Source organism: Chironomus tepperi, unplaced genomic scaffold (genome assembly GCF_022539635.2).
Source record: "Chironomus tepperi strain 1889 unplaced genomic scaffold, CSIRO-AGI_Ctep_v1 contig_382, whole genome shotgun sequence".
Lineage (NCBI taxonomy): Eukaryota > Metazoa > Arthropoda > Insecta > Diptera > Chironomidae > Chironomus > Chironomus tepperi.
The window spans coordinates 874-72962 of NW_027226504.1; the positions used below are offsets into that span (position 1 = coordinate 874).

General features: G+C 32.6%; 2 protein-coding genes across 2 annotated transcripts; both read left to right on the plus strand.

Moving 5' to 3' along the window:
- Nucleotides 1–7877: 7877 nt before the first annotated feature.
- On the plus strand, nucleotides 7878–27713 carry LOC139096284 (E3 ubiquitin-protein ligase TRIM9-like; the record flags this gene model as incomplete). Its single annotated transcript, XM_070647979.1, has 9 exons — nucleotides 7878–7973; nucleotides 9352–9483; nucleotides 9996–10097; nucleotides 11940–12099; nucleotides 13300–13332; nucleotides 15143–15282; nucleotides 19199–19337; nucleotides 25475–25705; nucleotides 26215–27713. Coding segments are annotated over 9 exons (1323 nt in total), but the record flags the coding sequence as incomplete, so codon positions are not given.
- Nucleotides 27714–38577: 10864 nt separating this feature from the next.
- Nucleotides 38578–39186, plus strand: LOC139096297 (speckle-type POZ protein-like). Its single transcript, XM_070647997.1, has one exon. The coding sequence runs from the start codon at nucleotides 38578–38580 to the stop codon at nucleotides 39184–39186; it is 609 nt and encodes a 202-aa protein (XP_070504098.1).
- Nucleotides 39187–72089: the final 32903 nt, after the last annotated feature.

Genomic DNA, 72089 nt, shown 5'->3' on the forward strand with positions numbered 1-72089 from the left:
TATACATGCTCTTAGTTTTCTAGCAAATGCGACTGAACAAAACAATCACATACTTATGTGCACGCAGAATTGTTAACTTATTGTTGCCTTTTATGAAACTTATTCAGTACTCACACTTCATTGTCCATTTCTGGCACTCATGACTACTTGCAGTTTACTTATTTGGGATAGCATTTTACAAATGTGAGATCTTTTTGTTTGCGAAAAAAAGAAGTTTTGGTAAGGAAATGAGGTAGTTTTTTGGGCAGTATTACTGAATAAAATTTATGGAGAAATGTAATCATGGATGCAGGCTGTCATTTAGTTATTGAATTTCTGTGGACCAAAATTTCTCTTATTTCTCTTATAGGTTGTACAGCTTGGCATTCCTATCATGTGTAGTTTGAATTTCTGTGAGGCTGCCATCCTTCAGGCTTGTTTAGATAGGCTTTTAATCTTTCATTTAAATTACATATCATGGCGTAGAAACCTGTCGAAAGCGGTGCATTTAATGATAATAGCGAATCCCACGATAAATCATGAACTTGACATTTGGTCAACTTCGGCTCCTTCAATTTTCTATCATTTTGCCGAGTCAGCAGTGTGCTTAAGGTCAAGTAGCAGTTCCTATTCATTCTTTAGTGGATTTTAGCATCTCAGACCCTCATCTAAATCTACATAAATATTGCGAAACTATAAATTAAGGATTATACTTCATATTCTCAAAAATTGACATTTCATATGCCATTATTCAATTATCCTCGCCTTATTCTTAGAATCACTAATTCGATTTAGTTTATGACCGACAATTCTAGAGAAAATGAACCTTAAAACCTCCTTTTTATTTTGACTAACAAAAACCCACAAAAAATGCATTTAAATCTCAATCGTTGTATACCCAAAAAAGAGAATCAATTTAAATTCAATACGTAAAATTTAAAAGAGTTGAGGAGATGAAAAAGACTTCATTAAACGAATGAAAGATTTCTAAATTGAAAGTGATTTCTAAGGAAATTCAAATAAAGTGCATTTTTGATAAATGACACAATGTTATTTAGAGAAAGAAAATCTGGATCTTTTCAAAGCATCAACAAAGGAATTGAGAAGATCAAAGAAGAAGTAAATGTTACAGACGTTATGCATTAGAAAGAAGGAAATGCTCCAAAAGACGCATCGCTCAGTCAATGGAGCAGCAGTGCATATACATATCATAATACAATGACATATTAAATCATATTTTTTATTTTTTTAATACCTTCCTTCGGACGCAGACTCAATTTATATTCATGAGCTCTTTCTTCATAAAACAAGCACACAAAATGTGAGCTGTTGTGCCGTGTGTTTGAGACAATTATGATGTTCATAAAAAGTAAAGAAAAGAAATTGGTAAGAAGTGAATGAATAAGAATTGAATATATGAGACACAACGGAATAAATTTTAAGCTTGACGCTGTGTCTTTATGTGTTGGCGTTTTAAATAAGCCGATAAAATGCGTTGACACGTGAAAATCGATTCAACTTTGCTCACAGAGCAGGAATTAGTGGTAATAATGTGGAGTAGTTTAGTGTTTAAGACGCATTTTGTGTCTGATGTTAGATATGAGCCATTAGTGATAGGAATGGCTAACCCGACCAATGTGACTCCAAGATGATACTTGATTTAAACCAAATACAGCATCAAATCAGAGGAATGATTCAGTCACGCTAGCCTGGTGCCGCATTTTGGTCAATATACCGACGTGTGCTCTTCAGGTTAGTAATTGCTTAGGTTGGTCACATTTTGGACTAGATTTCATAATCAGCTCCCAAAGTACAATCACCTAAAGTATTATTATGAAGGACATCGGTTCCAGATAACAGAATTTTAGCACTAAAACATTACAAGCTTCAAAATAACTCACGATACCTAACATACATCACCTCATCTACCCAAACTGACTGCACTACACTTCAACGTCCCAAATCTCCACTAAAAAAAGAGTTAAATAAAATAAAATGTACTCAGCTCAACATGCTATAAATGACGACAACAAACAGAAGTCGATACATACATGACACGCTCATTGTTATTGCTGTTACTGCTGCTGTACCTTTTTTTATACATTTTATAAATGTCGTATTGTTGCCTGTCTCGACGTTTCATTGAAATGAAAATTTAAATAAGTAATGACATTTTGAGAATTGGAAGCTGAAAAAAAGGCATCAATCGTTGAATGATAATTAAAGTTATGTTTTACATGATTCACTTTTTTTGCGCTTTAACAATAATTCTTCATAACCACTGACACTCCTTTTCCGAAAAAAATACAATTCTCATTTTTTTATTGCCATCAGTCGTCATCGTCGTTGTCTTATGACGACGTTCCAATGCTTTTCTCATGAAATGCTTCAATGAATTTTTGTAATAAAGAAATTATGAAAATGTATAACCTTTGATGTCATATGAATGAGTGCCTTTAATCATCAATACTTGTTTCCTCCACCTTTTGAGTATAGTAATACAAAATACAAATTACATTTCTATGGTTGAATGGATTTTTTCGCTACAAATTTCTTGACTCCTTAATTAGGTCATATCGAATAATAATAGCAACAGTAATAACTTTTTCTGCAAACAATAGCATTCATCCGTAATAAGTAAGGATGATTATGGGAGTGGGCGTTTCCAATGCGCATACTAAAGTAAATTATTTGCAATAAATTGTGATGATATGTAAGCGTATCTAATACGATGAAGCAGAAAGTTAAGACAAGATGATTATTTACCTTATTGTTAATTTCTGATGATTATTATGACGATGCCTGAGAATAATGGTGTGAGCATTATGCGATGTAATTTGTAATTGGTACTCGCTTACATTAGTTGTGATCTAGGGTGTTTTATAGATGGCATCTGAAGCTTGTCAACTATCAATACCATAACTTGTAGTCGACTTGACTTTTACATGGAATCTAGTTCAAAATCAATTGTAATCCATGACAAAATCCCGAAGTCGATTTCGAGCTCAATCAATACTAAATGCATTGCTGTCTCTATCAACAACGTATTTAATAATGCTAGAGAAATTGAAGTTTTGGAGGAATTGAACACATGTAAAATAGAAATTCTGATGCCTAAACACTCCGAGTGTACAATTTGACATAATATCAGTTAATAACTAGATTTACGGTCAACTAATGACATATTTTATGGATATTCCAAGAAAAGTGTCATTTATTCGACCGCTAGATCTTGTTATTATCTAGAAATTATGATGCAAATTGTCCACTAGGTACTCAATCACTGTAGATGCAATCTTATAATGTGCAGATATACCTGCATGCAGCAATAGAATCAACTATGCAACAACTGCATTCAATTTCACTTTCGAGACCATTTCTAAGGCTTCTGCTGTAGAAGAGTCTTAATGTCTGCATTTGAATTAGAATCCAAATAACGTTTACCAAAGGTTTATCCCATCATTAATGTCCCATCAAAATATAAAACTTCTAAGATGTCCCTTCACATCTACCCATGTCATCCACATCCCAAAATGAATCCCCATAATCCAATCGAATCCTCAAAAAACTATGCTAAAAAAGAGATCATTATTATTGCATCACTTGAAAGCAAATCTCTTTTCAGTTAGTTGCAAACGAATAATATTGTAATAATAAATGAATCATATTGTTATACATGCCACACAAAACGTAGTGAAACGAAAAAAAAAGAAAAGAAAAAGAACTGAAATTTATGAGAAATGGAAACATTAAAAATAAAATCTATTTATGTTGTACATCAAAAAAAGGCGATCACAAATAAATCTTTTGAACTGCTTACATTATACTTTGTAGTTTCATCAATGCAATGTTTATGCTTAAGCATGCTCTCACTGCTCTGTACTCCTCTCATCTTATTTTCTGTTTTCTTCATTCGGTACCCTATTGTTATGTATTGAATCTCCATTGATTTATTCAACAACAGTTTGCGGTTCACATTAAAGCACCATCATTACATTTCATTACAGCTCGCCTTGCTCTGCTCTTCTTTTACTTTATTTCTCATCACACACTATTTTTTACTCGGTGTTATGTTTTGTAGTTATCCGGTTGAGACCCGATAATCTTCCATTTTTACATCACGACATAAACGCGCGTTTTTTGGCCTTGCTACATTATTATCGTGTTGATGTCTAGTTTCAATAATGTGCTGGATGCTCTATAATATATAAGTTCATATAAGGAGAAAATATCGTGAAGATAATTATGACAATAGTCAATATGAATTAAGATATCAAATGTAATTTTGAAATTCCATGGGAATGAAATTTTGGAATCAAAGCTTCATATTTAGCACGTTTAAAATTCATATTTTTGTTATCTTATCTCGTGAATATTAATAATATAGGAATTTATTGATATTGATTTGTGAAAATTAGCAGAAAATTTGTTAAAAAAATATTTACAAAAATATTAAATTACAGATAAGTATGTTAATCTATCGTTTCACAGCTGGATGATACTCTGACAAAATCTAAATTGATTTGCTTAATTTTTAGCCTTTAAAACGTCTTCTTTCCGTGTGTTTGATATAAGAAATCTCCGAATTGATAAGTTTTAATTTATTGAATTGTGTAAATTGTTTATGAAGAAATTCAATTTAAAATTCCATCTTCTGTAAGTAAATATTCCTCTGATGTGGATCATTGACCCATAAAGAGATTTAAGTAAGCAAACATGATGATGTAAATTACCAGTGATTTGACCGTTACTATTAATTTTAAGCCATAATTCACGATCTTATTATAGATTTTTCTAAATTCTATTAAATCTTTAGTACATGATTCACAATTCAAGACTGCCGGAGTACACAGACTTTTTTTGGAGAAATCTCCAGCAACAATTCTGTTATAGTCAAATTTCATATAGAAACGAGTCGACTTTGCCATACAAAATGCGAGTCAACTTCGAGCTTTAATTGAAACCAGAGCTTATAGCCAATATTGATTTTCATTAGATATCAAGTGATTAAAGTCGTCTGCAAGATTTGACTTGAAATTCACTCGACATACCCATTTCCTTACTCCGCTAGCCGTGCAAATCAATTGCGATCCGTGACTTCCCATAGATGTCGCCTGAAGCTGGCTTAATCTCTGACTTCCACTTGCTAATTCCAATATTATCTCTATTGATAGCTTCCTTCCATTAGCTTTTAATTCATCTACGTGCTCATCATAGATAGATAGAAAAAGTGTCTTCAGGCTATCGTGACTCTGATTAGAAGAAGGAATAGGTTAAAATCAATTTAAACGCAATTCTGGCGTTTCTTCGGTTTTTACAGATTCCGACTGCAAGTGAGAGTAACGCTTGCCTAAGGACAATATTCTGCACCTCTTGCATCGTGTTTCATTTGGGTTAGGATGATTCGAGCAACTTCCATTTGATATTAATAAAACATGTTTAGTGTGTTACTCTGGTGACAAAGCAGCACTTCAACAATTTAGCAGTTGTTGTCGATTGAGCTATCTTTATAAAGAACAGTAATCATCCCATAAATGTTAAAACTACGTCTAAATAAATAAACAGTTGTAATTATATTAAATTTTCCTAAATTCGTCTAGAATTAAAATTTTCAAAGAAAGCCGAAAAGATTTGACCACCATTGATCCACCTGTTCTTCAAATAAGCTTTAAAAAAATATTTTAAATCCAAAGCTAATTTTCAATCCAAATACGTATCGAATTTCTAGAAAATCTCATTAAATTAACGTATCCATAAATTCAACAGTTAAATTAGAAAATAATAACATAATTAAACTCACAATCTCATCATTTCTTTCCATATAAAGACTATTCAAGCAGTCATTGTCCGTATAACAAACAAATTCATAATGTCATGGATTTTCTGTATGGTCATTGCTACATAGTCGATGAACGTGACAAATTTTAAAATAAGTATAAGAAATGACAGTTGTGGATTTGATGGATATAGTTAATTATTCATCATACGTGGCTACTTTAGCACTTGACTTGTACGTTAAGTCCATGTTATAATTCTTTTTAGAATAGTTTATGTGGAGGACAATGAGGTAGATGCACGAAATGACCTAGTTATCATCATTAGAATTAATATTTCGTTCAACGATCATGACTGAATGTTAAGTTCTTTAGACTGAGCGGAATGGGATTTGGGATATCGAGGCATATATAAGCTAATCAGCTAGTGTAAGTGTAAGGTCTCTGTGACCGAGTGGTTAAGCAACAGACCGGATATCTGTATCAATGTAGTATGTTGTCGATATGAGAAGGATTCGCACATTATGCACGACATTATGTTGTATAGCCCCAATGCTTCAAAAACCATTAATACACAAATATTACTGTCTATAAGTAGCAACAGGATAATTTAAGCTTGCTTTGATCTCAGATTCGTGCTACTTTCAATAACAAATATCAAATCTAATTTGACAGATCAATCAAATAAACCAATCAAATTATGTCCATCAACCAAACCCGCTTATTTTTATTACAAATCAGCATTATTATTGCTCCAGCATATGCCACATAAAATAAATAAATAAATCCACAGTAATTATAAATTTATAATGCTCAAAAACTACGCCAATTTAGTCTTAATAAATCATCAATTTTCTACATTTTATTTTCAATTTTCTTCGTTTCGAATCTCAAAGTAATATTTTTTCCCAAGTCTTATTTCAACAAAAACCAAATCATCTAATGCCATTTAAGGCAATCTCTGGTGGTTTATAAAGAAATACGAAATGAAAAAATCTCATTACTTTCAATTGCTTTTATACAATCTTAATAATGATGTTTGCCAATCTGGACGATTTAAAAAAAATTCTAGAAATAAAAAAAAATTGTAAAAAGGAACGGTGATGGTAAACAAGCATACAGACATAGAAATGCAAACTCGTAAAATGAGGAAAAAAAATTTAAAGTATTAAAAGAAATAAAAAGGAAATCTTGAGAATTTTTAGTGCTAAATATTTGTACTAATGAGTGGGTTTTGTAGTTGCTTTGTGTGACTGCCTGAGTGTATAGTTGGGCAGTGTATTGTAGTCAGGGTTTGTCATTAGTTCCTTAAAAATGAATTAATGCAAAATTTTGGATATTACATAGAGGGTTCTTGATACCGGGATCAAAACTTCCTGGTCTAGTTCTCAAGAATTGTCGACTTCAGAATATTCCTTTATAGGCTCGATTCCGGTCATGTTCTGACCAGAGACGTATTTTCTAGGTTAGATTATTCTTTAACCCTGTCTCAAATACCCCAAAATGTCGTCAGAGCAACTTCAAGTCCATTTAAAACATTGCCATCAACACAAAGACAGACTGTTGTGCCCTAGTGACTATGGTGTGCCCTAGTGACTGATTTGTGCTATTTGGCTCCTCTTTTGAGTGCGTCCTAAAATAAGATTAAGCAACTTAACCCATAATTAGCTTATTCCCATTCTATTTCAATCAGAATAACTAATGACAGTCACCAACACATTATGCACCTTACGTACCCAACTCTAATGGCAATTTCTTACTCAATTCTTCTCAATCCAGTTCAATTCAACTCGTAATCTTCAATAGTTATTAGATAAATGATGTTAGAAAACGAGAAGAAAAGGATATTGCATTTTATTCAGCATCTATGTCTGTATAAATTCACTTCAATTGTAAAGTGCTCTTCAAAGCAAAAAAAAAAAAATAGAAAGAAGAGTGAGAGAAGAGATTCTCGATTGGTAAATAGTAAATACACACAAAATGTACACATCACTATGATGATGTTGAGATTACAAAGGAACGATGAAGAAGAAGAGGAATTCACTTGAAATTGTTATATCAAAAAAGAGAACTACAAAAGCATTTTTTATTTACTATTCTATGTATTATTCTATCCTTTTTCAGACTGAGCTATCACATAATCTTCAACAGTTATCAGAGAAAGCCCGATCAACTACGGAGTTTATTCATCGACTAAAAGGAATGAGCGACAAAGTGACGGTAAGTGCCTTTTGTACTTTTAAAATTGTTTGAAGCTTTATAGTTCTATTGTTAGACTGTTAAGCTATGCTTTTGAAAATGGAGATGCTTGATTTAATCAAAGGAATGAGTATTGATCCGCAATGAGTTTAGTTGCTTGAGATTCTGCTTTTTTTGTAATTTTGTAAAGAGAGCAAATTAGAGAATTTTAGAAATGTTTCATGATTAAGGAGCTCGAGCTTTATTTCAAGGGGGTGTTGATGGAGGAATTGGTAGTCTTAGACCCCCTTCTCGCCTCTTTTTGGCGATTTTTTGAACAATCCCAAAATCCCCTCTAAATTTCAAATAGCTACGCTATGCTTCATTCCCTTATGGATCATTAGGAGCCCTTTGGGCAAGGAAGAATGGCTTGCAATTACGGAATAGAAATAATAGTTCATAATATCACAACAAAGAATTGCGGTGTGGAGAAGAGGGTCAAAATATGCTATTTAAAAAGTTATGTAACTTCTGAATGTTTCCGTACTCTAGCAGGCAAAAAGCGTGTTCTAAGAGCTGAATAAGCTGAGACCTTAATGATCTAGTATACTTAAGATGGGCAAGCTTTCGAGAGCAAGCTCTATGCCTGTTAGGATAAACATCAAGCATTTAAATACTCTCCTATTTTCTTGTGTAATTCAAAACCTCAACAGAATATCTTCAAATAGAAAATTGATTAAATCAACATCATCATCATCATCATCACCGCTGATGATTACACTTCTCTCCCATACACCAAGTCATATTTCCGTAGTATTTATTCTGGCATAAAAAGGCTTTAACTAGAAATAAATGAATAAATAAAGTTTGTTCACAAACTATTGAGTAAGGGAAAACTTTTCATACTCTATGCCAGTCTATGTTAAGCCAATTTTCCCTCAAAAATTTTCCATCGACATAACAAGTTTGATTAATTTTTCTCTTTCCTCCATCTCCACACTTCACTTACTGCTTCCTTTTTACGAACAAAAGGCACAAAAAAAAACTACACAGAAAAGTTAGTTTGCGAACATTCGACAAATGTTTTGAAAGTGAAGTGAATTGCAATTTAATAAGCATTTTCTTACATCCCATGCAGCAGCAGCAGAAGAAAGTCAAACTTTTATTCAACTTGTGCATAATAATTGGAAAATTTTTCATCCTGTTACTAATATAAAGCGCCAACAATTGAGTAATAACTGAAAAAAAAGTTTTTTTTTGCATATTTATTCGTTCTGCACAAATATGATGGCTGTTTTTGTTGTAATCATAAAAAGCAGGCTGCAAAGTTTGCCTTTCGTAATTCATTGAAGCATGACGCGCAAGGAGCATAAAGTGAAAATTAATTTTAATCAAGAAAATTTGTTTCTTTTCGTTGCAGGAGTCTTGCATAGAGTTTGAGCGACTTGTAAGTGCCCAATGTGAATCATTAATACAAATGATTCATGAGCGGAGGGAATTTCTATTAGACACAATACGAATTGATAAGGAAACAAAAATAAGGACGTTAAAGGTAAGAAGTAGCAGAACTTAATTTGAATTGGAAATTTGATTGACAAAAATTAGGGTTGAAAAAAATTCTGAGTAATGCACATGAATGTTGAGATATATGTAGAATGACGAAGCATCAGTGTTATTTTAGGTTATGTCTAGACAAGATTATAATCATTTACACGAGAATTATGTCTAATTTTGGTAGCACTTTTGTACAGGAGTGTGATTCATGGAGCCGATGGCTGATTTTTCTGCAGATTTTAAGTATAATGCACAATCTAGTCATCTAGACAATGTGTCGCTCAGGAGGTATGATTGAAATTGTGTCTTAAAAAATGCAATCTACAAGATAACAACACTGCCAAAAATTTTAAATTTAATTACATCACAATCGAACTTTTGAAAGTAAAGATCCAGAAAACTGAATGCATCTAAAACTCGTGTTCCTTCAACCCTGAAAAGTCAACAATTCCTAATTAATACAAATTGTTTTAAAAACTTTTCTTTCTCTCAATTTCTCTCAACCCACAGGAGCAGCAACTAAATTGTACAGGAAAACTTCAGCAAACAAACGGACTCATACAATTCTGTATTGAGGCACTAAAAGAGACAGATAGTGCGGCATTTCTTCAAGTAAGTTATAAATTTTAAAATAACAAAATTGGATATAAATTTAACAGGAAGAGCAATAAGCTTATGAGATCAGATACGAGCAAATATTGAAGATATAAATTTTCATTTCCAGAAAATCTTGAGATTTTTCTTTGCCATTTTCCATAAATTTTCTCATCTTTTCTTTAAATTTCCCAAAGGCAATTTTCAGCTTAAAAAAGGATAACTAAAAAAATTGCTTTTTACGATATTAGTTCCGATACATTCCACAGAAAAAGCAAAGAAATAAGGAGCAAAGAAACTTCATACATTAATTTATTTGGGTCGAGTCAGAAATGTCTCTCTAAAGCGCCATTGAGAGGATTACATTTTTACGATTGATTTACAAATTCTTTTTTTTTTGTTTCTTTTCCCCTTTTTATTTTATTTTCTTATCAAGCATATTACATCCATTAACAAAATTTGCTATTGATATTATTATGTCCCACAACTAAATACTCACTTTAAGCCGTAAAAATCCATTAAAATCCCATATATAAGCGACATGTTACAACATATTTTTCTTCTATTCTTTTTTTTTCGTTTCTTTTCATCCATTGCGATAATTTTTTTTTGCTACTGAGATATTGTGTGCTTTGGTTGGAATATGTCGCAAAATGTTGGGCTGGACATTTTAACGATAATTTTTTATTCGACAGGCTTATCTAGTAAACCGACATAAAAAGCACAATTTTGCTGATCTATCGAAAATCCGGCCACAGGCTCGCATGAATTCGACTTGGTTCCTAGATTTCTCGGTTTAGATCCGGATGCCTAAATCTTACCAGCCTAGTGTCAGATTTTGGATCGATTAATCAACTTGTGCTCCTGACTTGAGAGAATACTGATCAATGAGTTTCATAACTATACTGTGGCTTGGCTCAAAGCCATGATTTCATTTAACAACCATTTCTAAGCCAAAAGTAGTTTAAGGTTTATTTAGACTCCGTTTTAGACTCCATATGTACTTCTTCCCCCATTCTAGTACTTCTTTGTGTTGTTCAGTTGGTTTGTTAATATTCAGCACTCAGACCTGAATCTGCAGCTTATAGTAGAATTCGATTTGTTGTCTTTTTATTGCCATATCAACCTGAAGTCCTAATAGTAGTAATCCTCAATCAACAAAGTTTTGCGTGCTTAATTTTGTGAGCTTGCTCATAGCTGTATTATGCATTAAACTACAAACTCATAGCCAACGACCTTCTACAACAAAATTTCATTAAAATTCATTTAAAGTTCGTAAAAGTCATACCATTCAATGTTGTGAATAGCAATGTTACTGATCGTATGTAAAAAATGTTCAAAGGTTATAAGTTCATCACATGTAATCTGAAAATGCGCCCAAAACGCTCCAAATTCACTGACATTTTCAATTATCGCCTGTATGTATTTTGTACCAAAATAAAAAAAAAGCAAAAGTAAAAACGAAACGAAAATGAGAAAGAATGAATTTGCTCGTTATCAAGGATCTCAGAATTATATGGCAAAAAAAAAACAACCAGCCAGCAAGAAATGTATTAATGTCACGACACACATGGGCTTTTTACACAAATTTTTTTGCTGTGCGCTCGTGAATTCTTTCCTCTTTCCTCACATTTTTTTGTTTTTTGTTTTCATTGCGGTCCCATAAGACGATTATACGAATGAATATTTTTATGTACAAGCATATAATAATATTTTTTCATTAACATAAATGTGTCTGTGCTCGAGTTTAACTCGTGGGCCTTTAAAAATGCTCTCTGTAACTAATTAATTCAACACAAATAATATTCTCGTTTTTTTTTTCTTTTTTTCTCTATGTGATTATGTTATCGCTGATTACAGGTAGGGTCAATGCTTATAAATCGTGTGGCCAACACGGACATGACGTGGCATCAAGAAGTAACGAATGCAGCACCAAGAGTGTCGCCCATTGTGGATTTAACGCTGGATGACTCTCATGTTATTCGGGCTATTGATAATCTCAACTTTATTCAAATGAAACGTAAGTTTTAGTCGCACGAATAGTCAATAGCTAGTCTCAAGGGAAGTGAGGAAACTTAAATTACGGAATTAATTTTTAAATAGATTTGAAACTTTACTGGATATTCTTAAAAATTTGTGAAAATTTAAAATTTTTCAAAATTTTGAATTTTATGAATTTTTTGGAATATTTAGAAAGATTTTGAGGTTGGTTGCTTGGTATGACCTAGTGTAAAGCTTGTGGTCCAAGTATGATACCTTAAATGATCTTTAATGTGTATACCAAGTGAACGTCCTGACGTAATTTCTCAATAACCCGATCGGTACAAATTTTTCATGGAAACCAGATAACGACTGCTTTGCATCCAATTTTACGGAATATTTCAGGGAAATTGTCATAAGTCGACCGTAGGGCTAGTTAACAACTAGCTCAAAGTTGACTCAATTTTTGTAAGAAGTCAAGTTGTCTTCTATACAAATTCGTTAAACGAAATAGTCTCTTTCTTGTCTCCGTCATATACACATTTATCATTATCAGTTTGAGTCTATCTTGCCATGTGGAAGCCATATGGCTAACAAACCGAGATAAGCGCTTGTATGTGATAATAAATGCATTCATGACAGAACAGCAAAGATGTCTCTTTCATTTTCGTATCTCGGATAAGTCACACCTAGCAACCAATCCTGATTCAAATCTAATGAAAATTACTCCAAAAAAGTTTCCATCCCTTGGTACCTTCGAATTTGTGTGTGTTTTTTTTCTTCTTTCAAAGCCTTCCTTCTAGCTATTTCTAAGACAAGTTTTTGTTTTTCTATTTTTTTTTTTTTCATTTTATTTTTATAGTTTCATTAAGTTTATTTTCGAATCGTTCTTTGAGTTATCTATTTCCATCAAAATTATGCGCATTTAATTAAAACCGATTAATAATTATTATGTTATAATTTACATATCATTGATGTTAATCTCCAAAAACAAAAATGTTTCATGATGATTTGACAATGTATTTATGCTCTATGTTTCATATTATTTTTTTGACCCTGAAATTCTTCATAATTTCCTCATTTAAAATTTTAATTTATGTTGCGAATCATAAATATATATTTTATGTTTGTCACAATTTTTTTATGCTGTTTTTTTGCGATGATAAATTTTAAATAATTTTCGACTGTAATAAAGTACACACAAAAAAAGTAAAGAAAATATTCCGTGTATTTCATGCAGCTGCTAAAGAAGGCGAGGAAAGAATACCACAAGGTGAGCAATTGAATCATACATAACAACCCGAATATCATAATTCATAGAAACATGTCAAAGAAAAATAAATATTTGAAAAAATAGAGAGAAATTAAGTGATTCAAAATCAATATTTCAACATTGATTTGTTATTATTCATTGTACAGTAATGCACATATAGATGCGTATGTACATGGATCAATAGATATAAACATAAACCGAAATTTATTTACCATTTATTTATTTATTTGCGTTCAAAGTTATTTTCAATATAAACGTCAATTTGAAAATGAAAGGAAAAAAATTGTTTTATTCGTTAAACATCAAAAAAAAAAAGAAATGTTAATGTCAAAAGAAGGGTTGAATAAACCATTAATGAAAATTTATAGAAGCGCATTTCTCCAATAAATCATGATGTTAATAACTCAAATATTGATTCTATAGAAATCGATATAGTAATTTTAAAATATAAATGTATATATCCGTACTTTCCGGGGTTGTTGACAAATGATATTTACAATCTATATAACAAGCAATAAGCATACCTACCTAAATGAGTGTACTCATGAGTACACTCAATCAATATATTTGAACATGCTCAGTTTTGTGAGCAAACTTATGAATATCTTCCCTGTTAGCTTAGGATACTCTATGATGGTTTTGATAATGACCTTAAAAATCAAACAGTTAAACACATATACTTCTGTTATAGTCTGTTCCTATAGTTATAGTCTGTTCCTTGGAAAAGGCAAACACTATTACCTTTGAATAAGCAGTGCCTTTGCTTAGTTATTGTCATTATTAGGCAAGCCAAAGGCAAATTGCTTTTAATAGGTAATGTCTATGATAGATTTTTGCCTTTGATAGCAAATCTATATGTTGCAACTCTGATGTCCAGTTAGTACAGAAAACCTTGAGAAAACCTTTAAATTCCGTTATTTCATTGAATATCGTTTGTGAACGAACCCCAGTACCTTGTATTATTTTTAATAATATTAGGTACTAAAGATTATTGGTATTATTCAAAAATGATGCCCATCAAAAATACCTGAGTCAACAATCAGCTGATTTTTCTAATCAATGTCTAGCTATGGAGACTGCTAATTGCATCCGGATAGTATTAGTCGTTCTCATAACAAGACATTAATTATACAAATAAGCTAACAGAGTTTTATTCATCTAGACACCCATCCTTATTAAAAATCTTGGACATCATAAATAAACGACCCTCAATTTGTCCTAAATATTTTAAAATTTATTTACCTGTAAACTCCAAATATCAATATTGTTAATGTATCTGGACATGTTGATACTTTCCCTATATTTTATTTCCTTATTTAATCTATTCTGCCTTTATCTAACTATCATATTATATGTAAAACTGATGAATGTAGTCTCCACACCAGCACCACGCTGTAAATAATTTTTAATTCCTTTCCACTCAGTCCATTCAGTCAGCCATAAGAAAATCTTTAAGCGCATTACATCCATTAAAAAAATATTTTTTAATTCCAATCCATTTTCCTGTGCATTAACATTAAATTTAATAGCATAAACACATATAAATGAATGGAAAAAAAATCCCAAATATGGCTATTTAAAAATCAAATAAAACACATAAAATCTGCTGTTGCGGTAAAAGCGATTTAATTCAATTTTTGAGTTAGTTTGAAAATTCTTTTTTTTACGGCAGTTTTCATGGAAACAACAAATACAGAACTAGGGAACGAAAAATTATGTTTATTTGAATGATTTTTATCTTTCTCCGCATTTTCATTTTCATTTAATGTCTTTTCTTTTATTTTCTTTTCTTTTTTCATCTTATGAATAGTTCCATTGGCACCACAAATAATTCCGGAAGATTGTTCAGCTGAGAATAATTCGGTGACCGTTGCATGGCTACAACCTAATCACTCTTTTATACAAGGCTATGTACTCGAGCTGGATGACGGAAGTGGGGGTGAATTTAGGGTAAGCATCGCTCTTTTTTATTATGCATTGAATGATTTATGAGAACGGCTTTCTCTCTCTCCAGTCGTCGTACACTTTTTTTGTGTGTTGTGTGTGTTTATTTGTGTATATATTATTTTATCATTCTATTCTGAATAAAGAAAGCAGGAAGAAGATGATGAAAAAAAACTTTAATTCTTCTTTTTTTGCTGTTCAACATGAAAAGCAGATGATGATGAAGATGATTAAATGTATGTGGAATAAGGATAAGGAAGAATTGGTGACTAGTGGGGAGGTCAACCGAAATTTTACGACATTAGGAGTGGTTCTGTGAATGAATGGAAATTTTAAGCTTGTTAAGTCTTTTACTGTTTTTGCTGTCGGCTTTAAGGGTGAAAGTGGTCAAGATTTTTTGATGATGTGGCACATTTCAGTTCTTAAAATCAACACTATATGCAAAAATCTTCATAAAAAAGGGTGTTTGTGTTGGTTTATGCAATTTAAAGGGATTAAATCGCATCACCGGTCATCTAACATTTTAGTATCACTGTTTTGTGTTCTAGGACAGGTTTGTGGGAGATGTCCCGCTACAGGGACGTAACTAGAATAATTTGAGAAGGTGGTTTGGAGTATTTTTGTATGAAACAGAAGAATTTAGGGAGGATTTGTGGAATTTCGTCTGGAAAAACTAGGGTTTGGACATGAACTGCATTTTCTGAATGTTAAATGCTCCTGCCTGCAGTTTTGGGTTGTATCTTATAGGTCGCCTAAGGTGCAGGCCTGCGTTTCTTGTCTGAAGGCCAGCAATTTTGAACGAATCAAACGAAAAACCTTAGAAAATTGAAAAATTATTGTTTCAAAAATGAGGTTCATGACCTTTTCCCTCCATAACAAAACTCGAAATCTACTCAAACTTATACTCTAATTCAAGTCGACTTGAGTCAACGTATCCATACAAAATCAGAATCGACATAGAGCTCTGAATATGTTCCTGCCTAGATATATTCTCAAGCATATTAAACGTATGGAATGATCCCAGAGCTACTACACATGTCCATCAATCATTTCATATCATAAAAAAACCTCTTTAATATTTTTCAAAAATGTTAATAACTTCCACATCTCAATAAAATTCCCAAAAAACCAATCCCTTCCAAAAAAAATAAACGAGTGCACCAAAGAACATGAAAGACATTTAAAGAACATAAAAAGCATTGTTAATTCACATAATTTATTTTCGAATCACGTGTGGGCGCTTATAACATTATGAAAAAAAGGAGAGCGAGTTCATTTACAGCAGGAAAGGACATTAATACGTTTATTAATAGACGTATTAGGGACAAAAAAAAAGTATTATTCTATTCAGGAATTTTATTGATTTTTTACTTTACTAGAATATCCACTTATACATTCGTATTGAGTAAATTTTAATTTAATATTCAGCATCATATTTATTATGAAGTTCATGTTGTGAATACAGTGGAGTCTGCATGACTTTAATTCTGTGATATTTACACGTTTATTGCATTTTCATTGTGCTGAATGTTAAATAATAGCAAGTGCATTCGATTTATTGACATAGTTATTTATGGAAATTTTTCTGTGATTGACTTAAAGGTATTTTTTCAGGCTGTGCTGAATAATTTTGGAATTTATATTAAATTGAATTTGAAATCGAAATTGTTTTTTGTGTTTGTCGACTTCAAAGCGCTTGTTGTTCAATTAATTCCTCGAAATTGCACAATACTCGCTGAAAAATATATATGCAGCTAAAGCAGTATCATAATCGAATTTCTCACACGTTAGTGAACCTTTTCTTTGACAATATCGTATCATGAATATATCAATATACCGCACATACACATATGGTTGTCAAACATATCGTTTCATAAAGGTTCCACTGTGAAATTTTAGCATCAAATAAAATACTCAACAAAACCTCTTCCGTTCCTTTAGTATGAAGCATATGAATTTAAAATGATTTGATGTAATATCCGTAAATATTCATTAATTTTTCATTAAAGTTTAATGAAATATATATTACCACATTAATGCTCAAACGAATTATATTTTCGTCATTTCATCCCCCTCGTCATGCTTTTGAGTATGAATGAAAATCTCTTTTAGCAAGAAAAAAAAATTCAATTTTTCCTATACTTTTCCTATATTATTGGTGCTTCACTTTATCGTCTACTAATTTTTCCCATAATCATTTTTGATTTTCATCTCTACCTCTCATGTATGCCTGTATGATTTGCTTTTGTCAATTACCGATAACATTTCCACTCGATAATGCAATGATGAAAAAAAATAAAAATAAAAATTCTCTCTTTTCTGTATGGTATAAGTACGTCTGTATCATAGGAAACATTTTGAGCCTATAAATAGGAATTTCGCACACAGAAAATATATATTATTTGGAAATTAAATGGCAAGGATTTGAATCGAAGCGCATTTTTACTTGTTAGGGAAATTTTATTTAAGCTTGAAATTTGATATTACACGTCTGGAATGTCGAAGCACTAAGGAATCTAGGGTAGCAATCTATATATGTGAAGACAACTTTACCAGAGTGAGAGCAGGATCTCTGTGGTTCAGTGTCCCAGAATCAAACTGTTTGCAATCCCGGATGCAGTAGAATTTGTACTGCTGGATCTATTGTTTCTCCTGGATCCGGAATTCCAGTAAAATTTGTATTATTTGATATACTGATTCCACCCGATCCGGGATAGCAAACAATTGTATCACGGGATTTAAACCCCTTAGTTTTTGATATGACAAGGATTTGTGGAATGATCCTGGATTGTCATAAAATTACAACGACTCTAGTGTCGCAACTAAGAAAAAGCAACAATCTGGACTTATAAGTATAGTATTGAAGTCCATATTGATGATACTGAGTCTATTTCGGTACTAAGTTCATAAAGAAAGAAACAAACACCCCTTAAATGGTAGCTTCATACTCCATACAGGACTATGGAGGACTAAATACTCAAAATTCGGCACTAAACGTTTAAAGAGCTTGTCTATAACACTTAAAAATTCTCTCAGCTTTTTATCGCACATTTCATATTTCAAAAATTATAATTCAATCATAAAAAATCAAAAGCACCAGCAGCATAAACAACTGTCCATAATGGACAAACAGTAAAAAAATGTCATAAAAAACCAGCCATCAAATTCCATAAAAAGCGCGCTTTTAAACAGTACAAAAATTTTCCCAATGAATATATTTTGCATGATTATGTATTGGAATGAGTGGATGGAGGCAAGCAAGCAAGCAGTAATAATGAACGGAACATATTAAATTGTGTATCATTAAAGGACCCCATGGCCAAAATAATTATATATAAATAACCTCGAGGAGAAAATTTTCATCGTCATCTCATTGCATCCATTAAAGTATTTTCTATAAAAATATTTCCAACCCTCCACTGCCTCTATTAGCATCGAACAATCGTCTGTATATGTTGTATGTTTCAGGCGATGGTTAAAGCGCTTTGACCGAAAGTAAAACATCAAAAACATGTTCAAATCTGTAAAGAGAGAGAATAAAATTCCAGGCTTTAAGCTAAATGAAATAAGAATGTACAGAACACAAAAAAGGGGGAATGAATGAATGAATGAATGGATGAATGGATCGAGGGACACAAAAGGGGGAAAATAGAGGAAAAAATAAAAATCGTAAACACGTGAAAATACAAATATTATGAAAGCACATTGACTTCAAACGGAAAAACAGTAAGGACGACGAGTGAGAGAACCGCATCACGTACAATTTTTATATATAAAAAAAATTCACATTAAATTTATTTTGATAGTCGTCATACAAGTGACTGTATGGATGATAAAGAAGAAAAATAAATTTTGACACACCCAAAGCAGCGAGCCTTAATGGAATTTATCATTTAATTAACAAACTTTCTCTCTTTTACAGGAAGTTTATTGTGGCAAAGAGACGATCTGTACAGTTGATGGGTTGCATTTCAATTCAATGTATAATGCACGTGTAAAGGCATTCAATACGAGCGGAGAGGGTGAATATTCTGATATAATTGGATTACAAACAGCCGAAGGTAAGTAAAAATTTATTTTTTTTTGTCTAATTAAATTCTTAAAGTTTATGAACTTCTGCTGTATATGTGTTGCTCATGGGACGAGACACAAAACGGATAAGGATGAGAGAGACAGGAAAATGTAAAAATTTTCCTTCCTCTTGTTGATAAACTTGAAAATTGAAAATAAATTTTAATGATCTTGGAAATGATATGATTGCAAACAACGCATTTGCTTCTTTTGAAATTTAAATACATACCTTGAAGGAGTTTTTTGTGAGTTTGAAGTCGGAATGAATAAACAGCATGTAGAATTTTGTATGACATTTAATGTTGTATGAACTAATTGAGTAATGGTAAGGAATTAGAACGTTGTTGTAATGGTTTCGTATACCTAACAGAAAGGGCATGCTTTCATGGTACAGTACTACCACTATGGTACCAAAATGCGGACTCTTTACCTGTTAGAGCATTTTGGTCTTTTACTGCGCTGCTAGATTGGAGACTTGACAGGAAAATGTTAATTATTGCACTTTTTTGTTTCCCAATCAGCACATATTAAATTGTTGTAACCAAAAGGATGAGTATGCTTAGAATCAAACTTAGACTTAACAAATTTGATCAATTTCTCCAAGTGTCGGCCACTTTGTTCTAAGTATAATATCGCTCCTTAGCTATGGTATCATCAGTTCAATATATACCGGTCGGGTTTCTTTCCACACTTTATGGTATTTTGGAAAACTAGGCTCTTATTTGACAAAACTTAATAGGTTTTGCAATCTAGGATCTCGCATCGTGGATCATTTTTCGATCCCACAAACCCGGAATTAAGATTTGGTCCTAGAATTGAGTCAGAATGACAGAATTGAGTTTTTTTCCTAGATGAGTCTAGAATCTGGATCCGGAATTCAAATCGTTAAGCTTCAGGAACAAGAAATTTCAAAATTTAGTTTTGAGTTAGCTTATGCTATGTTGAGCTAAGTTTTTGTTGCTATGGGAGCTTAAAACAGCCAAAGAATGCATACATATTGATTTCAAGATATGAATAACTTAATTTCATTTAATGTAAGTCTTAAACAACCCCTTAATTTGTATGAAATCTCCACCCATGACACCTATAGTCTCCTAATCTATCAAACAGCAGTCTGACAATCTTAATGTATATCACACCATTTTCCATAAAGTAACAAATAACTTCTGTATGAATAAAAAAAAAATATGCAGGATGATGAGTATGTATATTTCATATGCACATCCATTACTTTGAGGGTAAATTTGATGACGATAACAACGTCGGTAAAAAAAATTCTTGTACTTACAATTTTTTTTTCCTTCACTGTGATTTCATTATACTTAGTTACTCATGAAATGTAATGCTCTGTGAAAATGTAAGCTAAATTTGATTTGTGAAGAACTCAACAAAAAAAGAACTTTTTTCTATTCACATCAAAAAATCGACATCGCATGTAAATACCTCGAGCGAATTTCATAGGAATCATGGTGTGGGGATTTAAATGCAAGAAGGAATAAAAATCTGTAGGAAGTAAGCAGGAATAAGGGAGCGAAAAAAACGAGAGATTTTTATAACAACATTTTTAATATCAATAAAAAATGCTTTCATTTTTTTTAAATACATTCAAGGAATGGAGACTCAGTTGATTGGAATGAAAATGTAGACGAAGGGAGATGAAAGATTTTTTTTGTGGGATTAAATAAGAAAGTTATTTTTATTTTTTACAAGAATTTTGATTGAATTAAATCAATTTTTGTAGGAATTTTGTACAAATCTGTTAGGAATAGAATTGAGTTTATCGCAGATTTTGGTGATATTAAATTTAATGGAATTGCCAATATTGGAATCAAAGGCAAATATTTGAAGATTTTGGATATGATTCTTATTTCAATGATTAAATGAAATTTTCAATTAAAGATTTTACATTTCTTGGATTATTTGGAAATTCTTAGAGAACAGAAAGGTTTGGGTTATCAACTTTTGAAGGTTTTTTGCAAGATTTTAAGAAAAAAATCAAGAAATCCTTCCTTTTTATCTATTCTGCTCTTATCACAGTGTCTTAGAGGTATTCAGAGAGAGGTATTTTGGAGGCTGACCGCCCCCTTTCCCCTTTTGCGAATAATTCTTAATATTGCTACAGTTTTTCTAATCAATAATCACAAACCCCCCTAAATTTTTTTGTTTCATAACCCCTTGACTGTATCTGGAGAGTATTTTTGTTACCTATATAATGCAATTAGTGATCACAGCTTTGTGTTGAAGATATTAAGGTGGTAAATGGATCATCTGTGCTGTCTAAAAATTTTTCTTCCACGACACACTTTGCACTTTAGTAAACCAAGAACAAAGCCGCACTCGGTTTACATTTCAAAACATTTCCAAAATAATTTCCAATGGCACACAGTTTGGACAACACTTTGATATACTCTGAAATTTTAGCCAAGAACATTCCTTCAATTTATTTGGCCATTAATACCTATTTTGACAAAATTCCAAAATCATCAAAATTGTTGCATTTGAAACAGCCCTTACCATCCCCAATTTATAGGAAAAGCCTAAAATACATCGAGAGACACTTAACATGCAAATAAAGTCATACATATGAGACCCACACAACTGATAACAACCTATAACAACAGAATGCTAAGCAAGTTCAAAAGCCTCAGTTCTCATATCCTCTAATACATATTATGCAAGTTTATCCAAATATAAAATTCATTTTAGATTAAATTTGAATTTAAATTATACACAAAAACTCATCGCATCAAGCATAAATGCAGAAACACAAAAATAGAATCAAGCATCAAAAATAAAATTTCATCGCAACATTTTATGGCTCACAACAATGAAATCAGAATATTTTTAATATTTATCCTTTCATTTGCATAGCAATAAAGCAGCTTCATCTCTTTATCGCATCCAATTAAGTTATGATCCCTTGCCATATATGAGAAAAAAGCCTTCCATTCGTTTGTCATAAAAGAAAAATTTTTTAACGATACTTTTTTATTCACTTTCATTCCTCTTTCAATTTTCTTGCTGTATATTTAATATCAAAGCATTCCGCATATTCATAAAATTGTGAAAGAAATAAAAAAAATTGAGAATCTTGCTCCCATTTCCTTTCTTTGTCGAACATGAAGTGGTGCTGAACGAAAAACAAAAAATTGAAGGAGTGTGCTAAATATGTATATGAACAAATGATGTACATGAGGAATCATAAAAAAAATACTTATTTTGCTCGTGCTTCTTAATGTCTTTAAATTTTTCATATTTTTCCATATTCGATGTTTTTCTCTTTCATAACCGCTCATTATGTGCTAGTTGTGTATGCTTATATGATGTTTTTAAATCATCAAAAGCAAGCTTTCACTGGAAAATTTGATTAACTTTTCTAGCAGAATGAGATTGTATCCTTATTTTGTCTATAGACTGAAAATTCAGTAGATTTGTTGCATTTGCACCAGATCAGCTGCATTTTAAATTAAAATGTTTTCTTTTCCTGGAAATAAATCACATCTCAGGTTCAGAAATTATGTCAAATGCTTAAAAGATGATCCAATCCCTAAGAAATCAGTAAAAAATCCAGATAAAATACATGCTCTCAAGAGTAGAGCAAGCGGAGACGAACGCTCATGAGCATACTCATCTTGTATACTACTCCAACAGCAAAGTGACCGAAGTGGTCTTTTAGGTATTGAAGTGATATTTTTGGACCATGAAAGCATGTTCTTTTCTTGTTGAGGCTTAAGATGAATAAGCTCTCGACAGCATGGTTAGAGACAGCACTTAACAGACACGTTCGGTGGCGCTTGGATAAGCAATCTTTGCTACTTCCCGGAAGGCTAAAATTAGGGAAAATCCAGGCTTAGACTAGCGAGACTTTGATCACAGTCTGGTCGTCATTTGGCCACAATTTCTGCCAGTTCTTCAGCTCGTGCTTTCATGACGTCAATGCTGTGAATTTGTCTAGCCTTAAAACATTAATATTAACAATGGAAGTAGCAAAAATCCAATAAATTCAATTTTAATTGACACAATCCAGTACCGACCCCAACCACAAGACAATCCTTAAAAATGCGCTGTTCTGCTAGCTTTAATAAAACATCACATATCATTTTTTATATTTCATTCATCGACGAACATCCTATACAATTTATAAGTACATACAAACTCGATGATGTTGATGGTTTTTCGCTAGAAAAATTTGTTTTTCTTTGCAAAGTGCTCGAACAGACATTAAGCATTTATCATGGCAATTTTCCTTTCCACACATATTCATTCGACACTCCTTCCTATCAAACTCATCTTTCATGCTTTTCTTGCATCGACAGAGAAAATTGCTTTAACGTAGCTTTTTTTCTCCGATCCTCATTCTCGGTGCACCACTTTTCATAATTTTTTTCTTCTCCAATCTTTTCCACTCTGCTTTATTTCTATTTTTTTTAGCTTTGTTTGCTCTCTCGAGTGTGATATTAAAATGATGATGATGAGTTTTATTCCGAACACTTTTTTTGCTTCCTTTATTGATAAAATCAATCAGAAGAATTGCATGAATGAATTTTTGATGATGTTTCACGATGAAAAAATAGAAGAAGAAGAAAAATATTCTCTGTTGCTCGATAGAAGAACAATAAAGCAAAAAAAATAAATTTGCTTCAATTTCCATCAATCCACCTCATTTATAATGCAATTTCTATTATGTTATGCATGCTCTTGTGCATATATTTTCGCTGTACTGAAGGTTGTCAAAATGTTGTTGAACTTTATGAAATTATTAGATTTGTAATGGCTGTTGATGGCAGTCAGCTATGGATTAAGCTTCAGATGCCAACTTAGTGAGACTATGAATTACAGTCGATCTATATGGCTATTGAAGTTCGTTAGTAAATACTGACTGTGGCTAGGATTTGGTCATTGCTGTCGACAACATTCTATGAATGTGTTGAGAATATAACAACGGTTTTAGCTCCTTCATATGATTGTATAATTAGTCTGTTGCCGTTATTTATACAAAAAATCTCGATTACCAGCGTGACTCTGTCATGGTGTCGGATTTAAACCAAATTCAGCATCAATTTAGGGTCACACCATCCCTTATTGTGGTTTAATTATTGATTTTGGATCTTATTATCATGTCATTTAATATGATAGATGCCATTCTGAACTTACACTAAACAGCGTAGATAATGGCTGAAAATCCGGTCTCAGACTAGCTTGACCCCGGTTTCAAGACAGATTCGATGAAATACGGTCTCAAATCAGTGTCAAATCCGACTAATGTTGGATTTTCGATCATTTCATCGTCGTCGTACTTTCTCTGTAAAATATTAACTAATTCCAGTTTAATTAGAATCCCAATCCTCAGTCCCTTAACTGTAAAAATTCGCTGCATAATTTTCCTCAATTTTCATCCTTCATTCATTCTAGGTTAAAAAGAAAGCAATGAGCTTAAAACCAACAAAGAATCTCAATTCCTATTTTTTCCATCTTTATTCCTCTCTAAAGAATGAAAAAAAAAAAAAAGAATATTTCTCCATCATCAGAGTCTATGTTTATACTTTCCCTCAAAGCACCATCCATGAAAGCAGATTTTTCAATTAAAATTAAATTAAAATAGCACACAAAAAAGTACCTAGATAAAATAAGAAAATGAGTGGAAAAAAAAGAGTCGAAAGATGAGAAAAAAATGAAAAAAAAAATTGCATTTCATCATCGTCCATTCGAATCATTTTTAACACTTAATTCCATCTCTTTTCCTCGTTTTGTCTCAGTCTTTGTCGTGATATTAAAATTGAACAAGTTGTGGCAATTGGATAATTGAAAAGAGATTTTATGATTTTTGGGGGTCGTTCACTTATTACTTAATGCTCTAGTAAGGAGCTCTAGTGACTCAAGAGTCGCTCTTAGGTGGTGGACGGGGGTCACGTTACGTGCCAAGTGAACAGACCCCTTGATGAGATATAAGAATATTTTCATGTCATTTTATTTCAACATTTCCAATACCTGACGAACAAAAAAGCAACGACAGCAACAAGATTGTTGCATAAATCCGTAACACAATACAGCAGTAGAGGACATACTATCCACATATTCACATTCAATTCAAGATTAAAATTTTAAATGAATCATTTTTCGTTCACAGTTGCATGGTTCACATTTGATAAACAGTTGAGTGGTTCATGTTCAGGCTTAAATTTCATGAATGACAATAGAACAGTATCAGCAGATGGATGGGAACATTGTGTGGCCCTCGGCACTGTTGGATTCTCACGTGGTGTACATTATTGGGAGTTTACAATTGATCGATACACGGCTGATACAGATCCAGCCTTTGGCGTAGCGCGCATTGATGTTGCAAGAGATAAAATGCTTGGTAAGTAGAAAGCCTTTTCCTGGATTATTTGCTTGTTGTCCAATTCATCCTATTGAGATTTGTAGCAACAGCAAAAAAAAAGTGGGATGGAATGAGATGTGAAATGATATTATTTGAATCATAAATCACAACATTTCGTGACTATACATACTGATACAAATTTTCCGCATCCATTTATTCATGGTATTTTGATTCAATTTCATTTGCTTTATCTCCGTGAAGGAAAAAAACATTATTTTTGTGGTTGAAAATTGGCTAAATTAATTGATTTATCTCAGATTTTTTTTTGGCACAGTTTAGAGCATAAATAACCTAAAAGCATGTAGACAAGCTTAATGATAATTTCGTGATATTTTTTTATATCAAAAATTTAGAATCAAATCCCTGAAGCAAACCACTTTGTTGCGAAAACTTCCATCCATTGTAGAGATTAATTTTTCATTTTCACATCCATTCCATACTTTGGATTAATAATAACTAATATTTTCACACATTTTGTGTCTATACAGGTAAAGATGATAAAGGTTTCGCAATGTATATTGATAGACAGCGATCATGGTTTCAGCACAATTCAATTCACGAGCGTCGTGTTGAAGGTGGCATATCAACTGGCAGCACAGTAGGTGTTTTATTAGACCTGGAGCGTCACACACTGCATTTTATAGTTAATGAAATGCCACAAGGCTCGGTTGCATTTAGAGATTTATATGGCGTCTTTTATCCAGCTGTTAGTGTGAATCGAGGCGTTACATTGACTCTACATACGGGTCTTTATGCGCCACACATGGATTATCATTAAGATATACTCGAGGAATAAGAATGAGCAAGCAGCAACAATGATGATGCTCTCTTTTCAAGACACACAGAGTTTCTTCCTTATTATTATTAGTAATATTATTATTATTATAAATGTATAATAGAAGTACTTCCTGATTAAAACTACACTTGCAAGAATGCCTGTTGACTCTCGACTCTCAATTGCCACACTCATGAGTCACACTATTTATATTCATTCACATGTCTCTCTTTTAAATCCACTAAAATTCTACATTTTCATCGTTGAATAACTAAACAATATTTTCTATGAAGTACACACATAGCATTCAGCATGAAAACCACACGTTGAGGTGATTTTGCAATTTTCACTTATTGCAAATCTTATGAAACGAGACAGACGATGAGTGGTGTCATGAATGAATATAATAGAATGTCAAATATGGAGAAATGATGATGATAAGTCGATTGCTCATTTTTATAACTAGATGAAATAAACTGAAGACTTTGAAGCGACGGAGTAATGAAAGGTTTGAATGGCATTTGTTTTGATTTTCTCATTAAGTAGTTAACTACAGGAAAAGTCAGTCAACTGGATAAAGGAATTAGGTTGAATGAACTCTCTGCTTGTCGGGAAAAATTGCATTTATTGGCATCTTTTTGTAGTTTTGCAATGAGATTTTATAGAGAAATTTCATGACTAGCAACAGACAATGAGCATTCTCACAAAGATTAGCTTGTTCATGAGTATGCCCTGGAGTATGCACAATCGGTATGATTGAGCATGCTCATGAGCTTACTCTTTGTCTGCTCGAGTAGTTGAATGCAATAGAGTATTAAGACGACTACAGTAGCTTGGTCAGGCTACTGAACTATTGCTCTGAACAAGGTTCAGACATTCAACTGATGACTGTCTGATAAGGCATTAGGCAACGTTCAGAAATTACGTGACGCTAAAAATAGCTTTTTTACATAGTCTAAGCAGTACATAATTTCCGAACCTTCCCTAATCAGCCCTGTCCATCATCAAGCCCTTTATCAAACTGACTAAAACTCCTGCAAATGTTAAAATCAAAACGAACATCCTTCATAGAAGACAAATGACCGTTATAAATAGATAAAATTATTAAAAATGTAAGACTACTAAAACTTCGTCTAAGACTAACTAATTTAAAGTAATAATGAAAATGTAGACAACTTACGAAAAATACTTTTAAGTTTTGTATAAAGAGGATTAATGCTTTTTGGCTGTTAGGTGCCCGAGTGGACAAAAATACTTTAGAAATAGCTAATGGCAAGTTAATATCCAGTTGATATCTTATTCTAATGTATTTTTGTCAACTCGGGAGGGATCATTCTGGCTAGCAAGCTTAAAATTGTTTTAGGAGCTCAAAGTCGACTAGAATTGTAGATAGAATCAAGCAGAACTCGAAATAGACGTTGTATTTTATATGAAGTCAAATTGACTCAAGTCAATACAAAATCCAAGTCGATTTCGAGCTCTGAAATCAAGCCGACTTGTCAATTGAAAATCAAATTTCAAGTTTCTATTTCATTAACAGCCAAAAAGCTTCATTTCCTGTAAAAATACTGAAATTCCTAACCTCAAACGCTCATTTGTCTTCTATTAAAACTTTTTAATTACATACCCGTTCATTTGAATATAGTCAAATAAAATTCAATTTATTTCCAAAAGTCATATTGAGTATGAGAATGAAAAGTCGAAGATAAATAAATGAAATCAAATTTTTTAAATGTTTTTAGATAGAAATTTATCAAAAAATAAAAAATTGAAAAGAGAATTAATTTAAAATTCAAATTATTATGTAAATAGATTTTAAAATTGATGAAAATGCAGTCTTTCATTGGTAAATAAATAAGAAATTTTTTTTAGTGATGGTAGTTAATAATCGAACATCAATCAAATAAATATTGTACATAAAGCATGAACATATCCCCAATTTATAAAAAAATAAAATATTCGTTTCTCCTCCATTCATTAATTAATATTTATTGAATATTAAATTTCTTTTTAATAAAAAATTTTCTTTTGACTCGTCGTCTCCCTTTGAAATTTTTTTAGAAACTTCATTCGTCTTTGCATAAGCTTTTGCTGCTTTACTATTCGATATTAAATGGAAATTTGTTTTTTTTTGGGGAAGTTTTGTCGTGGAGGGACAAATTTTGATGGGAAAAATTGCTTGGGTGTTTTTTTTAAATTCTTTTCTTAGTTCCTCTTGTGGACAGTTGCGTGGCTAAGGGGTCATGTCTGTAAAAATTCTAAATTCGTCGTTAAACAAAGGCTGAGAATTGAGGGTTAAGAATGGGGACTCAGACTACGAGATTTGTCCAAATTTTGAAAAATTCTCGAAGTCTTCTTGATTCTTATCTCGTGCTGGGGCTCTATATCGAGCTCAGTCTCTTTATCGAGCTCTGTCTCTGTATCGAGCTCAGTCTCTGTATCGAGCTCAGTCTTTGTATCGAACTCGGTCTCTGTATCGAGCTCAGTCTCTGTGTCGAACTCAGTCTGGATCATGCTCAGTCTCTGTAAGCTCAGTCTCTGTATACAGTTCGGTCTGTATCGAGCTCGTTCCGTTTAGTCTCGATCTCGATCACAGTCTAGTAGCTCTCAAAAATTCCTCCAAACCGAGACTTGAGGAAAATCAAGTAAAAATTCTACAATCATCGAAAACTTGATACCCAATTTAAAAAGGAAGTAAAACACCACTTGATAAACATATATATATAGAATTCAATATTACAACTATTGATTTCATTATCCAGATTCAATAACCTAAAATTCAAATCAGCCCATCTTCATCTCCACATTATTTATCCACAACTTTTAAATCTCTCTCCTATTTCACAAAAAAGCATATGATACGCTCTGAACTATCTTTTTGCTAACCACACAAATTTTCTGTTATTGATAGACTCTTTATTCCTTCCTCTTATTCCACTATCCATCCCCAAAAAAACGTATGCATTCACAAAATTTCATTTCACCATTGAAACCCAATCGAAATTCAAAAACCAAAAATCACTTCAGATTTTCATTCAATTTTTCAACACAACGCGGAAATGATGATGATGAAAAAATTAATATCGGGGAGGAATAAAAAAATTGTTTTTGTGGCTTTTTTCCGGCGGGTCTACAAGAGGATAAACGAGTTTCTCAATAAAGCTAAAGGATGAAAAATCAATAAAAAATTCCATATCGAGTCAGGATTTTTTTTTAAAAAAAATTATAATAAAATACAGCCGAAATGGTAAAAAAGTAATTGCAATCGATGTGGCTATCAGAATGGTTGAAAAATTAATTAATGTCAGAATTTTTTTTATGCGAAATTATATCATAAACAGTCATTAACGACCACATTATGTACAAAAGTTTAACACAGAGATGTGAGAATGGAAAGGTTAAGTTGAGTTCGTTAATGAACTGCGGACGCTATGGTTGCAGTTATTAAAATGTGGTTTTTTGTTCAGGATAAATTCCTTCCACTAACATATACACAACAAATTACTATTTAATAATTCAATATTCAATTTCCCATTGATCCCCACCATTAAGCACAATTTTCAATATAAAATTTACGAGACACCGGATATTCATTTGTCGCATTTTTTTTCACAGTAAATCCTCTTCTGGTTTTAATTATTTGCAGTTAAAAAAGTTCATCGATAATTGTTGAAAAATAGCACAATAAGCTTAATTTGAATTAGCAAATCTACATGACGTACTTAAAAAATTGAGTCAAATAATATGGTCGAAATGCACGATTATAAATTTCAAATAATTTAATTAAAAATGTGAAAATTGAGGATTTTATTGATTTTTGATTTAATTTAGGGAAAATTAATTTTATTACATAATTAAATTGTTGAATTGATTTGAATCAAACAATAACAGGATTAATTTGTGGTTGAACATTCTATTGGAGGTGAGAGGGTGTGGGGCAATTCGCTTGTTGCGTCACTTATACAATGGAATTTTCAGAATCCACCACTCGACCTTTCCCTTGAACAAAAGGTTTCCATACAAAACATTTTCCTTTTTTAAGCTGTTACAATATCGTAGATCCCACCTCCTAAAATGAAGAACGTAATAAGTGAACGACCCCTTTTCAAATTGATTATAAATGTCTGAGTTGAATAACATTGCGATAAAACGTGAAAAATGTGAATTTTAATCAATTTTCATTTGATGATTTAGTTCTGGGTATAACTCATGACCATATTCAGACGATAAACCCTTCTCCTCCCTCTAACAGGGAAACATCATACTTTTTTAGCACAGAAAGACCACTAAAGGTGACTACTAAAAGTGGTCTTTTTGGTAGTTCGTATTTTTTGGTTAAAAATTCTTGAATTTGAATAAGAATTTCGTGAAATATGGTCAGTTGAACTGACTCAGTTCTATATTATAAAGGGGTTAAAAGTACTCCGAAGACAAAAAACACTGCGATCTATGATCAGTTGAATCATAAATACTTAGCAACTGCAAGCATGTTCCTATATGGAGCTTAGGCTTCAACAAAACGCTTTCCATCAAATTATGTTGCAGGCTCTGCTACCCAGTTTGTACAAAATGTCTGTCCTCACATTTAGCTGACCATAATCTCTTATGTCATCAATTCATACAAACAACATTTGAGTTCATTCTTTGCACACAGAGTGCAACACATTTTTGGAAATAATTAACCTTATGCATGATTATACATGTTTAATTAATATGTCCTGAGGAAATGCAATAAATTTTGTAAATATGTAATTAACTTTAATTTGTCGAGTAAATTCTTATCATCATAAAAATCAAGAAAATTCTCATTTCAAAGCTAAATTTGACTCAACTTTTTAATCAAATCATGTGAAAATTGCATAAAACGAAACTTACAATAACACAGGGTCATACACACATGAAAATATAAAGTCACAATAAAATAATAATAAAATGCAGTTAATTTAAATGTGAAAGGAAAAAAAGTAGGAACTTAATCATTTTATAAATCTATAAATTAATATAGCTAACGTACAATTCTTCCACCCAAGTATCAAAAAATTACACACCTCGATTAATAACAGAAACACATCCGCACCCCAATAAAAAAAATTGCAAATTTTTTAAAAATACAAATTAAATTACGAGGAATAAAAATGAACTTCTCCCATAGCAAATTAATTATCAAAACCAATTCAGGAAGTGAAAATTATGAAATTTATTACTCTGAAGTACAGAAAACCCACACATACTTAAAGTGAACCAATACACACAGAATAAAAAATAAATGAATGTAAAGCCAACACTTAACAATTATAAAAAAAGGAATGAAAAACAGGGGAAAGGAACTTGTGGTAAAGGCTTTTTAGGTTTGTGGGAAGAAACTTTTTTTTTGTTATTTTATGAGATATTAAGCATGTCTGAGGGGTTGTTCACTTATCATGTAATGCGAAAAATTGAATCTTTCAGATCCCATCCCCCATTTTTGTAACAATCTTGCTTAAAGCATAACAAAATCTTGACCAACACCCTGATTGAGGCGTTACGTAATAAGTGAACGACCCATAAGCATATGCTGTACAGACAAAACATCCAAAATTTGCTTAAAAATCGGGAAAAACTCTTAAAAATTATTCTGGGATTTAAAATTGCTTAAAAGTACTGAATTTCCTGTAAAAATGAACTAATATCTATCCTCAATTTATGGGAGCATCCCGAAGGGGTCTTTAAACGTCCCTAAACCAAATGGTGGCTTTCAAAAATCCTCTATGGCTACTCCACATCCTCTACTTCAACTAGTCCATCCCCCTGTCTGATAACGAATAAAAATGAATGCACTAATAATTATTCAGTGCGAATTTTGTATATTTTGTAGAGTATGATATTTAACATTTAAAAATTTATTATAATGAATTTGCATTTATTACATTTCGCAGCACAAAAAAAGAGAAAATTAAGAGAAGAGAGAACTATGAACGAAATAAAAAAATAAAAAAATAATGCGCAAATTTTATTAAATTTTTAATGTAATAATTTTAATTAACGACATTTACATTATACAGAATTAAAAATGAGTCATGAAAATGGACTTGATGAAATCAATGAAAAATAAATCAAAAAAAAAATTATTATTGCAAAACTAACAATTAAAATTTAAAAAAAAGGCTTTTTTTTTGATGATTGATTTACAGGAGATTTTTCAGGTTGTTGATATATTGGAACTGAGATCAAAAGGATATTTATTGAGAAAGATTTATGGCTGTATTGTTCGCTTGGTATCCTAACCGATAATTGAGCATTCACGCCTTAATGAGCATCATCATGAGTTTACCCAATCAATATAATTGACTATGTTCAATTTTGTGAATGTACACATGAGCATGTTCCTTATCTGTTAGAGGTATTATCGATAATTTGCAAAGATATCAAACAAAGCTACAGAGACGTAGCTGAGAGAAGTTTTGGAAAGTTACAGGAGCGTATTCAGGAGAGACGATGATCTTCTAGGCCAAACCTCCTACGCCGTTTTAAAAAACTTCTCAGAAGATATTCTTCGAACTGCTAGGCTCTTTCGCTAAGCCTCTTCAACTTTAGATCAAAATTTAATATCTCATCGTTAAAATGGACCAATAAACAGACACTATAGTGCCATCAAGGTATTATCACGTTATATCAAAGTTTTACAGTCTATGAGACACCTTTTGGGTTATGTCTCCTCTACAACTGTCAACAAATATCATATATTTGTCAATAGTCAATTGATTCTGGAATAAACTTAAGTCCGTCTCGAATTATTGGCCTCAAACTTGAATACATCTCACATATTATTTACTTGCTTCGCTGGTCGTACAGATCAATGGCAAAACATGACCTTTCTATTAAACGTCTCCTAAAGCTGGCTCTATCGCCGTTTTACTTCTGTTAATTACCGACACCAAATGCAATCATATCTCTACAGCTTCTCTACATGAGTTAACACTTACCATTCATAGAAAATTGTCCAGACTTAGTTCATTCAAACGATAATATTTAAAGATTATATGAATAATTTTCCTTTAATGTTGCCCCCATTCCAGCTAGTCACACTCCCAGGTGTCTTCAAAAAATTCCAAGTGGTACTTAATTCCATTTTTTTTAGTATGAATCATAATTTTGCTGAATTTAATTTCTTAAATGTCAGCTACACGGAGGTGTGCAGCCGTGTTAAAATTGTACATCTTTTTTCCCTTTTTTAAATCCTTACTTCATTGTGCTCTACATTCTACTCTACTTTCCATTATCTGAATCTTTTTCTGGTTATTATGACTTTTTCTTATTATTATTCTGCTTATTCCTGCTTTTTTGGCTCCTTTTCTTATTTCTTATTTTTCCGCTTGATCTTCTTATGTTCTCCTTTTGCTCCATTTTATTATCTAAATATACATTCATCTACAACTCCCACCCGTAACTTTAACTCCTTAAATTTTGATTCTTCTTATCATTATTGTTCTCCCCTTTTTTTGCCTTGATTCTCCATTCTTTTGAATTTCCGTTCCTTATTCATTCTTGAGATTCTTATCACACACAAACTCCGTCTTTTACTCTCTCTCAATGTTCTACTCACAACAATGCAACGTAAAGGCTTTTTTTTTATTTTATTTTATATTTTTTTAAGATTGAAGAAAGCTCATAAATTTTCCTTTGGCTCATGGGGGATGATTTGTGTATTTTGGGATTGTTTTGTGTTCCTTTATCGCTAATGGAAATGATGAAAAATTTAAATTTTTAAGACGGAAGGAGATGGAACAAAATTTTGAAGTAATGAATTTTTAATGTAAATTTTTGTTTCAATTAAGAAACGAGTTTTAATAAATTTTTGGGAAGTTCCTGATGCATGTTTGATATTAAATGAAAATAAATTTTTGATGCTGTTTATAAATTGGGGTTTGTCCTTTGGGGGTTTCAGGAGAATATGCATTAAGGATTTCAATTATTTGTAAGTCAACAAAGGTTCAATTTTGATTGTGGTGATGCCGTAAATCCACTGGGTTGATCGAATTAACCGTCACGCTGCCGTCAGGGCAACTTGCGTCTTACTGTTATCAGCGACTTATCGATGTCCTGTTGAAGATACTGTGCTGTTAAGGTACTGGATTGAAATTACCCCGGATAAAACATATTGAAATGTCCACGATGACGAAGCAGCAGTACATTTACAACCAAGTTGGCGTCACTTGGCGAAAACAACCGAATCTGTCAATTGGATGCCATTTGGTTCTATGTTGACTGCCGCTTCGTTGCAGTAGTGACAACATTTCTTTATGTAAAGAACGGGTTCGACACAGTCACCGCAAATTTCAGTAAATCAGCACAAACAGCAATATTTCTACATGGTTGGTTTCATCAAGGACATAGGCAATTTATAGAGGCTTTGAGGTAACAACGGGTCATTGACTTTCAGTGCTTATTTGACTCTAAGCAAAATTTATATTCACTCCTCGCTTCTTGGTTAAGTTAACTTTATTTTTGTCCTTACATTGTGCTGTCCTATTAATTTAAGTAAGCCAAATCTCCATAGATCCAAAATAATCCAATTTTTTTTGGAAATCCACCTAAATCTAGCAAATTTTGTATCACAAATTTTCAGGACAAATTCTCAAAATCCCTAAAATCCCCAAAAAATCCTCTTTATACATAAAAATATAATTTAAATAGAATCATATTTTTGACATTTAAAGTCATGAGTTACGAACTAATCCCAATTGCATTCACCTACATTATCCCTTTTGAGAATTTTTCTATTCACATTATTCCGTGTATGTACAATATTCATCTCCTTTAAAAAAATGTTTATTTTATATTGTAAACTGATAAATGATTCAATACACAACCAAAAAAAGAAGAAAGAAGAAGAAGAATAGACACGGAATGAAAAGAGTAGCAAGAGACGTGTAAAAATGTTAAAGTAAATCCATAAAATACAAGAAGCGTAATGTTTTGAACCAGAAAAGAAAACACACAAGACGAAAAAAAAGGCAGCATCAAAAGAAGTAAGTAAAAGTGTTATCTCTAACACAACACGTGATGGCATGAAAGGAACTTTAAAAAGAGACACATCGAGTGAGAAGAATGAATTATATCCAAATTCCGACATTCCGCAACTGCTTTTTTTGAGGGTGGAAAATTAATGGTTCTAAAAAAATGACAAAAAAGCTCTTCCACATCTGACACAGGGCAGACGCTTTATCGGATCAAAATGAGGGAAAACAGTTTTGCAGTTGAATATTTTTCTTGCCATTCTTTCCTATTTCCTCCTTTTCTCATGTTTGAAATAGAGGAAAAAAGCGAACGACACATTCAACCATAGACATTTACATTTTTCTGCATTCTAGTCCGGATGGTGTATATTATTTTCTCACTATTTTTATGTATAGCATATAGATTTAGACGAAGTTTGATTGACTAATTTGAAGTTAGATTGAGGTTTGTGTATTGTTAAGGCTGTAATTTATTGGAACTTTATGATTCTTTACTCATCTTCGCTTGCCGTACAGATTAATTGTGGATGCAAGGCCTAGGTTCTCTTAGATTGTGCTTAAGGATGACGGCTTGCTAAGCTTACATACCATGTAATAACAAGAGCTCCATTTGTCTCCACTCTACTATGTGGCTTGGATTAACGACCTACACCCTGAGTAAGATCGGATCATTAAGTTATGAGCGGCTAGAGCCAAAAAATCACCAAGGTTATAGACCAGTTTATTACAATAACTTATTTCCTTGACTGAGACGCACGGGGTCCATTGCTGCGTTTAGAAAACAGTATGTAGACAGCACTATATTTCGATAACTTCTGCCAGTTCGGGATATAAGGCATCTTTATTTTAGCATGTTGTACTGTGATATTCTATATTATGAAAATAGTATGAATGATCCAGACTAGAGTTACCATGGTAACTCAATGTAGGAGGAATTTAGTCTTGAGATGCTACAAGCTGATGTTATTCATCTTTTTTCCGTTCGAGGTTGTTGAGAACTCTTCCTTTAGGGACATCAATCTATTTTTGTAATCAAGATCAACAGTAGGAAGTGGTTGGCGTTGGATTCTTTACACCTAATAAGGAAACATAAAATAGACAATGTAAGGCAAGCAATGCATACAAACGAAAAGACAAACGGAGCGTAAAAGAATGAAAATTGATTAGCTTCTAACCGTAGACAAAGATGTAGAGCAGCAAGAAAAGAAGCTAGCAGAATTATCCGTTTCAGCTAGGAACGGAAACCTGTTCAACTGTTTTTTAACGTCCTATGACTAACAGTGGATCAATATAAACTAACCATAAATGTACAGACTTCGAGTAAGTCGACTAGACGCTTCAGATCCCATTATAGACGTAAAGGATAACCCTGAGTCTCATGTGATCCAACTCCAATGACAGTAAAGTCATGAAATTTCACAGACATGAACAGAAACACTTAATGCTTATTATTCATTACATTTTAAAGAATCATTGTCACTTCTGCTTCCTATGATCAAAGAGTCGATAGCATATTAAGCTCTTGACAATTTTCAGCAATATTCTAAGCTCTTATAACATGCATACATGAGCAATTATTATTCATATCCAACTCTACACAAGTCGCTCTTATAAATATTGTCGAAAGAAATGCAAAAAAAGGAAAGAAAAGAAAAATTCTTTCTCGCCTTTTTCAAGCATTGTCGACATTTGGCCTCCCATTCTCTATGTTCAGTAATTTTTCTTATTTCTATTATTTTGAAAAAACATAAAGAGCAGTAACAAGAGAAAGACGAGAAGGAAAAAGAAAATTTATTTTCTTTAATATTGAAATTTTTCTTCGTCTTATTTCCAGTTCTTCTATTTTTTTGTGTACGTAACAAGGCAATGGCAATGAAATCCCCATCGGAAAGAAAAAGGAAAAGAAAAATTTGCTTGCTGCTTTAAAGTTCAAAGGCATCAACATCAACAAAAAAATAACAGAAGAGAAAGCGGCAGTGGAAGCAGCAGCAATGGCACGACTAAATCTATTTTGGAAATGCAGATAACGTAAATCGAATTGAATGAGAAATGAAAACGAACACGTAAAAAAATTTGTGGATGTAGAAAAAAAAATTGAAAAAAGCAGGCAGTGTCAGGTTATCCCTCAACACCTAGATACACACGCCTTCATGACTTTTCACATTTTTTTTTTTTTTTTTTGATATTTATTTTATTTCTCACTCATTCCAAATGCAATTTTAGTCAGAATACTTGGAATGAATGAGTAAAAATAAATAAAATAATCAAAATGAGGATGTTTTGACGTTCGTCCTGGGGATGGTGGCTTCTGATAAAGTTTGGCTGTTAGCAGTGCATGCACTGTTAAGTATTTAAATGAGTTTTTAAAATTAAACTAAAATTTTTATGCAATTTTAGTCTTTGGGGCTTTTAAAGTCGGGATTATTTTAAAACTGGCACTGCTGTTGATTCCATTTTATTGCTGTCTGTATCATCTATATTATAAACACCCAATTCCTTTGCTGATACAAGAACGGAAGCCATTTTGTGAAGTCGTGTGAAGCTGAAAATTGAGGGGTATCAGGAGGAATAGAGGGTGTAATGTGAAGCCACATGAAGTCATGTAAAGCTGAAAATTGGGGGGTTATGTAGGGGGTCATATGAAAATTCTGAAGATGGGCGCCACGGGCACTTCCGAATACTAATTTTCAATTGATGTCTCATATTGTCTTTAGTTGGGAATCTCAGTTGATAGTTTCGGACCTTTGTTATTGTTATCTGAGATCCACATACCTGAATCAAAACAATAAAAGGTTTGTGCAAGATTGATTGAGATTATGCAAAATATTTAGATATAAATAGTCTAGAAATTTCAGAATAGAATCATACAATTTTCAACAGTTTATTCGTTTACATCTCAAACATCACAAAAAGTTTAAAAAATTTCAAAAATCTCCAAAATGGATTTAAACAACAATCAAACCCAAGAAGTTGCTGAATTAAGCCATATTGAATTATTAAAAATGGAAATCGAGAAATACAAGTCCTTAAATGAAGCTTTGTGCCAAACAAATGTAAAATTACGCAGGGTAGAAAGCGAGATGCAGATGAGTTTGGCAAAAGAAAAAATCATAAGCTCAAAATTCATCAAACAACTTCAAAAAGGAATTCTCAGCGATGTCATCGATTTGATGCAAGACGAAAGTGCCAAAGACTTTATTTTAATCGTTGATGGTGAAGAATTTCCAGTTCACAAATTCATGCTTGAAGCTCGAGTTCCAACATTAGCTGAAGCACTAAAGAATAATCCTAAAGCTAAGAATATGGCAGTACCTGATATCTCTGTTGATATTTTTAAGATTGTTATGGACTATCTGTACACCGACAAACTACCACGTGATGATGATACTGACTACTTTCAACTGTTTATTGCAGCTTCATTATTACGGTTGGATTTATTGAAGTTCTTTGCTGGTGTTAAGTCATGCAACTTGATAATCCAAGAAAACGTTATTGAAATGCTCACAATGAGTGACAAATATGGACACGAGCAGCTAAAGTCTCGTGCATTTGACGAAATCAAAAAGTTCTATCCAAATATTAAATTTGACAGCAAATGGATTAATGATGTAAGCAAAATCATTGAGGTCATTAAGACGAATGGAAAGAGGAGAGTCTCACGAATTCCAGTTCGTACAAGCTTGGTTTAATTGTACTTAAAAATATTTAATTGACAAAATAAAAAAAATATTGCTAAATAAGACTCAAAAATAATTTGTTTTGTAATTTTACTTGGCCTATTTTCAGCCTTTTCAGAACTTATAGTAGTAAGATACTTGGACCTTATTGGATATTGTTTATAATGCCGAGAAAAATCCAGTAAGGTCAAAATCACTTACACGAACTAAAATAAAGATCCTGCAGAATCTTACTATTTACTTACTGGTTCATTCGCCGGGTTCCACCTGTCAATTGCCAATACCAAATGGATTGCTTTCTCTATCGGCAGCTTCCTTAGAGTATCGTAGAGTCTTACTCACTTAAAAAAGCAAGATCCAAGCTATTTGATAATGAACGCTCATACCTGGAAGTCATACGGAGTAGAATTGCCCAGAAATCTAGTCCCACACCACAGTGACTCAGGTCTCAGGCCAGATTCAATGAAATCCGGGCTTCTGTATAAAGTCAAGTCCAACCTAATATTAGATTTTTCGTTCATTTCTACGCAGTATGTTTTCCGAGGTAGAACCATGAATTGTCTTTAATTTTCCAAAACATGAATCGTCTAGAAGAAGTCAACAAACTCACCAATCTTTAATAACATTTAAGCTTACCAAGCATAAAATTACTTCCAAAAAGTTGCCAACTCTCGAATATTTTTTTTGCCTACCTATCAAGCAAGTTATTTTTCAATTTACTTCCTACCTCACTTCTTTTAATAATTTTTCTTCTTCTTTTATTATTATTCTTTTGCTACATCCACTTCCAACACACAGAAAAAATATATAATATTTAAAATAAAATGAACATAGAGCAGCGGAAAAAGAAGTAGAATAAAAAAATTGGGGGATAATAATAAAAAATTGCATGAAATGGAGTGAAAAAAATACTGAAAATTCCTTTCAACACTACTTGCTGTTTTGAGGCAGATAACACTTCTCTCTCCACATACATACACTCTACATAATACAGTAGAAAACATTTATTTGCATTAATACACATTCAAGTGAGACACAACAGAAGCATCAGCATCAGTAGCAGCATGTCATGAGGGGTAGTAAATTATCGTTACTATGTGCAGCATATCTAGTCACTTTTCGTACATTTTTTTTCGTACCCAAAAAAAAAAAATGTTGAAGCTTTATAGGAAAATATTGCGATTATGATCCCATCAGAGATTTTTATGCTGTTAAAGGTTGAACATTACTTTTTTTTGGTGCTTTAACTTTTAGCAAATTTTCTATAGAAATTTATGGTATATAATTTGAGGGGATTTGACAGCCATGACTGTCTATGAATTTTAATTACTTCATTTTAAAATTAAATTATCAACATTACAGTGGAATTAAATGAGGAACTCATTCGAGTCGAAATTTTACATTTGTCATAATTAAATGAATAAAATAAAGAGCTTGTGTAAGGTGTTTGAAAGTACTTCTTGTTATTAATTTGCATTAACTTTTCTGAATTAAATTAGATAGTAATGAAGCTGATAAGAAACGTATCCGAAATGGAATTGATTTTTTTTTGTTCCTTTTAAGACAGTGCTGCACAACCTTTTATTTTCGCGGCACACCTTGGTATTGAGTATTGACTGAAATCGCACACGGCATACGGTTTATGACATTTTGAGAGCACACTATTGTGCCACGGCACACAGGTTGCTCACCACTGTTTTAGAATGTAAAATAAAGATAAGGATATTGAAGATATGTTTAATTCAGGAAGTTGAAATGTGAATAGAAGATTAGCTAATGATATTTTCAAATTTCGTTGCTCTGTGCTTAATAAGACATTAAAATTAACAATCATCTACATATTTTTGCCTATTTTAAATTGAAAGGTAACTTCTATTGAATTTTATACATCTTTCCGGGGGGCAAAATCGGTGAACTGCATTTTTCACCGAAAAATCGATCAGAATCAGCCGTCACGATGTCGTCAAGACAATTTTGTGTCTTGTCGTCCATTAGGTGACAGAGGTGTGTCTTAGTGAAGATGCTGTGCTGTTCGGACTTGGAATTAATTTCGATTCAAATACTTTTGATTTCTTTTACATTAACTACAGTAAATTTGAATTTGGGTTGATGATCTTTTTAGTGACGCTAGATGCCCTATAGGAGAGACGTCTCAAGGATGCAATCCTAATATTTCTGCCACTTGCATAGGATTTTGTTTGGAAATGATTTTAACCCCCTCCGTCTCTTTTTTGTTACAAAATGTCCATAAAATGAATTTTCTTTGATTTAGCTGAAAAAGCAAACGTAACCAATGAGCGACCTTGAGACAATGGCACTAGATATCCTCATCCACTTTAATACTCTATTTTTTTCCATAAAGGACACAATACATGAGCATCCCTTTTACAGCAAACTCATTTTCATCACAACAAAACAAAACACTCAGTTACAGTAACTTGATCCTATACATGCGCTACTTGTCTACCTTCAAATTTCAAAGAAATTCCACTCAACTTACTTTTATGCTCATGAAGCATTAAATTTCACTATGGAAGCTCTTTTTCGGATAAATTCACAATTTCTCTCATGCTCTTTGTAGCTCTTATATACATTTCTTTATCTGCATATAGCTCGTGCCATGAAATCATTTCGCTTCTTTTCCATTATTTTTTTTCCACTTTTCATGATTTTAAATGTCTTGTTACGATTACAAAGAGCTATAAAATTTAAAGACGGGAGGATCTTGTCTTAAAGTGAACAATTTCGGAGAATAAAAAGAATGAATATTCTGAAAATTGAAGAGATTTAATAATTTTATACTTGAATGAGTAGCTGATTGGGATTTTTATAACAATGAGTTGGCAACAGAAGGAGTCTTGAGTGGATTAGATGATATGCACGAACAAGAGTTTGACAATGCATTTTAAAAAAGCTAATCTAATCAAGCATTCGCAAAGCTGTCTTTACTGCTTCAATTGGATTATTTGTGGCGGCATTAATGCATTTTAGTGACTCATAAGCTGATCTAGATTAGCTTGAACTTTTTTTTTTCTTATTCAAATGTAAAATTATTGTCTGAACAAGATAATAAACTTATTACAGCATAAGAATATAGTTGAGAATCTCAGTTGAGTGTTTTGCACCTTTGTTATTGTTATTCTTTGCTGAGATTCACTTGCCTGAACCAAAACTTGACTGAATAGTTTGTGCAAGATTGATTGAGAATTTGTGTAATCTTTAGGTATAAATAGTCAGGAAATTTCAGGATAGAATAATAAAACTTTCAACAGTTTAAGCATTAACATCCTAAAAACATCTCAAAAACTTTAAAAATTTTAACTAAAATCCTCAAAATGGAATCAAAGAAAAATCAAAACCAAAAAGTTGTCGAACCAAGCCAAGCTGAATTAGAACGAGAACTCGAAAAGCTACAGTGCATAAATGCAGCATTGAATCAACAACAAATAAGATTGCTCAACTCAGAATTAAGATTAAAGGTCGGTTTGGAATGCGAGAAATCCAAAATTTCCAAACTCACCAAACAACGTCAACGAGGATGTCTCAGCGATGTTATCAAGTTGATAAACGACGAAAGTGCCAAAGACTTTGTGATAATCGTCGAAGATAACGTTAAATTTCCAATTCACAAATTCATCCTTGAAGCCCGAGTTCCAGCAGTAGCTGAACAATTGAAGAACTATCCTGAAGCTACAAGTATGAATTTGGCTAATGTCACTGCGGATGTTTTTCAGAGAATTATACACTTTCTGTACACCGACGTACTACCACGTGAAGATGTGATTGACTACTACCAACTTTTCATCGCTGCTTCAGCATTACAGATTAAAGAATTGCATTATTTTGCTGGTGTTCAGGCATGCAACATAATCGACCATGACAACGTCATTGAAATGCTCAAAGCGAGTGATAAGTTTGATCACGACCAGCTGAAGATTTGTGCATATGATGATATCAAAAAGTTCTATCCAAATATCAAATTTGACAACAAATGGATTAAAGACATTAGTAAAATCCTTGAAGCCATTGAAACGAGCGGACAGAGCATGACGAGAATTCCAATTCGATCAAACTTGGTGTATGATTAGAGTCTAATCATTAGACTTAAATATTTAATTGACAAAATAAAATAAATATTGCTAAATAAGAATCAAAAATTACTTTATGCATTTTTCTGTGTTTTCAGTTAAGTCTTTTCAGAACTTGTACATTTATTTGAAACATGTGTTGATTTAGTGTAAAACCATAAGACCAATATCCAGTCCTGATTAGATCATCCATTTCTACGCTGTGTGCTCTCCAGGTTTGCTTTTTCATCTAAATTCTATATCAAGAAGCCCCATTGGATGTTTCATGAATTCAAAGAAGGAATTCAGAACCAGTTGACTATTATTATAGGTTAGTATCTATTCAAGAGTGGGCAGGTTGATTTATTAGTTGTATGTCTGGCTATATGAACGAACTATATCATGGAGATTCGATTTGTTATCCCTACATTTAGGGTTTCGGGAAATCTCGGTTTTGACGAATGAGACCGAATTGCGTTCAAGATTTTTTTTTCAAGACTCGGTTTCCTTGAAGACAAGAGAACCCTTTCTTAGAACTAGACATACGTACAACTAGTCAAACTAAATTCTGTCCAAGCTGGTTGACTCGAGCAACTCTACGTAGTCACCAGAGCTCCATCTTCTAAATTTACCTCATAGTGCAGTTCGACTTAATGACAAGATAACACTTCTAACTAGTACACAACGGTTATGTGGATTAAATTATTCTACAATGCTTGATAAAAGCTTAATCTTAGTGCGAAATAAAAATCAAATCTCATTTAAAAGTCTCAATTTCTAAATTTTAGTAATAAGAAACTGAAATAAATTTTTTCCCATCAAATTTAATCGTTTTGATAATTGATGTGATTAAAGGCTTAAAATTACAAAGAATACGATCCATTCTATTATAAAATGTCTCAAATTTTTTTATTAATCTATTCATTCCAATCACTAAAGAAATCGAGCCTACAAGAAAAAAATGTTTATAGCTTTTATTGCTCCAATAAAAATTTATTCATCTCGTTTTGCAGATTGAATGACTGCTATATATCTCTTCCTAATTAAAGCTATAATGCGCGTACCCTTAAAGCTATAAATTTAAATTTCATAAGAACTCTGATTTATATCCCCGAAAATTTGTTTCTGTCATTGAATGGAACTAAATCCAGCATTTAATGAAATTTTAAAGATATAAATTCTTCTGGTTGATAAAAGAAGTGCCATGAAAATGCTAATGATAGAATTGTTCAAGCTACGTCATATTTTTGTTCTTTTATAGCAGTGGTGGACAACCTGTGTGCTGCGGCACACTCGAAATGTTTGAAAATTGCATGAACTGTATGATATGTGCTGTTTCGGTCGAACTTTACTACAAAGGTGTGCCTTGAGCAATAAAATGTTGCCCACCACTGTTTTATTGTCCTGAATGCAGAGATTCCTCACCAAAAAAATGCACTTTCCTTTCATTTTCCATGCGATTCTTCATTCCTTACCCGTAAATTTCTTTTTGAATCTCTTTTTGAAAAATTGACATAATAAATTTTGCTCCAGTTCTTCTTTAAATTTTACTCTTAAATGGTGATGGATATCATAAACAGCTAATGACATGAAATTTGTAAAAAAATACCGAAAGATATAAGAAGAAGAAAAAAAACTTTCGTAAAAATCTACTAGGGGAGTCGTAATAAATAAATCATAAAAACGCTTCATACAAAAAATTTCTTCGCATCTCTTTTATTTTTAGTTTCTTTTTCTTGTACTTTGCTGTTTTAGAGATAAAAACACTAAGTAAAATTCGAAAAAAATATTGCATAGTAGTGAGGAATAAAGAAGCATTTGATGAAATAAAGTAGAAATTGCACCTGGAGGTCATCTTCTTGAATTTTAATGTGCTACTGATCCAATACTGATCATTATAAGTAACCGATCTGTAATACATTGAAATGTTGCTTTCACAGAGACGAGGCAGCAATAAATTTTAAACCAAAAGGCAGCCAATTGACGAAAACAGCCAAGATTTTCAATTGACTGCACTTGAATTTAAGTATTCTGCTGCTCGATGTCGTTAAAGCAACATTTCAATTTGTGTCAATCTGAGAAGACACTTTAAGTGATATGTTGCAGAAAATTTAGCTTCTATTCAAAAAAATGGACCAAAAATAGTAGTCATGGTTCCTCCACATCATTTGACGTTTTGCCTTCTACCCAACAACATAGTGTTACTCTAGCGATTATGTTGTGCCGTTTGAAACTAATTCCATATTTTTATAAAGATGTATTATATACATGAGTTTTTCCAAATTTATTGAATGATGTGGAACATTCTGATTAATAAGCGAAAGGGAATAAAGGAAAATTTGTGTTTTAAAAAAGAAAATGAACGACGATAGTTGGCTGTTCCTATATGGTTTTATGATATTAGATGGTTCAACTATATCTACCCTGAGCAATACAATACGACGAATCGTAATTTTCACCATGAAAAAGAATCAAAATTAGTCCTTACGGTGCCGTCTAAGCAGTTTTTTGTCTTGCCGTTACTAGGCGATGCAGTATTGCCCTATCCAACATGATGAACTGTTCAGGAATGAAAATAGTCCTTTGCCATTGATAAAGCTAACAATGTCCAACTTAGGTGCACTTAATTGCTATTTAGTCTTCTTCAAAGTCTTTAATTCACAACTCATTAAAAGACCTAAATTTGCGAAAAAAAAAAGTAATTTAATCCTCATCTCTGTCTTCAAAATGAAAGTAAGAAGAAATCCCAGCAGACAAACCGCCACATCATCACATCCATAAATAGCCTGTTAAGATGTACACCAAAAAACATGAAAATGAATTTCGGCAGTAAGCAACAGTGAAAAGAAACGAAGAACAAGAAGTAAGTCAGTCATAATGTTTGATGTTTCTTTTATATGGTATGTGATGAAATGCGATATGAATAATGTATTTAACTAATGCATGTTATGGATTCACATGCCGACTAGACACGTTTTTTCAATTTTTTACATTTTCTACCGTGATGATGTTACAGAGGCCCATTATGATTATGAATGGATGTACAACATATAAAAATAGGGAATCATGTTCATAATTTTTTTATATTTTGTGTTGTTAATGCCTTTTTGACCTCGAGCTAAGCATGTTTATGCGTAGACGAAATTTCATCTAAAATGGCAAAAAAAAAAATTATTTTTTTTAGGAATTTAATTAAATGTAAAGAAGAATTTACAGTATGAATTCATGCATGCATTGCGTAAGTAATTTTTATTACGAAAACTCACAGAAAAATAAAATAGACGCAATAAATGGCATGACAGCCATATGTAGCATCTATTAAGTCTGAACAATAGAGTTGTTGGAAACATCATAGAAAAATGCTAAAAATTTCATTCCTTTATGGGGTGAAGTTAACATTATTACAGGGGAAATCCCTCATTTGTGTCATGTTTTGTGTATTAAATTTTTCCTTTCCTTTCCTCTCGATTCTCTCTCTCACACTGCAGCAGATTTAAATAATTTGATGTAAATATTTCACAATATTTATCTTTCCTTAATGTTTAAATAATGGAATAATGTTTGATAAGTTGGGAATATTTTTTTGATTGACATGCAGCGCTTTGACAATGTTTGTAGGCTTAAATCCTTCACACTGTCTAAACTCGATATCTACAATATGGTATACCTAAAAGACAATGTGGATACTCAACTACCTAAATGAGCGTACTCATGAGTATGTTCAGTCCGTGAAATTGAGTATGCTCCATTTTGTATGCATGTTCATGAGAATGCTCTTTATACAACTTTGTATCGATACGATAAAAATGCATGACTAGACTACAATGAAGGAAGCCTGACCACGAATCCTTTGATTCTCCGCCAGAGACACATTAATCAGTCATGGTGTCTTCTTCATTTGTGTCGCTTGAATCAAATACTCCCGAATAGGACAAGTCGGGCAATAAATTCACAATCAGACACCAAGCTGACATGACTCTACCATGTTGCCGGATTTAAATCGTATCTGGTACCAAGTCAGAGTCCCGTAAACCTGGATTGGATTTTGATCAAATAATTGATTTGTGCTTTTTGGGACCTTATCATACCAGTACCAAATGAATTGGACTCTGATATCGATAAACACTGAAAAAAATCACAAATTTAGATGTATAAGTTATGTGTTTGGTGGTGACATCGTCAACTTCCTGACTCGTATAAATCCACAATAATATTTATTGACAAACAGTTGAGAGGCAATAACCAGCAATAACTTTTAAAAACATCTCCATATAACTCACACTAGGCACCAAAGGTCAGTTCTATTTTGACAAAATTTATCAACAACACAAAACTTGATTTCAATAAATCAAGAACTTGGATATAAACTTTTATTTTTATGAATTTACGCACTCATAAAAGGTGAACGACCGGACAAAATGTTCATGCTTATAACTTTATTCCCCTTTAAATTCACTGTAATAAAAATATAAATTTAATAAGGGATGGAAATAAAAAAAAATAATCAAAAAAATACTTCTTCTTCTAAACCTTTTCAATGTCATCAACTGAAACGCACAGAGACATCAGGAAATAAAATCTAGTTAAATGACGTAATAGGATTAGCCTTTTTTTCCAACTCACAACAGTAACATCAATGTGCCAATCAAACACAAACAAAGAAGTGATATATTTTTTTAAGGAATAAGAGATGTGAATTTCTGGAGAACAGGAGTGGGGAACCTTTTATTTTTCGAGGCACACCTTGATAGGAAGCCTAGTTTAAATCCGGACACGGGATATGATTCTAAGGATTTCCAAGATCGAGACCTGATACTGAGACTGAGACTGAGACTGAGACTGAGACTGAGACTGAGACTGAGACTGAGACTGAGACTGAGACTGAGACTGAGACTGAGACTGAGACTGAGACTGAGACTGAGACTGAGACTGAGACCTGAGACTGAAACTGAGGACTGAGACCGACTGAGACTGAGACACCGAGACCGTGACACTGAGACTGAGGACCTAGACAGAGACACTGAGACACCCGAGATACCGAGACAGAAACACCTATCCTTTAAATGTGCCACGAAACACAGGTTGCCCACATCTACAATTGAAAGTTTTTAAGTCAAAAAGAATTTAGTTTTTTTGTTGTTGCTGCTGTTTGGTAAATGGGATGTCTGCTTTGGTAAATATGCCTGAAATGTGAGCATTTGAGAAGGGATTCGCAGAGATTTTTCGAAAAAAAATTCTAATGCAAAATAGTCTTTTTGTAAGGAAGAATTTTAGAACAATTTAAGGATTTTGTAGAGCTAAGAAGACAACCAGTTTAATTTATTATGTTTATGTATGAGCACAAATGAATATACAATTAAACGATTAATATAATATGGGATTAGAATTTTGTTATTTAAATTGCTTTAAGTTCTGCAAGATGTTTTTTCAATGGCATCAGCATATTTTAATAAAAAGGGAATGTTTGTGTCTTGTGAAATGTAATCTACCCAGTTTTATTTATAAACTGAATTTAAATGCCTGTCAACTTCCATCAAAAAATATATTTTAAACACTGAATAGTCTGATCTCATTCGGATCGTGTCGCCTAAAATATTAACTTGTATGATTTTTTTTAAAATAAACATAAAAATATTTTTGAAAATGTCATAACTTCCAACAAAAAAATATATAATAGTAATAAATTCATGAAATTTAAGATTTTTTTTTGGATTACTCAAGATTTTCGAAATTTCAACATTTCAATTTAAAAGAGTCAGACTCAACCTTAATGTCTCAAAAAGGATTTTTTGTGAAGATGGATGATGCAGTCTGAAGTCTAAAATGGATATAATGTTTATTTTAAATCATTGTTAACCAAATTGTGTGCTGCGTCACACAAGCGGCTCGGCACAAATTATTAGGAGCTGCCACATAGCGTCCAAGTGTCAATTTTCTAATTAGCTACCATAAAAATTGCCTCTTGGATGTCATGTGACTACCACCTGGCTGCCATGAAGATAAATTGCCATGTATATCGGGTAGTGTGCCCTCAAAATTGATTAGAAGTGCCATTTGGTTGTGACTTACCCTTAAGATATGCCATGGAACAAAACGTTTGAATAACAATGATTTACATGCCATTCAAACATCTATTAAAGCCTCAATATAGTCAGATCTCCAAGAGATTGATGCCTCCAATCCTCAATCGATTAAAGCCTCAATATAGTCAGCATCACATTCCTATTTCTTAAAATTTTATTAAATCTATAAATTCTCCATTTTCCTTCCATAAATTTCTATCTCAAAAACTATCAATTTAATATGATCATCACCATTATTTCTATTGCCCATCCAATTTCAATGATATCAGGTTACTAAATATGTAATTAATCTTAAATAAACTTGCCAATATCCATAAATTCGATCGCGCCTGCTATTACATTTTAATATTTATTCAATATTCAAATTCATAAACATACGCGTGAAGCGAAGTGGGATGTATGGATGTGACTGTTGAGAATCTATGACTGAAGCGCTGTTTGTGAATATATGATTAAGTCATTTAGATAAATTAGATTCATTTGAGTTTCTACGCAGAAGGTACACGACGGGTAAATGGCTCAAAGTTCGGTTCCAAGTCTGTGTGACTGTGTGACAGGCTAGATTTGACTAAATCCGATCTCAGGCCAGAGTCAACCCGAATAGCATAAATTGGTCAAAAGACTCAAAATCAAGCATCATGCAGGTGTAGTTCTGTCATAGTACCGAATTCAAACCAAATCAGAGGCTCAAGTCAGAATCATGCCAACCTGGAGCCGGAATATTGGTCGATTAATTGATTTGAGGCAAGTCAGTCAATTGCCAAATATGCAGGCAATTTTCCAAAATATTTTAAACTGAAATTATCGATTCACACGAGATTCACAGCCATACACCCCAAATTGATCATTAAAACTGCATATATCCCCAATAAACCAGCAAAAAACCGCGACACCCGAGCAATAATCATCAACATCAATTTATTCTTTACGTTCGTCAGCAACCACGCGTACGTTTTACATTCTTAATGCTAATAGCATACGATTAAATACATCCACATGTACGATACGACGAAGAGAAAAGCGAAAAAGTCACATCGAGTCCAAATGAATAATTAGAAATCCTATTAACTTTGATATTGCCACAAAAGTGTCATAAATCAATTAAATATCATATATATAATATATAATTTTTTAATCTCAGCACTCACAACACATGGCATGGTCGCTGTATACTCAACAAGCTGTGAATGAACAGAAAAAGAATAAAATTTTAAATAGAAAGAATTTTAAATTGATATTAATTGGCTTTAATCTCTTTCGAAAATGAATCAACATGAAATGAATGTGAAAAAGAGGAGATGATAGAATGAAACCGGAATGGATGTGAAAGAATTAAGTGAGCAAGGAAGTCATAACTAGAAATTAATAAATCAACGGCATTTTTGAATATATAATTTTGAAAAAGATGTTGATGACTTTTGTGAGCATTTGGCATTAGAATGATGTACAGGTCTATTTTGGAGATAGTTTTTGACTTGATTCATGCAAGATTCATGTCTGCAAGTTATGAGGTAAGGGGTTATGGAATGTTATGTGTCGTAATAATGAATAAAAAGAGAAGTCACGCTTTTGTCAACATTTCCTAGATAAATTGATCATTGTGATGTCTGAGCGAGGTGGAATCTAGGGTATCGAGCCTATACATATCTAGACCAGACAAGGATCACGACTCACAAATTGAGCATACTCGATAATATTGATTTAGTTTACTCATGAGCACGTTTATTTAAGTGAGTGTGCTCATTTATGCCCTAACATATGTTAGGGTTTGGCAATCTGCTAGTGCGAGAATAAAGCCTCTGTGACCGAATGGTTATTCAACTTCAGACCGGAGAACTATATCAGCCTTTTGTGAGTACGTGGGTTCGATTCATATCAGAGACCGATATCTTAATCATTGCATAGATTGCTGTCTATGTAACAAGGATTCAAGACAATTAGAGTCACCAAAAGAAAAAACTATGACTTAATGGTAGCAAATGATCACATGAGCGTCCAAAGAACTCATTTAAGGAAGCTGACAACTTGGAAATTGACAAGCGGTAGCCAGCGATAGAGTTAGTTTAAGACGACATCTATGGGCGCATATTTTACAATTGATCTGTAGAACCAGTGAAATAAGTAAGTAAAAGACGAAAAATAAATATCCACTTTTAGCATTCCATGTTACAAAAATGAATATAATACTCTGGACCCTATCCATCTTGTCACTTCTCTTCCTCACATCTTTATATTCTTCTCTTCTCACATTCTTATTTTGAATATCAAATCAAGCTATTATATTATGATGATCATGCTAATAATGATGATTATGATATGAAAGCTAATGAAATGAGTTCTGACAAATGAAAATCGGAAAAGGAAAGTGAGAGGGACCACAAAAGAAGATGAGAAAAAAGCCACAACCAACTTAAAATTAAATAATTTATCACAATTTCAACCATCATCTTTACTAACTTGCATTCACACATTTGGATATACACAATGATTTTTTTTAACACTCTTGTATTTATTTGATGAAAGACCCTTAATTTCCCTCAATTTAACACTCCCTACAGTTAGTTATACACACATATAATTTCGTGTGTACTTTTCACACTTTCAAAATAACAATAGAAAAGCAAGATAAACAACAATTTTTATTTTCTATCATCTCCATCACATCTCATCACTCATGTGTGCGTATTATTCTTTTTTTTTTTTGTAATATAATTTGTGCCTGTTGTTCTGTCGTGTCCAGGCAGAAGAAATTTAATAGTATGTAGTAAACCGCATTTTGAGTTTTTATTAGTGAAATTCAGAAACAGATGTTGTAGTTTTTTGGGATTTATGATGTGTCTGACTGTCAGTTGAGAGTTTATGTGCACAGATTTCGGAATTGTATTCAGTATGTAGCAGAATTTTTTGTAGAGGTGCAAATTAGAAGTGTAAATAGAGTATTTTAAGGATCAAATACTAATTTTCTTTATTTTCTACGCTGGATCTACGGAACAGTTGTTATCCATGCTATAGATCAGTGGTGGACAAACTGTGTACGGCGGAACAAGTGTGGGAATTTGGAATTGTCATGAAACTTATGCCATTACGGTTCCGTCTAGGCTAACCCAAGAGTCAAGCACTGAAGTGGTACAGTACTGTCTTACTGCTACTGAATTTATTCATGTCAGTGAATCTTGCTCACTTCGCTAATCGAACAGATCAATTGTGATTCATGACCTCTCTCATTTGTCACCTGAAACTGGCTCTATTGCTAGTTTCCTCTTGCCAATTACAAGTACCTCTTTCAGATGTTGCCTGAAACCCTACACTAAATCCCAAAACCAATTTCCAGTACCAAATACAACGTCCCGAACCTAAGTAAATGCGCCACAAGCACAAAATCCTCTTCATTAACTTCATCAACTTCATTTCCAATTTCTCCTATTCTTTGCTATTTTCTTTCTTCTCCTTTTCCATTCGAAAAGCAAACAATCTCAAAAATAAAAGTGAACACGAACATTTGAGAATGATTGTGAAATTAACAGAAGCATGTTTGAATCTTTACTAGAAATATGCGCATATGTGAGCACATAAACAAAATTTTAATGTTATTCTCATTTTCAGGGATATTTAAAGTAACAAAGAAATTATGAGCATAAGTGATGTTGATGTGATCACAAAGAGGAAGGAAGGGGAAATTATGTGAAATATTTCCGAGAGGAGGGTCTTCATGAGAAAAAATTGAGATAGGAACACATTGCAATATGGTCAACAACGTGCATATGACCATGAAATTTTTTTGTGTTTACAAGGTAATTTATTATCCGTTCCTTAAATCATCTTGTGGCATTTATGAAGGATAAAGATTGTGTAATTAGAATGAATGGGAGATCATTTAAATGGACTTAAAGTGTTTTTTTTTGGATAATTTCAGTACCGAGAGACACAAATGATTATGTGGATGCTAAAATGCAGTCATTTGGATGCTAGAAGGCAGCCCTTTGGACGTGCTGTTGAGGCAGCTGCCATTTAGTAGTAAAAAGAGGTTTAGGAGATCCTTAAATGCTCCGTGGTGGTGCCCTCTTCATTTGTGTCTCTCGGGAATGAATATTGGGTTTAATTAATAAAGGCTCATCTTATTTGAAGCTGTTCATTCTTTTCCGAATCAGGAATTATGTGACTCGGACACCACAATGTCGCCGCAATGTCACCTTGTTGACGGGAACATGTGATGGTGTCATAGAGGCTCTATAATGATTGCATTCGACTAACTTCAATCCAAATAATGAAATATGCAACATTGTGCTGCTCGCGTGACTGTTCCCCTTTAAAGACACTTAAAACATTTACTAACTACCCTCAGGCAAACATTAAAATAAATTTTTGCTGTGACAAATTTGGATATTTCTGAATCATGCATAATGCATTCCAAAATAGACATTAATATCCAATACAATTCAATAAGCTAATATAAAATACATGCATTTAAGTTTGATGGCCTAATTGAATCAGATTTCACATATGTCATGAATGGGCGACGAAAATTGAATTAAGGAATATTTGCCAAAAATCTCTATTTATCGACATTATGCATTAGAAGGAATAAAGATTGAAATATTTGATTAATTTAATTAATTTTCCTTCCTTCTTCGTACAGCATTATTGATTTCTTAATCCATTAAATGTAAAACATGCTGTGAATGAGTCAAAATAAGAAGCAAGAAGAAAAAATAAAGAATTAAATTTTAGACATGAGGTTAATATGCAATTTCCCAATATTGTTATCCTCTGTGTGACAGCAACAGCATTAAAAAAAAAGGTTTCCGGTAAATCTTGTCAATCAACGGAGTGGAAAAAGATTTTTATTTTATGTCAAGCAGTCATGTATAATTTAACTTTCAGCATGTATCTTCCTCATCTTCCGTTCAATATTGTTATTTTTTTGTGTGTGTATTTTTTTATTAAAGAAATGTTCATGTTCTAGTGATGTTTTGGCGGGATGTAGCAGATTTTTGGAATTAACAGGGATTAAAAATCGATTTTGTTGATGGGAAAAGGGCAATAGAGCAAATAATACTTGGAAGGAGGCTGTAAAGGAAGCTGAGCCAACGATTTTGACTGGGAGTTTAGCACTTAGTATTGACAATTGGCAAAGGGCAGCCAGCGATAGAGCCAGTTTCAGGCATCAATCGAGAGAGGCCATGGATTCCAGCTGATCTAAATGGCCAGCGAAGTAAGTATGTAAGTAAAACGATTTTGAAGATGTCTAAAGAACATGAGAATTTGTACAAGGATTCTTAGTGAAGGCTGTCGATAGAGACAGTGTAGCTCTTGGGATTGACAATTCACAAAACGCAGTCAGCGAAAGAACCAATTTGAGACGTCAACTAAGAGAAGTCATGGATCACAGCTTTTCTATCCGGTCTCTGATCTGCTTTGTTTGGGCATAATTCATAAATGACGTCCATGTGACATCATTTTCAGAACCACCATCCATGCGCTTCTTACAGTCGATTGCATCACTAACCATCTGATGCTTGCTGTTTATGCTACAGATTTTTACTGTATGTGAAATATTTAAATTCTTTTGATTGTTCCTTTTGCCTTTGTACCTTTTTTTTCGGATACAAGTAGCAATAACAGAAGTAGTAGTTTGTTCAAAGGTATGTATGTAAATATTTTCATCTCATACTCTTATTTTCTACTCTGTCTCTTAGTAAATAACAAAAGGCATCCGTCTTTGATTGAGATTCACCACAGGTAGGGTATGGAAGAAAGGATATAGCATGTAGAGCAAGAGAGAGAAAAAGTAAAAAGCAGAAGGGATCTCATGCTAGAAATGGTATGAAACATAAAATACAATTTAACTTTCATATCTTTTATGTTTTCCTTATTATATGCGTGTGCTTTTCATCCCATCTATTTTCAAGGCCTTTTCAAGGTAATTGAAGTATAAGATAGAGAACCAATTTATTGTGTACTTGGGGTGGGGAATACATCATGATAAACAAAATGTCGAAAATATGCTTATATTTGGATTCTGTTGGCGCATTTTAAGAGGGTGTCATCCATAGTGTGATGATTGAGGAAGCGACCTCTGTTTGGAATCAAACCCAGATCTTTACTAGAAATAGGATTTTTGATAATCGGCATGTTGTCCTTACTTATTTACTTCAATGGCCCTACAGATCAACTGTGATCCATGGCCTCCCTCAGATGTGACATAAAGCTGGTTCTATCGCCGGCTTTCGCCTACTAGTTGCCAATACCAAATGTTGTCTAATCACTCGACCACATAACCTCGTACTGGCATTTTGCCTACATATACCAGAGTGGAAACTCGATATTGTTGTTTAAGTAGCAGTTAGATCTATAGCTGACTTATGACAATTTTCAAGGAACTAACCCGAGAAAATGAAATTAGCCAACCGTAAGTCTGACTAGACTAGGCTAACTCGACATCAATTTCAAGTATCCAATCAAAATGACTAAATACCCCAGATTCCGCTTCACTCCAACACCTCTTTACTCAACTGTTGGTTAACATGATCAATCCTTTTCTATGTCCATCAAGCATATCTAAATCAATTTCAATCAACTAGTAAGTGTTAAGTGTTATTACACAGTCTACTAAATTCTGCCATAGACATTAAGACAAATTCAATAAACAAGATGAATAGCAACACTTCCATAAAAACAGCCAAGCACAAGAAGAAAAAAAATTTTTTTTTCTGCTGTACTTTTCATTCCATGCCCAAAAGAAGCAAGCGTAGCATGAAAAGGCGAAATAGCTATAAGGTATGAATAGCAAGCAGTAATTGCAGAAATTTTTGCCTCTTTCTAATATATCCGCGTAAACAAACATGAAATGAACATTAAAGCGTCAACCGCAGAATATCTCTCTCACTCTCTCACTTTATTCCCGGGTCATGACAATGAATTTACTTCTTTTTTTGTAATTATAAATTAATTATTTAAACTTTAATGGCTGATGACGACGATGATTTGTAGCTTTCATCAGCAGCAGCACACACACAAAAAAAGCAGAACTGAAAAGATTTCCTTTCATTATTCGCTGAAATTCCACCTGAAATTGAAATTAAAATTGCTTTTCATTACCTTCCTGTGACCATTTTTTAAAAGCGCGCTTGACAGGCGACATCACTTCCGTTCAGCGTCATTGCCATGATTAATTTCTTTATCACATTAATTAAAATTTATAACTACACAGTAATTTATTTCATTTCAGCGGTTAATGGTAATATTTTCGGGTACCAAAAGAATGCCTTTTTTATTACAGTAATTGAGGCCTCCGACAAATGATGATGATGGAAATTTCTTTTAATTTCTATTATTTTCATGCTCTAGAGATCTTCTTTTTTACTGTAATGTTGAGCTTTAAGATGAGATAAAATGAAGTAGGTTGAAGGACACTCAATGTTTTGACAGCTTGTAAAATTGTTTGCCAAAAAATGCCGACTAATTTTGTGGGCTATTTTGTTGAGGTTGTAAAAAATGCTTGACTTTATACATTTTTTTTGGCTATTTTTAGGCATTTCGTGGGATATACCAAACGTATATTTTAATTTATTGTCATGTAAAATAAATATTTTAATGGAGAAAAATTGAAAAAGTTCGGGTCGCTTTGGGGCTACGGATTACAATTATAATAGAAATTTGTTGATCCTTATGAATGGATGGTAATCTATTAAATATAAACAGAGGTACTGTGTGTGTTTAAATAAACAGAGGATTTAGATTTGGAAAAAATTAAGATTTTGCTCAAAAATATTCTGTTTCGGTCATTTTTGAAGGAGACACAGAAAAATGGTCTTGACAAACTTTATACTTCTATATTGTCCGTCTATGTTAACTGAAAATTTAAATTATTATTGTTAGGCAAGCTACTCATTCGGAAAGCATACGACGAGATAATTGACAAACATCAGGCTTCAATTTGGGTCGCTGACTGACAAAATTCAAGCCAGTCTGGGTCCAAAATTTCAGTCATTTCTACGCCGTATGCATTGTAAAGTCAGTCTGGGTCCAGATGTTCGACCACTTCTACGTCATATCTATGCCTTCAAAATGGGCAGAGTCAAGTCGGCCAGGATCGGGTTTTTCAACAATTTCTACGCCGTATGCCCTCCGATTGGTTAGTTTCAAGTCGGTGTGTTATAAATTTTGACCATTTTTTACGCCGTGTGCTTTACAAGTAAGCAGTGTTAAATCGGTCTGTATCCAGATATTCCACTATTTCTACTCTGTATGCCTACCAATTTAGCAGTATCAAGTCGATTTGTGTCCCAATTTGCAGACATTTCTACGTCTTATGCCTTCAAAGTTGAAATTATCAAGTCAGTCTGGGTTCGGATTTTCGACTATTTTTAAGCCGTATGCCGCCTAAGTGGGCAGTATCAAGTCAGTGAGGGTCCCAATTTTTGGTCTACGCCGTATGCCTTTCAAGTGGAGAGTGTTAAGTCGGTCCTGGTCCAGATTTTCGGCCAATTCGACGCCTCATGTCTTCCAACTAGGCAGTGTCAAGTCGGTCTGAGTCCAAACACTGGTCTTTTCAACACCGTAGACCTTCCAAGTAGACAGTTTGCTACATTGTCTGTTTTCCTTTCCATCTATAATGTCCATTGATTGATGCTTAACAATGTAAAATTCAATTCGCAAAATTCCTAATTGAATTGACTACTGGTAACTGTTGCAATTTACATAAAGCCTTATTAAGAAAATAATCTCAATTAATGACAATAAAGCATGTCGATCCATTAAGTTGTTGTATAATTCACTTATTCAATAAGCTTAATTTACAATTCCATCATTATTTTTTGCTCATTCGGAGAACTTCAATTGCTCTCAAAGCTTAATTATTTAATAGGAAAATTCTAAATTATTCATTAATTAAAGTGAAGCTTTTTGAATTATTCCTCATTATAAAATCATTCATCCCATAAATTCTCATCTCATGTTTCTCATTCATAACAAGAATCTAATAAATTTTAATTTACAGTAAGCATCTTAAGGCAAAGCTTTATATCAACACAATTACGGGATTAAATTTATCAACAAATACCAACAATTTCTTTCGATGCTTTTTATTTACATGCTCATTTATATCGTTTGATTAAAATCGATGATTATCAATAAGGAGATGATAATATATTGCCTGCCTGTTTATTGAATAAAAAATAAGCACAAAAAAATCAAATGTTGATAAATATTCAAAACATAAGAAATGAAAAGAAGAAGAAATCGTAAAAAAGCGGATTATAGAAGATTACGTTTGAAAGGAGGAACGACGATGAAAATATGAGAAGATGAAGGAGGAGAAGCTTTGTGTTTACCATTTATTTACTCAAAAAATAAAAAATGAAAGAAAATAAAATTAATCAAATTATGAGTTTTATAGCGGACACAGCGCATTTATAAAATACTTACTGTAAATTGTAATATCACAGAGCTCGATGTCAACTTGGATTGGAACAATTGGCTTTGAGTTCTGCTTTAATCATTCACTTTACTGGTTCTTCAGATCAATTGTGATCCAAACCTTCATAAAATGACGCCTTCAGATGACTACCTCTTGCCAATTACTAAAACCAAGTGTAATGCTGTCAATTACTTTGATTACTAACTAGTATTGGGTGACTCGATGTAGTGAATCCAAGTGACTCATTGGTGGAATGGTTTAGTACTTCGGTACCTAATTAATGCAACACCGATTTATCGATTTAGAGTTCGATGCTCGGTAGAAGATATTATTCTCTTGTTCTTTTTCGAATAATATTTAGTGATGAAGGCAGTAAGCTATAGGGTCAGTTTTACACGCCTACTAAGAGAAACCATGGATCACAGGAGATCTATCTTGTCAGCGAACAACAATATGTAGTGGAAACCCGGTTCATAATCTCACTTTTAAGACTCACAGGTAGTAATGTCATCAAAAAAGTAGTTTGGGTCACACTTTCAGTTGTTGGTACATGTTTGATCGAGAGATCTGAGCTGAATCATTACTCGTTAAACTATCAATAGGCTAAAACCATGTAAAGCGCAGCTATGGATCTCAAATGTTTGAACAGCTAAAGATTATGTGGCTCTGTCAAGTCTTCAATATATTTACTTCATGTAAATCTAAATCATCATCAATGACTTTTATACTCTTTGATTTTTAAATCATTGACCAAAATTATCCCAGAAAATCATGTCCTGGTCCTTCAAGTCAATTCAACGCCCGAACAGCACAGCGTGCTTGCCAGTGCTCCGTTAATATCGATGTGTTATCGGTAAGACATGAAAAAGCTCTGACGCCGGATTTCGACTCATGATTACGGCAAAATATCTAGCGTAGCTCTGGACCTCAATGATCTGAATAGTTAAAAGTGTTTTTTACGACTCGACGCATTGTTCTACTCGGTAAGGAAGTATATTCGCAACAGCAAACATTAATAGAATCTGAAAAGATATCTAACAAGCAGAATCTAACCATGAAAAGAGACAAAATGAGTGCATTATCATATTTATTTTTATCAAAAAAAAAAAAATCCCCCTTAAAAAGAATAACAAAAGAAATACGAAACGCTTTAAGAGCTTTTTATTGTAATTCTTTTCAACATTCTTTTGTTGTTATTTGATATAACATCATGCAATAATATGGATGAAAGAAGCACCATAATAAGTATCATATATGAAGCATGTATGACTTTCAGCGATATTGTTATTTGTTACAAAAGAAGCTTTTCCCTTTTTTTTGCTGTTGCTTATCCGTCAATATCTCGTCGTACAAATAAAAATAAGAAATACGACGTAAAGCATAAAAACAAGAATAAAAATCAAATAAGAAGAAGAAATTGAATTAAAGTTCCTAACACACACAGGAGCAATGAGAGGAAAATCACAGCATAAGCTGTTTATAATTTTTTTTTGGAGCATATTGTTTGCTTACAACAGCATAATTTGTCATGAAAATTGATTTTCTATAAATTTTTACATTTATTTCCATTGAATTGATCAAAAAGCGACAAGTCACTTGGTGAAGGAAGAAGAAAACTTTGTGGAATATTTGGTTGTTCTCAGAAAAAAGTCTGTATTTCCATTTTTATGAGGTCAAATGTTTGATTTGAAAATATTTTTTAATATTCTTGGAAGAAATGTGTGCCTTTAAATAATGTATTTTTGTGCGAATTTCAAACGAATGAAAATGAAAATTTGTTTTGGGTCATGACTATAAATGGCATTTATTCAATTTAGATTCCTTTGCATTACCTCAAAAAAGCAAAAACTCGTATTTATTCAGAATTAGTTATTTTTGTTGATTCTTCTTAATTAAACCAGTGCTGTCTAAACGTTTTTGTGCCACGGCACACCTTTGTATACAAGTAAAACAATCCTTTAATATGCTAGACCCCCTTCCTCACACCCATACAATTTGTCGATCCGTGCAGAAATCCTCATACATCTGTGTCGCGGTACACAGTTTTGACAACCCTGCATTAAACCGATCTATACAATTTTTAGAGTATAATAACGTTACCATGCTTACCATCAAACATCAAAGAAACATATCACTTGATTGACGGTCACTCGACATTTCCTCGGCTTGAGTGGAAATTGAACCAACTTACTTACTTATTCGCTGGACGCATAGATCAAATGTGATCCATGACCTCCATTAGTTGGGGTCTGAAGTTAGCTCTATCGCTGGCAACCGCATAACAATTATCGATGCCATGTCTACAAGTGGATCATCTGGCAGAAACTATGGATTCCATGGAGAAATCATGGAATTTATGGATTTTTTGATGGAATCAATGGACCATAATTCATCTCTATCGATCCATTTATTAGTTTGGTATGAAGAATCATTGAATCTATGGAATCCTTTAAATGGAATACATTCATGCTTTTAAATATTTTACTGTAATTTTTCCTTTTACAAATAGTGCGAAATTGCTATTCCATAAGTTCTTGGTACGGCCGCATAATCGCTTGCCTTCTATCTCGAATGACTGGAAGGCCTTTAATTAAAGAAGCTTATAAGAATTACTAACGTGTCATAAAAGATTTCTTAGTCGTACTGCGATTCTTGAAAGCCATTTAACTGTGTAGCTGATAAAATTTGTAATTAGTAATGCATATGTCTAGGCGTTGTTTTATTAATTGATAAGAGTTCCATATTCTATGTATATTATTTTATGCATAACTGAATCTGGTAAGAATAATATAGATTTATATGCGTTCTTCATGTGGAAGTTCCACATCGTAAAATGGTTTGAGTATTTATGAGAAAATCAGTAAATGCAAAATAATTCATAAGATTTAGGTCATTCATTCCTGAATCCTGAATTTTATTTTTTTGGCATCTAAATTTAGGATGTAAACTGCGTAAAAAAAGTACAAAAAAAGGCTTACATTGCAATTCCTTATTTCTTCCTTGTTATCCTCCTTTATTCGACATGTACACATCCTTGTGTTATCCCGAAAGCTATAAAATTTCGCTCAATATACACATCTAATGTAATGCACATACAAAATATTCTCGATATCATCTTCGTTATCCTTCTGGGTTGCTTAAATTCATTCTTTTTCTGGGAGGCCATCGAGAAAAAAAAACAGGCATAAATTTGCTTTTGCTGTCACAAACTCATAAATAATGTATGCCTCAATATCTCTTTCTCTATCTATGTTGTGCAAATGTATGTATGTCCTTTATTATTATGAGAGCGATATGTTGAAGATAAATACACTTCCGGACATGGACACATAACATCATCGTATAATATAATGTGTGTAATGTTCCTCAATAATATCAATAAGTAATAAGCAATGATGCTTATAAATGGGAAATGCTCTCGTAATTGGTATTGGATTTGATCATCTTGGTTAAATCCCTTAAGGATATTCTTTTGGCTGGTTGTATATTTTAATAGATTTATTTTGATGATATTGTGAATGGAGCCTATGATAAGTTTGGTGTTAGATTCTTAATGTCTATGTACTAAAGTGGATATTGGGAGATTATTTAATAGGGTTGTTAAACATGTGGCTATGTGTGTTTCTAATTCTGATGCTGATAAAACAAGCTTTTCTTAGTATTATCACAGATTGTTGAAAAAGGTGTGAATCGACCTGATTACAGACATTCTCGAATATCACGTACTTACTTACTTCCTGGAGTTCTTTGGTTGTCCACGAGCTCTTTTACCATCTACAAAGTCAGATTAAAAGACCTTATTTAGTCGAGCTTCTCCAGGTCTTCTAATATCATGTCCACCCCATCGAAGCTTGTTCACTTTGACTCTTCTTATTATATTAGCTCAAATATCACAAGCCGGTCAATCGATCCAAAGTTGGACATCAGGCAGAAGTGACACATAACATAGTGCCGGATTTGAATCCAATAATATTGAATGTGGATCATGAAGATATCCGTCGTAATAATGGAAAGATGCAAAGTTGCACTGACTGCACAGCATTGTTGTTGTCACTGCATTGTGCTGCTCGAAATCAACCCTGTAATTGAATCACCGAAGTATACATTAGTTCCTATGTAATAAAAGCTCAAAGCTCCACACATAAAACTTCATTATAGTTTTACTAAGCTTACCACAATTCATTTATGTATACCATATTACTAAATATTCTATATTCAAAGACATCTGTTAAAGCTTAATGATACCTAAGGTTTTATCTCGATAAAATGAAAAGATTATGATTAGCAAATCAGTATGTCTATGTATTTAATTACATTAGACTCAATTTCTCTTTCTCCTGAGTCTCAACAATTAGCCTAATGAAAAAAAAGTCTTGCTTTATCCTAATCGTGTGTTTATTATTCATTCAGTATTTGCGTAATAATTTGAATAAGTTGTAGACATACTTATATGAAAATGTCGTGTAATAAGGCGATAAAAAAAAATTTCTACTTATTCCATGTTTGTGAGCACATTCACAATGATGATGGTTGGTAATGAATCTTATGAATAAAAGGGCATAAATCTGCTTATGAGACTTGCAAAGCCTTTTTTGTATGAATATTATAGTATGATGATGCCATGCCATATCTGATTTACCCTCTCCTTTTTTGCTGAAAATAGTTCTTCATCTTCTTTTCATTTGATTCACTCTTACTATTCTTATTTTTTTGGAACTAAAATAGTTGTGCAGAAATCATGGCAGATAATTTTGTCTATACTTTTAAATGCTTCAAATTGAATTTTTATGACACTCAGTGACTCCAAACTTATAAATCTATCCTTGCAGGCAAAGCTTATGGGATTACTGTACGAGCAACAATGCAAAAGTGCTGGGACTTAGAATCTGACAGAAGTTATCTAAAAACAGAGAATTCGACGAACTTTGAACGCTGCAATGAGCCCTCTTGCGACTTCACCAAGGAAGTAAGTAGGTAACAGCCAAACAGACCGCTTTTAGGTACTTGAGACCGTATTGGTATTTCTGTAAAACAAAATCATGCTCTTTGCCTGCTACGGCTAATTAGAGTTGTTTCATAATCTTAATCTTAAGCTTTGCTGACTGAACAGATCGATTAGCTTTAAAAATTAATAAACATGCTTACCCAAGGAGACAGCAAAATGATTAATGAATTTGTCGACTTGATGTCTAGTTTAGATTCATCTAATCGCATCTTGATGCAATTAGACCGACCAGAACAACGTGTTCGATATGGTGCCACTATTTCGCTGTGATTGAGACACGAAGTTGCCTTTACGTCACCATGACGGCATATTATGTCCTATTTTACGTGCCACATGGGTTAGTAGTCTCTGTAACTAGACAACTACCTAGTCGTTAGCTATTCGAGAAATTCCAAAGACTTGTATGTGTGGAATTCTATTAATAGCTCAACATCAATACATGGTTCGAAATAGACTTGAATTTTATAAGAAGTCGAGTCAATTTGAGTCTACTCTTACATCCAAAATTTGAGTCGACTTTGGGCTCCAGAACCGAATTTCTAATAAAATCACAAACATTGTGTCAGGTCTGAGTTTTCAATTTATATGCCACAATTAAATATCTTCCTATAATATCCCAAAACTCAACATCCGAGCAAAATTATAAAACATATTTTCGTTGCTTTTGTTATTATCTCTTAATGTTTCCTCCTATGTCGTCGGCGCCTAGTCTTTATTATTATATGATGCGCTCTTTATTGTGTATGTTTTATAAGAGATAATCTCATTTTTACAATTGTGAAATGAAAATGCGCCTTTTTCATTTCTTTTCATGCCATTTCCTACACCAATCTACATCCATATTTATAAATAAAAAAAAATTATTATTTGAGTTTCAAGCGAATAATATATGAATAATATTCAAGTCAACAAACAATAATGCTAACAAGTTTATTTTATCTTTTTTCTCTCGGCTTTCATGAGGCAGTATAGACTGTGTGCCTTAAAGATTGTAGATTCTGTTCAGTCACATTTAAGCAAAAGTGAAAAATTGCTTTTCTTTCTTATTCGACAATCCATTTTGAGGCTGCTTGCCTCCAGCATTACACTTTTTGTGTTGTATTCTTTCAAGGCGTAGATGCATCAGTGGATGAATGGTATGAATGTTAAGTTGAACTTTTATTGCATATAAATTTTGATTTTAACTATCCTGAGCAGCATGATGCGGTGAATTGGGTTTTTTGGAGGAAAAATGGGTCGAAATTGCTCGTCATGGGGCCGGTAGGACAACCTCGAGTCTTAAAGTTAATACGTCGATGTACCGGTACCCTAGCGAACAGGTTCTATTGTTCAGGAATGATAACATTGCTTGATAGTTGCACAATTGGAAATAAAATGAAGCAATCCACAAAACATTACCAAAAATCCCTCAAATGCTCATCCCTAGACCTTGCACTATTTGAGTCTTTTTTCTTCATACAATTTTTCAGACTCTATCTTGCCTTTCATCTATAATATACATTTTATCATATTCAGTACGCGAGTGGCAAACACAAATCTGAATAATGAGCCTCGACTAGACAGTCTTAAATAGTTTTAAAAGCTTTTTTTTTCTTTCACTCCTCTAGACTTACAATGCGGAGAATGAAATATGATTTTTCATGCCAAAAAAATTGAAGTCGAGAACGAGTCATGAAGAAGGAAACTATAAGAATGTTTTTGTCATTTTCTTCATCGTGACTCACATGAAGCAGCAAAATATCATTATTTTAGATATGACATAAAGAGATAGACGGATGATTTTTTTTTTGAAGATGAAGTTAATAAAAAATCTCTTTTTTTCGTAGACATTTCACATTAAATATGCTTCAAACGACAGTCAAAGAAAATTCATCTTTTGAAAAGAAATTCTTTTTTTGGGGGTAAAAAATTGGAAGAAGTGATGAATTTGCTTTGTTTGACATAATTGGATGATTAAAATTAATGAATTTTGAATATATTAAATCAATTTGAATTTATTTAAGCAGTTGCCGACTTGGTAATAATGGATGTAATTCTTGTTCAGACAATTACTGACTCAGACTTGCTTGTTTCTAAGGTCTATGAGAATTTTTGATGTATTAAGAAATTATCACATTGATCGAGATAAGACTTAAGGAATGAAAAATTTGAAAAAATGAAAACCAGGCAAAAGTGCAGTTTACAATTGATTGCTAACAGTTTTCACGTAAATCAGAGCATTTTATCTTTTGAAAACATTGTCTCATTTTTCATAATTTAATCCTCTCTTCTGTTTCACAGCACATATATGACCAAGAAAAACTTTCGCGGCACACAGGTTACTGCTGCTTTGAATCTATGTGATATTATTTTAAATACTACTTTTAAGACAAAATTGGTGGAGTCCAGTATGATTTCTAAATGTACGGATAAGGACCAGGATTTCGCGAAAACATCGAGTCCAGATTTCAGTAACGACGTCAACTTATTTGGACTTGAGGATTTCGTCTGTACTCACAATTTCTAATTCTGGATCTTACACTTACTAACTTGGCATTTTTAACAGCTTCGATGTCTCAAAAGTCAATTTTAAATGATGGCTAAATATTGTGACCGTGAGAAATGGACTTTCATGTCAAGATGTTTCAATAGCACTGAAGAAGATTTCAAATAATTTTTAAAATGAAAACAAATTATCTTGCTAGGATATCGTATGCCAATTTCTAATTCCAATGCAATACCTGTCTCTATCAATAGCTTCGTTTCTAAGCGTTCTTTGGTCTTTTTAATCTACAAGCTCTTTGTTTGAAAAGAAATATAATAAAATAAATAATAATAATAATTTAACCATCTAAAAAATCGGATTTATTGACCATTTTTAATGGAGCTTCTATAGGTTTTCTAACAACATGTCCAGTCCATCGAAGCCATTTTACTTTTTATAAAAATAAGCATTAGATTTTCAGAACTTAAGGTCCATAGCTGCGCGTTTATGTCCGCTTATTCCTTTTATAAACTTGATTATAATATTTTGATATTTCACAACCTCGAAGCAGTAAATTTCATTGACTTTTTGAACCTTTCGACACTGAAATTTCTTGGATTGGATTGACATCATATGTAAATAAACCTCAATTAAAGTAATAGAAAAATAAAATTAAATGCAACGCATCGATCAAGACTCAAAAATCAAATCAATCTCACCAAACACACACCCAAAAAAGTCAGTTAATTAAAACTCTGCTGTTGATTCAACTTGATGCATCAATTGACCTCACCCAGTAAAAAAATAAAAATCTCAAAAATACATCAAACGACATCTTTGACTTATCTCATGCGTCTTACACAAAATATAAAAGATTTGATGACAAAAAGAAGAAGAAGATATGTTATTCCATGCGTCTATCTCATGCAATGAGGAATATTCATGGAAATAATATATTCTTAAGTAAACATAATGCCATATGGTAGATTTGTTGAATAAATATTGCCACTGTCGTTGTATTTTGATGACTTTAAACATTTTTTTTACTTTATTTAATTTTATCTACCCGAAAAAAAAATTTAAATTCTTTTTAATGCTCAATTAGCAGTCAACTAATTCATGTAATATCCCCATATAAATTGTATCGCTTACTGTGCGTATACACATATATGGAGAGATAAAGAGACGACACAACAGTAGCATAAGCAGACTGTAAACGATATTATAAATCTTTCAATTGAGTAAATTAATTTTATTTACCACTACGGGATGAGAATGAGTAAGAGATTATAAAAAAAAATCAGCCTGTGTAAATACGACAGTAATACTATTGAGATGAGAATGAGACATTAAAAGTTATTTCGATTATATTTCGACAGTTTTCACGATTTATAGCCTATAACTTACTTATTTATATTATACTCTATATCAGTTCATCATGTAAACGTAAAACTACCGAAAAAAAAGAAATATGATTTATGACAAGTGAAGCAAGAGCGACATTGCGACTATATTTTATACTGTACTGCCGCTGCTACCATCAATATATCATATATATATGAACATATAATATAGTTTTAGGATGTCAGCGATTATATCGAATGTATGTTCCGATATTTTATTGTGTATGAAATTTACTTCCGTACCTTGACTAAGTGAACTTTATGTGATATGGGAAAAAGGAAATGTTAATTATGTGCCTTATTATGTTGTGCAAATTATTGGAAAATTTATATTGTAAATATTTGAATACGACTGTATGTATAGCATATGGAATGTTTACAATTTTCAGCCTTTTGAAATTGTGTTGATTATACTGTAGAATGGCGCTGATTACATAGGAACTTCATCAAAATGATGAATAATTCCTTTGATTATGAAGGAACTGTAGAATGGCGTAACTAACTTTCTGATTACATACCAATGGTACACCTATAACGTACCATGACAGCGATTAAACGTACCACCGGTGGACCATAGGTACACCATATGAATAAGCCTTCTGATTATACCAATCAAGGAACTGGCTTCTTACAATCAATAAAACTAACTAAAATGACATAACTAAGTTTCTACGATAGAAAAGTGTCAGGAATATACGTATCGTATCAACGACAAAATCTATGGGAAGTGATGGAATTCCTGTAAGAATATGGAAAGAAAATGCAGATTTTTTTATTCCTATTATCACAACTCTGATAAACAATGTTCTTACCAGTTCTACTTATCCGGATATCATGAAAATCGCTGCTGTGACACCAATCCATAAAGGAGGCAATAGAACGGATATTAACAATTATCGTGGTATGGTGTACAAGTGGAAAGCATGTTACAACCGTACTACAACGCAGTTCTCACTTATGCTGTACCACCATATTGTGATTGCTGTGCACCATTGGTACATGCTGTATAAAGTTGAAAAAATGGGAGTGAGAGGAAATGCCATTGGTTATTTGCATAGCAGGCAGCATCATTGGTACATGCTAGTAAAATGGATAAAATTTTTAAGGGAGTAGCTCAAGGGAGCAATGGTGGACCTCAATTATTTAACATGGTTCTGTATGATCTTAAATACCTTGATACTTTCTCTACAATTCTAAAATTTGCCGATGATACGGTCATGATTATGGTCTGTGACAAAATTCAATCCCCAATGAGCTAATAAAAACGGATATTGACAAAATTAAGTCATACTACAAGGATAATGGATTGACCTTGAATTCCAAAATATATGATATTTGGTAATCAATCATGGATGATTACATGCTATAACATACAAAAGGTAGAAAGCCAAGTACTTAGGAGTTCACATAGACAACCAGCTGAAGTAGTGATTCCTGTTAAGAAACTTTCGTGTTCTATTAACGCCATGAGTATTGTGAAAAATTACTTACCAACAAAACTCCTTCAATATTATCATGCATAGGATCTCACTTATTTTATTGTGGAATGATTTGCCGATTATCTCTCAATGATATTAATAGACTGCAAAGATTCCAAAACAGATCACTTAAATTCGGTACAGTCTAGAAAAAAGACACTCAACATTAGATTCACAAATGTAGCAACTAATGTATTACCAGTGCCAGATACTTCAACTTACTTCTGCTAGTTAAAAAGGTGAGCTGAATCTGATTTTGAAGAGATGGAAGAAGCCAATGATAAAATATATCAGATCACTCGCAAAAGATTAATCTGTACAACCAACTTCCAGTAGAAATCAGAGAAATCAAGCGTAAGTAAAACTAAAAAATTTTCTTTTAGAAAATAAACAAATTTTTTGGGGGGCACGCAACTAAATGTCAACAATATTTTTAAAAAATGACCAACAATAGATTGATGCTAAAGAAACACACTTTGAATGTCGAATTACCGTTAAATATAATTTTCTACTTACCGTTTATCACAATATGACTATTAGATCAGAATCTAATGAAGTCAGTAAAATTTTGTGCGTGTACGTACATTTATCACTCATTTATCATTCAAAAATTTCAGGAAAATAAAGCAATAACTTGCAATAATGTACACTAACTAATAATTTTAAGAATTAATTAAGCCGTGAGGGTGAACCGTGTAATAAATCACAGCACGGAAGTCGTATAACAACACAGACTCATTAAAATTTTACAAATTCAAACCATGTTGTGAACAAGAACACGACACAAAGTGTGAAAATGCGACAAAAAGACTTTTTTCCCTTTTATTTCTTTCCATTCCTATAGACAGGCATGAGTTGAAATAGAGAAGAGACAGAGACAGTGAATAAAAAGTTATAAAACAAACCAACAGCATATTTTACTTCTTTTATTTCACTTCTTTTTTTTTGTGTAGTACTCGTCATAGCGACGCGCAATGCATCATGCATTTTCAAATGTTCATTAAGAATTCCATGAATGTGACGTTTTAATTCTTCCATTTCAAATCGTTAAAACAACATTTACACAACAAAAAAAAAAGAAGAAGAAAAAAGATTGTTAAAGAGAACGCCTGGAGAAATGGAAAGAAAAACATGCTTCTGATTTTTTTTTCTACTCTATTTTAAATAGAAAACGTACGTATGCCACAATACCTTGTGTGAGCTTCTTTATTTTGTTTTACTCCATCATTATGTATTTTGCTTTAGTAATGCAAGAAGTATTGTTAAATTAAGTAAAGAAATGTCTGGATTTTGTGAAAGTATCTGATGATGTTAAACGCATTTACTGCATTAGTATCTGTCTTTAATATGCAAGGAGCATACTATCGAGGGCTTCCTCATCTTAAAAATACTAGATGGGCATTCCTGTGAGCATTGTTCTCACCTTACTCTGCTCTTGAGAACACGCTCTTTGTCTGATAGGTTGTGGTATCTGGAGGAAATTGGAATCTGAAGTATCCAACCATATGAATGTGAATCTGTTGAAGTTTCGCTTGGTAAGCATATTTAATCGAGTGGTTTGATCAATATATCTTGAAAGGGGCTATTGATTGAGACAGTAAAGTAAAATTTGGTAATGTAAATTTGAAGGTACAGCGCAGCAATTGAGCCACTATTAGGTTTCATTTGAGTGAAGCCATCTCGACTAACATTAATCGGTTGATCGATCTAAACTCCGATATCAGGTTAACATGACTCTTCGGATATAAACCAATTTTAGCACTGAGTCAGATTCACACCGGCCTCAGGTCGAATTTTTGATCGATTTATCTATTTGTGCAATTTTAGCTATAGAATTGATTTGCACGGTCAGTGAAGTAATTTAGTGATAAGCTGATATGACAAGAATTCACAAATTCAGGTTTCTATGTGCACAAACCTAGACAAATGTCTAGAATATTTTTGTGTTCAGTCAAAATTGCAGGCCTGTAGCCTTGGATGAGCTAAAATTCAGGAAACGAAGGCCTGCGATTTTTGTCTAAACCCTTGAAAATTAAGATCACATGCACTCCCAAAACCACTAATATTTTGCAACTTAGTTCACTGATTTCATTCCATTCACAAACAATGAATAATTTTAAAGGATTCAAATCACGTCATAAAAAGTGTTACAAAATCATAATTAGAACAAGAAAGTATAACAATTTAAAACCAACAAAGAAGGTTAAACTCAAACAATAGAGCGAGCATTTGTATAAAGAATTTGCGCTACAAATAAAAGAATTGACTCGTGAACAGCAGCAAACAATAGAAAGTAATGGCAACACTTTAAAGAATGTTTCTATGTTACAAATTGTGCTTTGTAATTTATGGAGTTGATAAAGAATTTTAAGAACAGCAAAAAAAAAAACAATAAAGTTACCATTGGAGATTCTTCTAAAGTTACACAACAGCAGCATCATAAATCTTCTGTATTAAAGTACACAAAAAAAGTATTATTTGACATAAAGCCTAAAAAAACATTTTTTTTTAATTCCTAACCCAAAAATGAAAAGAAAACAACAAACGGAGGCAAAAAAAATGTGAAATGTGAAATCCCTCACGCAGCTTCCGAACTACATAAATCCAACATTCCATTTTAATGTTGACGGAAAAATAAATTTTTCTCATGTCACACATTTACGCTTTTCTTCATTTATTTAACAACATCACATTCATACAGCATGAAGGAAGACTTGTTATTCATTTCCTATTCCTAAAAAAAAAAACGAGAATGGAATCTTGTTACTTGATACGACACGAACTTTTCAATTTAATTAACTTCAATAAATTCATTTCAATTAAATGTTTGAAATAATATAAGATCACTTGTATATTATCGTCTATACCGTCTATGTATATGTCTACAAAATTCATGTTTCGAATTAAAGAAATGTTTGTTACATGCTTTTAATCCTTAAGTACGAGTTATAATTCAGGACGACAAAAATGTAAGAAATAAAGATGGAAGAAGAAGAA

What these genes read in the sequence shown, in the direction of transcription:
- LOC139096297 (XM_070647997.1), top strand. Translation starts at nt 38,578, where the DNA reads ATGCAGATGAGTTTGGCAAAAGAAAAAATCATAAGCTCAAAATTCATC.